Raw genomic sequence first — 72,089 nt, forward strand, 5'->3', positions numbered from 1 at the left:
CTCCTGAGTAGCACTGGGCACCCTCAACCCACCACAGCTTTAATAAGATTTGAAAGCATTCTTCCCCTTACAGGAATGGGCCCTTACTGAATAATAATTTTTTTTAATGCAATGGAGAAATTCCCACAGAGAGTTCTGCATCATTGATTAGGTATTTTAACTCCATAATAGGGTTTGCAATATTAATACAAAATTTCATGAAACTAAGAATTCTCTTTTTAAACATCTGCTGCAGTAGGCTTTGTAGTATTATCATGTAAAAGCTCTGACTGGAGCTAATTTATGTGGGATGTTGACAGTACTGTAGACCTAATACTCTAACTCTCTTCAGCCCAGATTTGAATATAAGAAAAATTTCAAGCTGTAATTGTACCTTGATGGCTTCAGATCTCCCTCCTTGGTCTCAGAAGGGAGGTGAAACACTGTTAGGATTCCTACTGTGGCTGACATCCCTGTAAAGGTGAAAAAGCTTTTCTCAGCATGAGTTCCATAGAGCAGCTCAAGACAAAATGGAGTTTACTTTCAGAAATATGCAAACCAGAGGCTCAATCTTTCTCTTTCTGAAATAAGCAGCCAAACTCCCACTGATTTTCATGGGTCAGGTTCAGGCCCATGACAATTACAATTCTATGCATTTGAGGACATGAACAATATCTGGAAATGGTATGTGGAGTCCCATGCAGTGCCTGTAAATTTAGATGATCTGAATTAGGCTTGCCCAAACAGATACATTGCATCTTACATAGCGGGGTGTAATTGTGACTTTTTGCTTCCTAAAATCTGATAAAAGGAAAAACATAATTTTTTTTGGTATATTTTAGATTTTGATATTATATATAGATTTAAATAAACAAGAGAAAAAAAGTGTTGTTTGGTCCAAGTGATTATGAAGTGTAGTTTAAAATGAGTTTATTGATTGTATCCTCTGTGTTATTAAAAAGACATGGGGGGGGGGGGAAATTAGGCTTAAGAAATGAACTACCTTGAAAGTGCTCCCATTTCAAAGTTCCTAACTTGAAGAGTCTATGTCCATGTTTCAAAATGAAAAGTCCTTTGGCTCAAAAATGTGTGTATTTTATATATGAATACCTGTGTAGAAAATCACAGTAAAAAAACTGGTATGAGTTAGCTACTTTTGCAGTCAACAGTTGATTTAAAAGCCTCTATGCAATCAGTTGTGCATCTAGTTTATTATTTATTATTCCAATCATTTTTGAGGTGCCCATCACTGTATTATCTTGGCACCCCTTACAGAATTCTGCAGTAAGCTGATTCCAGGTAACTTGGAATCTAGAAATATTTCCAAGGGGAATGTAAATTCTCCTCTCCTTCTTTGTCATCATCACTTTCTTAAATGGCATCAGAGCCAGGAGGCGCTGCATCATTTGGATGTCTCTTAGTTAGGAAAATGTCTGTGCCAGACATGAGACTTGCATTGTATCTTGAAGGTGGCAAGTCTCAGCTATCTGCTTTCTAGCAAGTTTACTGTTTTTTTGTGTTCAGCAGTTGGGGACAGTGGGTAGACCATACTCTCTGCCCTAGATGAGGAGATGGGTCACTAAATTTTGGGATTTCCTATTGCACAGAAAGGTGGAAGGAAGGAGGACCAACCACACTGGTTACACAAACATTGTTAGGGCTTCCTTTCTGCTTTGCAAACAAAAAGCAGTTTACTTGTACTAAGAAGGCAACCATGTGCCAGCCTTGGCCTTTGGATAGGGTGAAAGGCGGTTAGCTGCCAAGTTCACTAACAATGAGGCGTGCAGACAAACTGAGTCCAAGAACTTAGCAGGATTTTAAAAAGGATTAAGTGTTTAGGCACCAATCCTGCAATTAACTCTGCTTGGGTGTATTCCTGTGGTTTTGCAAAGCCCCCTTGACTTCACTGGGCTCTGTGTGGGCTCAGGGGTCTGCCTGAGCGTGGAGTCAGTTGTCGGGTCGGAGCCTTGTATTGGTAATTAGAATTCACAGTTTCTATCTATCCATCAAATATGTACGCATGCTTCAGCACATATGCCAACCATTAACTCCTTGTGGTTAGACAGAAACTTCCCTTATGGGCAGATTATTCCATAATGAACAATTATGGAGATTCTTACACTTTTCTCTTAAGTATCTGGTACTGGGCTACTGTTGGAGAAAGGATAAGGGATTAGATAGACCACCACTGTATTCAGTGTGGCAAAGCTGATGGTCCTAAGCAGAAATTGTGGAGGTATACTACAATTGTGAAATCATTAGTTGTTGTTGTTTTTTAACAACCACAGCTTTCTTCTGTTCCTGAAGGTAGCAAGACTGGGCATTTCTGAAGAATTGTGTTCTGTGTATCTGTGTTTTAATGAAATATGTATAATTTCCCTCAAGCAAGTTATTTTAGCATCAACCTGACAGCTGCAATCTCTGTGCCTTTAAAGTTGAGTAAGGAAAATGTGCAATGTGAAGTCACAAAGGAGAGACTTCGTTAGGTGCCGCTAAAAATTCCAGATGCCTACTGTCCAGGCTCAGAAGTGGTTTCTGCAATCACATATAATTTGATTATTCCACCAGTTTTTTTCAGACTTGATTGCAACTGCACTCCAAAATAAGTACCGTGTTTCAAAGTTCATCTGCTTTTTGAATGATCTGTGTATTGGTTTGTAGAACAGTCACTTGTTTAATTTCCCTTTTTAAAAAAAAGCTTGGTCATGTATTTTTATTCCACGATGAGAAGGTTTCAGATATTTCATGTATATCAATGACAAATTGATTTTTTTAAACTACTTAAATAAGGAATTATTTTTCCTTCCAAGCTTCTATAGTTAAATCTTCAGCTTCTTTCACCTAACAGTTTATGACTAATTCAAAATCAGAGATGTGGTATTGACAATTGTATCCAGGGATTTTAAAAAAGCAGATCTGTGATAAAACCTGTGAGTGAGAGAGAGACTCAGGAAAATGCTGATGTTCACCTCATACATCTTCCACTCCTCTCAGTTTGCAGTCTTGTGGATGGGGCAGAACCTCCAGACCCAAAAGTAGCCCAAAGAATTGTGTGGAAGGCAAAATCCAACTCCCTGGTGTCCTGCACCTCTCTACCCTACCTCTGGGTGCCACTGACAACAGGGTATCTCATGAACTATAGTGCCATTGGCTGGCACTATCCATATCTCACTTTATCTAGGCATCTGTACTGCACCCATCACTGTGGCATCTGAAATCTTTGCGCCTACTGACACTATGCTTTCCTACTCTCTTTCTGAGGAGAATATACAGTGCAGAGTAGAAAATACTGCTGCTCCTGCTGCTCATGCATAATTGTCTTCTGCTGGTTTTTCCAGCAGCGATACCACTGGGTTACCAGGGGAGCGTCCTCGTGGAATGTGTCCTACTTGTTTAACTTCCATCCTGACATCTCTCACCATCCCCTGGAGCTCCAGCTATATGGGGTTCATGCAGAGAAGCATCCATGGTCTTACGGGAAATTTAGGTGCATGGCTTCTTGGTCCTACCCGCCATCCCTTCTGTGGTTTATGGGCCCTTTGTACCCCATTGCCCTGATCCTCTGCACCCCATTTACACCAATGAGTACAGGGCCCTTAGCTATTGAATTTTAAGTACAGTGATCTTGGGTTTATTTGTATTACACACCTAATGAATATTATTCTACATGAGCTATTTTATGCAACAGTAGCCACCAAGTGACTCACAAAGCAGTTTAACCTCTAATGCTCATGTAAACTGAGGCTCTCTAATTTAAATTGTATCAGCCTGATCGTTATCCAGTGGTGCAAGGCTGCTGCCTTCTGATGTTAAAGTATACCACACATTTAAATAGTATTAACGCAAAGGGACAAGAGGAAATTCAGTGTTTGCTGGATGTTTTTCCAAGGGTCATTGTGTCAAGAGATGATAGGAAAGGAATCTTTTTCATTTGTTTAGCTTGCCTCAAGTGCAGAGTATGAAATAATGTCCTTCTAAAAAGTCTGTGTGATGAGGGAGGGGAATGGGATGACAGGGTTATAGGAGGTTGAAAGTGGAATTATTCATCTTCTGGGAGAAGAATCAAACGTCAGTTTCTCATTTAATCAGAAGAATTAAAATTAGATAAAGAGTCTTTTCTTATTTAGAATAGTGCAAATCAGGAGTAGCTCCATTGAAGAGATTCAGCAGTGTGAATAGCTGGTTAAAATGAGAGGAGAATATGGGCCTAGAATAGAACTGCAGGGCATGCTGCTTGCTAAATGGCTTTTACTGCTGAATGCTATAGGGGTGGTAAGAGTTTATTTCTGTAGTGGCTTATTCTTATGGTGTTTCTTCCAGCTGTGAGGAAATGTGAAGAAAATGCCCCTGGAAATACCAGTGCAGCTTGTCTGACCATCAGAGTAGGCAGGGGTCTGACTTTCTTCATCTAGAAGTGACATGTGCAGTCTCTCTCCTTGCTCTGTGACACAGAAGAAAAAGACCTGAGTTGAACTCCCTTCATTCATATCCCAGCACTGTGCCTGCCCAGTGGCTGACAGTTTCATTTGCTGTATTGAAAGAACAATTTGACAGAGGATATGAAACTGTCAGATTTTGCTCAAGAACATTAAGAACACTATCTTCTGTGTAGCAGTTGTGCAGAATTGAAAAAAGGCATGATGGCAGAAAGGGAACGAATAGCAGACTCTCACACAATGTGGTTTATTGTGTTTGCTGTTTTGCTGACTATTTAGTTAACCCCCATTCACATTGTCTCATCACTCATCTTATTTTCCTGAGATTATCACCAAAATATTATTTTCTCCCATTAAACTAATACAAATCTATGAAAACTATATTCTGGTGGGCTTCTTATTCTTTGGTGAAAGAAAGGGATTCTTAGCAATCTAAGAGTCCTGCATTCAGTAAAGGATTTGCTAAGTGACTCCACTCCTGTTGTTGAAGCCAACCTTTTATAAATTATGTCATAAGCATTTTATTTACAGACACTCTTATGTGTGATCACATTTATGTCCTTTCCATTTTATGGTGCCCCTGGCTTAAGGGTACTAAGAGCTCCGGGGCTGGAGCACCCACAGGGAAAAATTAGTGGGTGCTCTGCACCCACCGGCAGCCAAGCTCCCCCCCCCCCCCCTGAGCGTGCCGTGTCCCTGCTCCTCTGCCTACTTCCCAGCATTTCCCGTCTGGCCACCACCAAACAGCTGTTTGGCAGCGTTAGCACGCTCACGGGGAGGAGGGTGGGAGCGGGAACGTGGTGCGCTCAGGGGAGGAGGCGGGGAAGAGGCGGGGCAGGGATTTGGGGAAGGGGTTGGAATATTGGCAGGGAGGGGGCGGAGTTGGAGCGGGGATTTTGGGGAAGGAGTTGGAATAGGGGCGGGGAAGAGGTGGGAAGAGGTGGGGCAGGGGTGGGGCCTCATGGAAGGGGTGGAGTGGGGGCGGGGCTGGGGGCAGAATGGGGGTCGAGCACCCACGGGAAAGGGGGGAAGTTGGTGCTTATGAGCCAGGGCTCAAATTGTTGGGGGGAGGTGGAGGTGATACTTTCCCAGGTTCTACCCACTTGAGATGCCACTTGCAGCAGATTGTACAGGTGCTCAAAATATGATCCTATGGGCTCTGCTGGCTTCTCCAGGGTTGGCATCTCCTCCATGTGGTTTAGATACACCGTGGACAGAGCCAGATTAAGCCCTACGTACAATAGACACCTGCATATAGCCCCTAGCTCCCAGAGTCAGGGGATGCAGTCAGAAGTTATAAAACATATATACATTTTCTCATGGTGGTTATTATGTGTACTGGGTAGCAAGGGGCACCCATGAATCAGGCTCCCGTTCTGGGTTGTGACTCATCCCTTTGTAGTGAACAGGGCTATGCATATGACTAAGGACACTTTGTATGTATGAGGTCATAGAATGGATGTTTTAGAAATAGGTTAATATTGTTTATATTAAGTCATTTTGAATATTTGTTTATTATTGTATATTGTGACACAGAGACCCCTTGGCAAAGGTCTACAATTCTTTGCAAACAGTTCTCATTTAAGACTTGACAAACTCACTATACCTAACATGTCTTACAGGATATTTATCCATAAAGAGGAACATGTAAAGTATTTACAGAAAGTTCATAACGTGTCAAGCTTATAATCACTGCAAGATGTATGTATGGGTAATATTTCAGGAATAATGTATTAATATTGAAAGTATGCTTTATGGACTTGGAGTAGAAATTAGTCGCCAGGTGGTATTGTGGCTTGATGACCCATTCAAGCAAGAGGGAGTTAGAAACTGGACCGACCCTTGCGGTTGACACCTAGCTCCCACAAACAAGACACCCTCTCGCTGTAGGCAAGGGATAACAAGGTGACTCTCAGTCCTGGGTGCCCCGAGAACCATTACATATATATTTTTGTTCATATTGGTATAAATAATGTAATAAGCGAAGTGGGAGCTGCCCCTTTAAGAACAGGATGCACACAGAGTGGGCTACTGTAGAAGATAGTGTGCGTTGTGGGTGTGCTGCGGCAGCAAGAGTAGGCTGGGAACTGGGGAGGTCTCTGTCTGCAAGAAGCTGCTAAAGCAAAAGGTTTGAATTCCCAGAACAGACAATGTTTTCTTTAAAAAGAGGAGCCTTGTGGTAAAGGGTGTAACCCAGGAACAAAGCTTGCATGATCAGACCAGCTCTGTGTACAGTGCTGACAGCTGGAAAGCAGCAGGGTCTGGTGAAGCTGCAGCAAGTTCACTCTCAAGCCCCCTGTTCATTTAATTGGGAAATTCATGCTGGGCCATGCCAGATCCGCTAGCTTTTTGTCAGTCATTGCTGTCAGCATCTTCCTTAACATGTGTGACAATCCTTTCCCAAAAAATCCACAACGTGTTCATAGGTAAGGGCAGTGCTTGGCAAGCACTTCAGTGTCCTCATTGTATACACCCATTACCATGTCGTTTGTGAAGTCTTTGGGCAATATTTGTGCTGTCAGTTTGCTCAAGAGCTTTGTCATGGCACATTTTCCCTTTGAGAAAAAATGCCTGAGGCTCTTGCAGCTTCAAAAGCTGCCCTGGGGACTGCCTCTGCAGATGGAGGGAATTTAAAAGAGCAACCACAAGATGTGTGTGCTGGTCTTTGCAGAGACGTTATATCCTCTGCTCTATTAACATGAAGGCTATTTATTTTTCTCATGTACTTTAGAAGTGAGGCAAGAATTCTGAAGACTCCAAGTGGGCCTGTAAAACTAAGCCAGAACTAGGATTCCTAAATGGGATCTCTGAAATTAAAGGTGTTTTTAAAGGATTTTTTTTTAAATGTACCAGATTCAAGGCTGATGTAAGAGGGTGCATCTCCCACTGAAGTCAATAGGGACAGTGTCTGCAGGGCTAAATGCCCTGCAAATGTTTATGGATAGTCTTGACTGGAGGCGCTTGTGACCATCTACTTGGCTCTCTTGCTTGCTTTCAGCTGCTCAGTGGTTCTCAAACTTTTGTATTGGTAACCCCTTTTACACAGCAAGCCTCTGAGTGCGACCCCCCTTATAAATGAAAAACACTTAAAAATATTTAACACTATTATAAATGCTGGAGGTGAAGCAGGCTCTGGGCTTGGAGGCTGAAAGCTCGCGAACCCCACGTAATAACCTCACGACTCCCTGGGGGGGTCACAACCCCAGTTTGAGAACCCCTGTGCTAAACTGTGATAAATAACAGCTAAAAACACATTAAATACTTTCTGAATGTTACTTTCTCACATAAGCAGTTGCTGTAGTTGTAGCGGGCATTATGTGATCAGGTGGGAGGGGAACTGATTTGTGCCACCATGAATGGGACAGGAGGTTGTTCAGAGTGCAGTCTCTCTGTTAAACTGTAGAACATCCTCTGAAAAAAATTGACAACCTTTGCTGAACAGCGGCTCTGAAATGGAACTTGTATCCTTTTGTTTGGCGAACTGGTTTGCCTGAGGGCTAGTGGGCTTGTGCTTGTGTCACACCTTACAGTGCTGGTTGGTGGTCTGTTCTGGCTTCTTAATCTTTATTTCTAAGTTCAGTATTTTGTACTGATTTAATTGCAAGGTGCTAAGTCACTGTACAGTAGATGTCTTATACATGTATCAAACAATATATTGAATAAACTCCTTTCTTCTCTATCTCGACAGCCAGAACCCTTGTCTACATCTTGGCCATCGCTTGTCCTGATTACCATGTCCTGATTACCATGTCCTTTGTGGCCTATCCTCTTGTTCCCCTTCTCCATCAAAAAAGCTGCTTCTGTAAACATGTTTTTCTCCTTCTGCTCTGATCATGTCACTCTCCTCTGAGAATCCCTTTGTTTGCTTTCCCTTGTCTTTGGCATCAAGTTAAAGATTCTTATCTTCACCTTCAAACAAACACAAAATTGGATTATTTTAATTTAAATTGTTTTTATTTAAGTTGGATTTTTTAATTTTGTTTACATTAAAAGTTTTTATTTTTAAAAATAAACCTAAAAAGGAAATCTGAAGTTTGCACAATATATGTTAAGGCCTAAACTTATTATCTTCAAAATATTTAAATAAAAATAAATATGCTGAATCCATGGTCCTCTATCAAAAACTTTGAGTTAAAAGCTGCTTTTTCTATATAAATATATTCCCCTCCCCAGATTCTAACTTTTGAGATCAAGCTTTATAAATATGGGACAGTAGGTCATGTACTCTATCAAGTGCTTGTTTTGTTTAATAAAAATAAATTTTATATGCTGTTTTGTATGTTTAATTAAACTCCAGTTACCATCCTAGTACAGCTTGACACAAATCGTGAGCAAAAAGTTAATTATCCAGTAAATAAGCAATATATCATTGACCATTTTCTATTAATTAATAAGAATCCAAAAATACTAAGCTATGTAATTGCTTAAATAAATGTATATAGTTATCATGAACTCTCCTAGATAGCAAAAGATGTACCAAATGTAGTGTAAAGGCTCTATTTAGTTGTAAATCAACATGTTTTAATGGTTATATCAACCAACAAGAATGCACCTTTCTTTAGAAAATTACTGAAGTGCAAATGGGAAAGTTCATTAAAATTGATTTAAATCGAGGCTTTCCACTTGGTGACTTAAATCACTGATTTAAATTGCTTTGATTTAAATCAAACTACCCTGCTTAGTCTTTTTAACCTCTCTTTTGTTTCCCTCTCCCACTCTGATCTTAATTCCTTCTCTGTTACCTTCTTCTTGTGTGCCTAAAAATGTCTCACTCATCCTTCAGATACCTCCTCCAGATAAATTTCTTCTGCAAAGTTTGGATAATGACATCTGCAAGATTCTGACACCAACTCAACCTGTTACATACTGCAGAGCATATTTTGTGCCAGTATCTGAACTGTTTTGTCTGTGTCTGTTCTAGATTGTAAGATGCTCATGGATCACATCTCCCTATACGGCCCCAAGCACATTGCTGATCCTCAATATAAAATAAGAAGTAGTTTGATATAATTACAGTAAATACTGTTGTGAGAGGAATCATGACAGTCCAGTGACAATGGACTAAAATAATACATTTGGGATAGTTGTAACAAAAATGCAATCTCGCAGATAAAATACACTAGTAGCAAAGCTTCGAATTTTCTTAAAGCCTGTTCCTGCTTCTACTCCCGTGGAAATCAGTGATAAAACTACCATGTGAGTTACTTACGGTGAGTTCTTTGCTATCTAGGTGCTGATATTGGATATCTAGGGTGAAATCCTAGCCCCACTGAAGTCAAAACTCCCATTGATTTCAGTAGGGCCAGGATTTCACCCCTAATATTTAACTTTGAATTTCTTTGCATTTGAGGCACTGGGCTGTTATTATTGCAATATTAAGAGTCTTTCTAATTTTATTTACTGGTTAACTATCATTTGTATATAACAGATTTCTATAATCTCTGATGCTGCTAATGGCTTTGTCATTTCTCAGTTCTTTTATTGCCTCTGGTTCCTCAGTATATGTCCTGCAAAGGAGCACAAAGAGGGCTACAAAGAGAAATAAGGAAAATAATGGGTCTGCCCTTTACAACTCATACAACCCTTTGCATGCACAGATCTAGTGTGTGTTGAGGGGCAGGGTTACTGTGGGCCTTCAGTTAAAAAAACCTGTAGGTGTGCAATATAAAGTTAATAAAGAAAAAATCAACTCAGAAGTGACATAATTCTAATGGAGCAGGAAAACTGACAATTTGAATCAGTGCCCTGAGGCTAACTTTCAAGAACAGAGCACATTTGGAGAATTGGATAATAATGTATTTTACCTATTCTTTATGTAGGATAAAAATACATCATCATCTTGGTAGAGGAGAGGAAAGAGAAGTTGTTCAGGGTGAGCTGGTTGACAACTTTAAAGGCAAACACATATTTTATTCTTTAAAAAAAAAAAAAAAAAGTAAGAACTGAAGTTTGAACTTCCTGTAATGCATTTTCATCTGTGTGCAGGTAATTGTGCTCAGCTAGCCAGAAAAGCTCATAAATAACTTTTGAATCCTAATCAGATTATGGCACAGAGCACAAAATGCATATTTATGGCATCCAAAGTTAGCTATGGATTAGAAATATTGTTCTCTTTGTGGACATTCCTGGGTATAATAGGCTTATAGTAACAATATTTATTTAAGAAAAATACAAATGCTTTATTTTATTCATTAAAAAAAAATGGTGGGAAGAGAGACGGGGCAGAAATAGAGGAACAGGAGTAGTAGTGCAATGAGCTGTCAGATGTCTGTTAACAATTCCTATCGATATTGGGGCAAATCCCGTACCCAGTATAGCGGGGCATGGCAGTGGGGATTTCTGCGGGGACAGGGGAAGGGACTTAGTTTTAAAAATATTACAAAACATCAAATATTTTTACCCTTCATATAATTTAACTTCACAGAATGGGCATGCTGTGTGTAAAAACATAATATAGTTTAATGGTGTGTTACATTTGCAAAGCAGTGTGTGTTTAGTGCAAATTCACACTCTTGTTTGTTAAACGGGGACTTGTGTCTAACGCCTCACAATTCCCAAAGAAAATTATTACTATGTACTGTATATTGCAATAACAATGGCCATATTATAAGCAATAACAAGGGACAGTGTAAACTTCTCAGGGATTGGGAGTCTTGGCAAACGTTGACTCTGTGTTGGTCTCTTCACCCCTAAAAGAACTGGCGAACTGAAGAATGTTTAACCCCATCTGTATAGGGACATATTATGCATGCGGTGGGTATGAGTTGTAGATGTGGTGAGCACCATGGTTCCCATTGATTTCAGTGTGCTATTGCTAATAGGGGAGGGTGAAAAAATTACTCCTACTTCCCAGTAAGCAATGACAAAACTTTCACCACTCACATCCTTAGCCATAAATGTTCTCCCCAGATGACAGCAAGACATTTCATAGCAAGTTATTTCGGCATCTTAATCTGTTTTGTTAAAAATGAAATAATAGAAGAAAAATAAAAGTCTGAGGTCTATGTAGGAGCTACAGCAGCTTCCATGGACTTTAGATAACTCTAGTCTGATTTCTTATACCACAGGGGATTTCTTATTCTGATTTCTTATTCTCATCGGGCAGCATAAACTCCAACCTGTGACACTACGGCCCCATATTATTCATAGATATATTGTTATGATATGATTATGGCATAACTATGATGTATTTTATACCAGATAGGTCATGTGAGGCAGTATCATTGAAAAGGTTAGGATTTACTAAGTATTATTATCCTATTTCTATGCATGTATCATTTTTGTATCTGAAGTTAGGAATATTGTCCATGCATCTATTACAAATGTGTTTACACCTGGGGAACGCCCACTAGACAGAATGCAATCAGTCTGGATGGCCGGTTGGGAAGGGCCAATAGGGAAAACAAGAGGTCCATGAAGATGCTAGTCACCCACTGGGAAGTCTTCCTGGGAACGCTGCAAACAGCCTCTGAGTTATGGCTGCAGGGTCATGTCATCAAATCACCTGGTACTGGACTCCATGATAATACTAGTATTTTTCCACTAACCGGGGGTCAGAACCACACTGGGAGACAAAGGATGCCCTCCATATGCAAAAACTATTTAAGGCAGGGGAGTGGCATCATTGTAGTTCGTTCATCACTAACTCCCTGAAAGAAGGCTGCTGGAAACACCTGAGAAACAAAGAGACTGAGCTGGGGGGGAAGGGCTGAGCCCAGGCTAATGGGTGTCTGAAGTTTTAAGTTGCAAGCAAGGGCAGCTTGCCTTCAAGAATTTCTGCAATCTGCTTAAAACAGATTCTCATTTAGGGTGAGAATTTGCTACTTGTAACCAATTTCTTTAGTATATTAATCTTAGATTGTATTTTGTTTTAGTTGCTGGGTAATCTGCTTTGATCTGTTTGCTATCCCTTAGATTTTAAGTGATTATATCTTTTGTAGTTAATAAACTTGTTTTTGTTTGTCTAAAACCCAGTGTGTGGAAGTCATAACTGGGGAGCAAAAAGCTGTTGCCTATCTCTCTCCACATTGAGGGAGAGGACGAATTTAATGAGCTTACGCTGTACAATTCTCTGTGCAGCGCAAGATGGTATAATTTTGGGTTTGCACTCCAGAGGTGTGTGTGCACTTGAGTACTGGGCAGTTCCTTAGCTGATCTCAGCATCTGTGTGTAAAGCTGCAGCTGGGTGTTTCCCTACCTGTATGTGTGCTGGTTAAGTGCAGTCTGAAGCCTAAGGGAGAGCTTGCCTGGCTTGCCCCTGCAGTACAGTGTAAAGGGAGCCCAGGCTGGTGGGTCAGGCGGGCTCAATTCCAAGTGGCACCCCGGAGGAAACCCGTCACACTACCATTGTCTTGTTTGCAAGCAATGTGCATCTGTAAAAGATGTGTGAGGCAAAACAGGGTTCTTCTAGGATCCAAAAGAAACGACCTTTGTGCTACAATTCACATTACATCCACTACTTCTCATTTTTCCCCACCCTCTGAAAGTCTGATAGTTTTTACTTAAAAAAAATAAATAGTGGCAGGTTTCATTTAGCATTCAGATAAATATGGCTTAGCGAAAAGATTTCTGACGGATCCACACCAGTCAATTGTAATGCAGCTTACACATCTTTGCTTTGGATCTCATGAAAGAATTTGACGCTTCTGTTCAGGCCTGATAACACCATATCTTTGATTTCAACCCAACCCTTTGGAATGAACCCTCTGCTTTTCAAAATAATGTATTTTCTTCCTGAAAACACCACAGTGTGTTCTATTGATCACCTGGATTCTTTTGATGGTTCCCAGTAGTTATAATGTGCAGTATTTCCATGAGTCATTCAATACATGTCGGATTCTCCTGAGAGACTACATTTCTAGACAAACGGTGTGCTTTAGCCCTATTTTTGTACAAGATGCAATCCCTGAACAGGTTTACAGTGAGACTACTTCTGATAATCTCTCTTCAGGCTGGCAGCTTCTGGTTCTTGCATTGAGATACCACTGAAGACTTTGTTGAAGTTTCATGAAATAGGTCCACTTTCCTTATTTTTTTTTTAAGTGGACTGTTCGTAGAATACTCTGTAAACTGCAGGAACCTGCTGGCATGCTTCCAATGGCCCTCCTGCATACACCACTATCATTTCTCTCCCATCTAACTGAGGAGCCAGGTAACTAGTTATGGCTTTGCACATTATGGCACCATATTATAATAATACCAAAGACCACAACTAAAATAAAGTGAAAAGGGAGGGTTTTTATGGAGAAGGATGCAAAGTGATTTTGGGAACTGTGGGGTTCAGGTTGGCAGGGAGGATGATGGGTCAGGAAAATGAGCTTGGGTTGGTAGAGTTCAGGCTCTTGTTGAATGTGAGAAAGTTTTGGCATTTGGTGGTGAGGATGAGGATGGAGTAAGTGTTTATCACTGGCAGATGCTGATGTAGCCATTCAACTTTTTGGTCTCATCACCAGTACCTTTCTCTGGAATGCCATGTCTACAGCCACCCAGATTCCTCCTTACTGATCCTCAGTGACACCCTCCTTATCTTAAAAGCTAAACTTTTGGGGCCCTGCTGCAGTATTTTGGTCCTTGGGCATTTTCAATCTGAATTAAGTATACAATAGGGTGTGCATTTTTCTGAATTCAGGAGCACTAAAAGTTCCCTTTGACGTAGTGCTATTTCAAACCACAGTATGTCAGTGCGCACTAGGACACCTTTAGTGCATAGCAGCAGGGTCCCCGTGGATAGTTAGTGCACAGCACACTGTGGCACTGTAGATTTATACTTCAGCTTGTTGTGCAGTAAGTGTTTGTGTAAACATTCCCCAAGGATTTGAAGGTCCTATGGTGCATTATAAGATTTAGCAGTTCATGAGGGATGCATCTTCCTGGGCCTGAGCAGACACTTTACATAGCTGGGCCCGAATTCAATGTTTATGTCAGGGGAGAGGGTTGCTAGAGGACCACACATTTAAGAATCATTGTGAGTCACTCATCCTTGCCTCTGGGCCTCCAGTTTGGCTATTCTTATTCTAGTACAAAGCAGAGGATACCAGGAGGGGTTTGATATTGTGAAATGGATGAGTATGTAAAGTAACAAGTTTTGCATTATGATATGAGTGGGAGACAGGTTATGTGTGTAACTAGTGACATCAGGCATGGTGATCCCATAACAGAACATTGTGTGTGTGTGTGTAAGACATATGTGATGCTTCCCAGGAGTACCCAGGGTTCTGAGGCACCTTGCTACCACTTGCCCTTAGCGTCAGGAAGCTGTGTCTATGCCTGCTGGGGGTCAGATCCCCAACTCCACTGGCCACAGGCAACACAAGCCTCCCCTCTAGGTCTTTCAGGCCCTTCTGTCTCTCTATAACTTAGCAATAGTTACACTCCAACACTTGAGCCCTTTGAGCATCTCCCCAGATGTGCACCCCCTAGTTCAGTGGACACTTACAATATTCACAGATTTGCTGCTTCCAAAGAAGCAGTACACGTCAGCTTACCAGTTCCACCTCAGATCACAGGTCCGCTTAACACACAGCACTTAGATATGCTTATAGTCATGTCAAGTACAAAGTACCAAAGCAAGTGGAAGTTTTGGAAACAAATGCTTACATATAAAATAAAATCATAACACATATTCTAGAGTCTAGACTTCATTTTACTAGATACTCGTGTCTTAGAATCATAGAATCATAGAATATCAGGGTTGGAAGGGACCTCAGGAGGTCATCTAGTCCAACCCCCTGCTCAAAGCAGGACCAATTCCCAACTAAATCATCCCAGCCAGGGCTTTGTCAAGCCGGGCCTTAAAAACCTCCAAGGAAGGAGACTCCACCACCTCCCTAGGTAACGCATTCCAGTGCTTCACCACCCTCCTAGTGAAATAGTGTTTCCTAATATCCAACCTAGACCTCCCCCACTGCAACTTGAGACCATTGCTCCTTGTTCTGTCATCTGCCACCATTGAGAACAGCCGAGTTCCATCCTCTTTGGAACCCCCCTTCAGGTAGTTGTAGGCTGCTATCAAATCCCCCCTCATTCTTCTCTTCTGGAGACTAAACAATCCCAGTTCCCTCAGCCTCTCCTCATAAGTCATGCACTCCAGACCCCTAATCATTTTTGTTGCTCTCCGCTGGACTCTTTCCAATTTTTCCACATCCTTCTTGTAGTGTGGGGCCCAAAACTGGACACAGTACTCCAGATGAGGCCTCACCAATGTCGAATAAAGGGGAATGATCACGTCCCTCGATCTGCTGGCAATGCCCCTACTTATACAGCCCAAAATGCCATTAGCCTTCTTGGCAACAAGAGCACACTGTTGACTCATATCCAGCTTCTCGTCCACTGTGACCCCTAGGCCCTTTTCTGCAGAACTGCTACCTAGCCATTCGGTCCCTAGTCTGTAGCTGTGCATGGGATTCTTCCGTCCTAAGTGCAGGACTCTGCACTTGTCCTTGTTGAACCTCATCAGGTTTCTTTTGGCCCAATCCTCTAATTTGTCTAGGTCCCTCTGTATCCGATCCCTACCCTCTAGCGTATCTACCACGCCTCCTAGTTTAGTGTCATCGGCAAACTTGCTGAGAGTGCAGTCCACACCATCCTCCAGATCATTAATAAAGATATTAAACAAAACCGGCCCCAGGACCGACCCTTGGGGCACTCTGCTTGAAACCGGCTGACAACTAGACATGGAGCCATTGATCACTACCCGTTGAGCCCGACGATCTAGCCAGCTTTCTATCCACCTTACAGTCCATTCATCCAGCCCATACTTCTTTAATTTGCCGTCAAGAATACTGTGGGAGACCATATCAAAAGCTTTGCTAAAGTCAAGGAATAACACGTCCACTGCTTTCCCCTCATCCACAGAGCCAGTTATCTCATCATAGAAGGCAATTAGGTTAGTCAGGCACGACTTCCCCTTGGTGAATCCATGCTGACTGTTCCTGATCACTTTCCTCTCCTCTAAGTGTTTCATAATTGATTCCTTGAGGACCTACTCCATGATTTTTCCAGAGACTGAGGTGAGGCTGACTGGCCTGTAGTTCCCCGGATCCTCCTTCTTCCCTTTTTAAAAGATGGGCACTACATTAGCCTTTTTCCAGTCATCCGGGACCTCCCCCAATCGCCATGAGTTTTCAAAAATAATGGCTAATGGCTCTGCAATCTCATCCGCCAACTCCTTTAGCACCCTCGGATGCAGCGCATCTGGCCCCATGGACTTGTGCACGTCCAGTTTTTCTAAATAGTCCCGAACCACTTCTTTCTCCACAGAGGGCTGGTCACCTTCTCCCCATATTGTGCTGCCCAGTGCAGCAGTCTGGGAGCTGACCTTGTTTGTGAAGACAGAGGCAAAAAAATCATTGAGTACATTAGCTTTTTCCACATCCTCAGTCACTAGGTTGCCTCCCTCATTCAGTAAGGGTCCCACACTTTCCTTGACTTTCTTCTTGTTGCTAACATACCTGAAGAAACCCTTCTTGTTACTCTTAACATCTCTTGCTAGCTGCAACTCCAAGTGTGATTTGGCCTTCCTGATTTCACTCCTGCATGCCTGAGCAATATTTTTATACTCCTCCCTGGTCATTTGTCCAATCTTCCACTTCTTGTAAGCTTCTTTTTTGCGTTTAAGATCAGCAAGGATTTCACTGTTTAGCCAAGCTGGTCGCCTGCCATATTTACTATTCTTTCTACACATCGGGATGGTTTATTCCTGCAACCGCAATAAGGATTCTTTAAAATACAGCCAGCTCTCCTGGACCCCTTTGCCCTTCATGTTATTCTCCCAGGGGATCCTGCCCATCTGTTCCCTGAGGGAGTCAAAGTCTGCTTTTCTGAAGTCCAGGGTCCGTATTCTGCTGCTCTCCTTTCTTCCTTGTGTCAGGATCCTGAACTCGACCATCTCATGGTCACTGCCTCCCAGGTTCCCATCCACTTTTGCTTCCCCTACTAATTCTTCCCTGTTTGTGAGCAGCAGGTCAAGAAAAGCTCTGCCCCTAGTTGGTTCCTCCAGCACTTGCACCAGGAAATTGTCCCCTACACTTTCCAAAAACTTCCCGGATTGTCTGTGCACCGCTGTATTGCTCTCCCAGCAGATATCAGGGTGATTAAAGTCTCCCATGAGAACCAGGGCCTGCGATCTAGCAACTTCTGCTAGTTGCCAGAAGAAAGCCTCGTCCACCTCATCCCCCTGGTCTGGTGGTCTATAGCAGACTCCGACCACGACATCACCCTTGTTGCTCACACTTCTCAACTTTATCCAGAGACACTCAGGTTTTTCTACAGTTTCATACCGGAGCTCTGAGCAGTCATGTCTTGTTGAGTAATGGTCACCCAACTGCGACCCTCCTTTCATGAGACAGACATAGTGTCAGCTTGCCACCTAGGTAAAGGATTCAGTTTGTTTCTTGGCTGCCCAAGCTCAGCCTTTGTCTTCATTCATTAACAGGACACCCCCTGCTGTTTGTTTCATCTTGTAGATTTCCTGTCTTGTAGATTTTGCAATAACTTATTTTGTCTGTGGTTCAGTATGCAAATAGACATACAATGTGAAGCATACAATACACAAATGAGCAGATAGGGAGATAGGTGTCTTACCTCCTGCCTGAAAGGAACATATCTGAGACATGTCACCTCCTGGTGACCTGCCTTAACTCCAAGACCATAAGGACATAATTTTCAGTATAAATACATAACTCCTTAAATGCTATCCAAACACACATTTCATAATAATTGCCAACAAGTGGGCTGTTGGTAGAGACCTCACATGCCACACTTTGGTGAACTATTATGCATATATCTGACCCATGAGATTCCTGTAAAAATCATGTGCACCCCCTATCCCCTCTGTCAGTCGGCCTCCAGGGATCCCTGGGTCACAATGTACTGCTTTGCAATCCAATGATCTTGCCCTAGCAATTTCATCATGAATATGTCCCTAGACTTAGGCTTGGTCTACACTAAACCCCCAAATCGAACTAAGGTACGCAACTTCAGCTACGTGAATAACGTAGCTGAAGTTCGAAGTACCTTAGTTCGAACTTACCTCGGTCCACACGCGGCAGGCAGGCTCCCCCGTCGACTCCGCGGTACTCCTCTCGTCTAGCTGGAGTACCGCAGTCGACGGCGAGCACTTCCTGGTTTGACTTATCGCGTCCAGACAAGACGCGATAAGTCGAACCCAGAACTTCGATTGCCAGCCGCCAAACTAGCAGCTGGGTGTAGACATACCCTTAATTCTAGCTGAAATATGACTGTAAAATCTGTTAAGAATTTCTGTGTATTTTCAAGGTTCACTGTTTTGGGAACACTGAATTTGCAAAAGCCAATTTTCACTGGAAAGCTGATCCTCACAAAAAAGTTCATTTGTGAGGATGAACAATGTATTTATTCATTTCCATATATCCATATATCAACTTGTATTGAATGCTATTTGATCTTTGTTTCAGTTCTTCTGGGCACACAAGACAGGAGATGCATGGCACATTGTTGCATTATGCCGAGGATAAGTTGACACTTCCATGCTTAATCCCTATTTTCAGTTATTTTTTTATACCTTTCTTAAATTTATCTTCCTTCAGTGCTCCTTGAACACCTTAATCATCCAGTGGCCCCACTGACTGGCAGGCTTCCTTCTTCTGATGTACTTAAAAGTATTTTTGCCATTAGAATTCTCCCAGACCTGAAGAAGAGCTCTGTGTAAGCTTGAAAGCTTGTCTTTCTCACCAACAGAAGTTGGTCCAATAAAAGATATTACCTCACCTATCTTGTCACCTTTTTAATTGCCATTTAACTAGCTTCCTCATTTTTGTGTAGTTCCTCTTTTTTGAAGTTAAATGCTACTGTAGTAGGTATCTTTGGCATTTTTCCCTTTACAAGAATGTTAAATTCAATTACGTTATGGTCGCTATTACCAAGCGGTTCATCTATATTCACCTCCTCGACCAGATGCTATGTTTCACTTAGGACTAAATCAAGAATTGCCTCTCCCCTTGTGGGTTCCAGGACAAGTTGCTGCAAGAAGCAGTCATTTAATGTGTCTAGAAATTTTATCTCTGCTTCCCTTCCTGAGGTGACACATACACACAGTCAATATGAGGATAGTTGAAATCTCCCATTATTATTGAATTTTCTGCTTTTGTCACTTCTCTAATGTCCCTGAAGATTTCATCCACTGTCATTATCCTGATCAAGGGGGTCAGTAGTATATTTCTACTGTTATACTCTTATTGTTCAATCATGGAATTTCTATCCATAGAGATTCTATGGTTAGGGTTGCCAACCCTCCAGGATTGTTCTGGAGTCTCCAGGAATTAAAGATTAATCTTTAATTAAAGATTATGTCATGTGATGAAATCTCCAGGAACTCGTCCAACCAAAATTGGCAACCCTATCTATGGTACAGTTTGATTAATTTAAGATATTTACTGTATTTGACTCTATGCTTTCTGTCACACATAGTGCTACTCTCCTACCCGCTTGACCTGCTCTGTCATTCCTATATATTTTGTACCCTAGTATTACTACATCCCATTGATTATCATCATTCTACCACGTTTCCATGATACCTATTATATTAATATTCTCATTTAATTCCAGGAACTCTCATCCAGCCATCTTAGTATTTAGACTTCTAGCATTTATAGATAAGCACTTGTACATTTTGTTAGCTCCTGGAATCTTGAGATTTTCAGCTTTCATAAAACAAAAATAAGCGTCTGGCCCTCACGGTTGTGTGAGAAGCTTGAAAACATGACCAGGTGTACCCTAAAGACTCAAAACGCAAATAAAAAGAACTTCAAATTTGAATTTAAAAATTCCATGATTTTTTTCAACCTAATTTGTGATTCTTTTGACTCCTTGGGATTGCCAGTACTGTAAAAGTGTCCTCCCAGCCCCAGTCCTTCCTTGGATCTCTCCCTTTTCCTTGAGACTTCTTTGGATTCTAGCCTGTACTTGAATTGTTTTTAAGTTTAATGGAACTGTTGTGTCCTTTGATCTTTACACTACATATGTAATATGAGGGACCAACACAGACACAGTGGAAGCCAAACTAACTACATACAACACAGAAACCTAGCTACATATATAGACTGTTGCTCTGGCAGGGTTGGTGACTACAGGAACAAAGAAGACAGTGAGGGCCACCAGAGGGTTCACAAACTATTTAAAGGATACTACCCACTTCCCACACACTGCAGGAACACTAAAGGAGGCCTCTTCTGGTTTCAATAGTCATCAGAGCCATTAAAGGTACCAACACAGCAATTTCATACTTGAACTAAATGTTACTCTAGATTCTTGCCTATGGCCAGGTTGTGCACTCTCAAGGAAGGGAGAGTGAACAAGGAGCCCCTTTTATATATCCAGCTTTTCCTAGCATCCCCTAGTACAGTGAGGATCCTCACACTTAGGGAGCACAAGTTCTGTGTCCTACCACTACTGTCAACAGTAGCCTCTGCAAAGGGGATGGAGAGTACTAACAAGCTAATGTGGGCTGAGGTGGCCTTACCCCATCACACCTGGGAGAGATGTCAGGATTGGAGGGAGGAATTTAAAAGTGAGAAACCCAGTTCAGTTGAGGGCAGACCTAGGAGGAGAGCAGACTTTCAATCCTCAGCTCCTGGAGAGAGGGCCGAATGAAGGCTGGAGCTCCTTGGACAACTGCTGCCCAATGGCCCCTCCCTGAATGCTGACTCACTTTGAGAGGGGGTCATTCCTCTCTATTTACCTGTGAACTCAGTTTAAGATTACAGCCTGATAAGGCTTCCTGAAGGAAGAGTTCTTAACCCAGCTTTGGGATGGTTCCTCTGTGTTAATTCCTTCTGCGGTTGTCAATCTGGGGCTCAGCTGGAGGGCTGAGCCTCTTAGGATAAGAACTGGAGCATCAAAACCACCCAGATATGAGAGAATATCAGCCTGGGTAAATGTTGGGCCCCACCCAGAGTGCATGGGGTGCCCCAGGAAAGGAACTCTGGTGACTAGGGCCATGACCTTGCCAGCCCTCCACCCTGAAAGTTCTACACCCCACCTGTTCTCAGTAGTTTACTCTAACCACAACTTTTAATGCTCTTTATAAAAAAAAATCCTTCTTCTCTTGACCTTTTACTTTTTGTGTTTTTTATTTTTCCTTGAGGTTTTGGGACACTTTGAAGAAATAATTCAAAGAAGTAGTTACCAGAGCTTCTCCATCCCATTTTTGTAACATTTCTCTTCAGAACGGTCATTTACTAGTGGATAGTGTGGATTTCCTTACAAATATGCAGTGTCTTAGGATGGAATGATACTGCATTCATTCTTATATCTCCAGCCAGGGCTTGTGTAAATAAATATCCAGCAGAAGCTTCTCTAATGAAACATGTTTATTCCACATAAGAAATTTGAAGAATTGATTTCCATGGCACACAGCCAAAAATCTATTCAATAGTGCCATAAAGTCTTTAAAGTACACTATGTGTTGAGACAGACCTGCCAATAGGATAGATCCTGTGAACTGAAGTTGCCCTCTCAAGAGGCTTATGCCATCCCAGTAGCCTTGACTTTCTTTAACAGCAGGCTGTATAGAGTATTGTGAACACTTCAGTTTCTTTTTGACATGCTTTGTGAAAAATGTGTGATCTTGGTGGCTGGCACAGACCACAAGGTATGGCTGTGTTACAGAGCAGGGGGTCTGTACTCTGGCCTAGTGTCTACCTCTGTTTGATCTTTAAATAACATCCTTCCCTGCTACATGAGAATGAAAATTGTTTACTTACAAGTTTCTTCTAATCCTGTGGCTGAAAAGTCTGTTTCATACAGAGCAATAGCTATTGAGCTTACTCCCCTTAAGCAAATGAATAAAATTAATCAGCTGTTTTCCAACTCTGATTTGTCTGATTTATACTGCAATTCAATTTACAAAAAACATGCAACCGTTGCCCAAGCCTCAGCCTCTTAATAAAACACAAGCAAATGTTATGTTGCCAGCAACAAAAATACTCCTGAAAATACAACTTCCCCCTGCCACAATAAATACACAGACAAAAGGGTACCATCTCTAATCCATTGCCAATCTTAAAAATAAAATACCCATTCCAGCTAATGCAAGAAGCCAGAATGAACAGACTGGCTTTGCATGATGTCCTGAACGTTAAACTTGGGCGCTATTGGATCAACAATGGAAGTGAATAGCAGAGCTCCGAGTGCTTTTGCTTCAGCCACAGCTATGTAAATTTAGGGATTCTTAGCAGTATGCTCTGCTGATTTCTACTGTCATGGTGATGCATTGGGGAGGAGGGGGGGGGGGGAGGGAAGGGGGAATCTTTCAGGTAGCAAGTTCCTGAAAAATACATGCCTTATAAAGGCCACAGTCAACAGTTGGGACTAGATTGAGATAAAAAATTACAACTGCTGCACCAAGCACTGAGGGGGGGCGGGGGAGGGTAATGGGTGGGAAAGGACCTTTTGCCCATAGACACCATCTGGGACTCCAGGAACAGCTAAGGGGTCTAGAAGTACCCCAACATTATGAACCCTACTGATGAAGGATGGTCACAACCACACAATAGTGAGAAGGTGTCATCACTGCCATACATACACTCATGATTCCTCCTTCACTCCGCCAGCAATACCTTGTTGGGAATAAGCTTCTACCAGCTGCTCTTGACCAATTTGATTGATTGTATATGTGTATTACAGAGGCATCTAGGATGTCCAGATGAAATCAAGACCTCATTGTAGAGTGCTGAGCACAAACACATAAGAGACACCAGTCCCAGAGAGCTTACAATCTAAACAGACAAGATTGGCAAAGGGTGGGAGAAAGGAAGTAGTATTATCCCCATTTTACACACAGGGAACTGAGGCACAGAGAGACTAGTCCATGGTAGAGCTGCAAACTGTATTCACATCTCCTGAGTCCCTGTCTAGTACCTTAACTACAAGGCTGTCCATCTTCTTCTCTAGGGCCCCAGTAAGTCACATAAGTACATTTTTAACTTTAAGCATGTGATTGGTTCTTTTGAAGCCAGTTGGACTACATAGTTGATTAAAGCTAAGTAAAAACAACGAGGAGTCCTGTGGCACCTTAAAGACTAACAGATTTATTTGGGCATAAGTTTTGTGGGTAAAAAAAACCACTTCATCAGTAAAATCCCAAAATATGGCCAACACCACTTAATGTATTTATTTGATCTTAATTAGATTCTGATATTCAAAACAGTCTGTATATTCCAAAAAAGTGTATATATCACAATTTATGTAATCTATATGAAATGCTACCAGTATTAATTTGACACCTATAGGCCTGGTCTACACTACGAGTTTAGGTCGACTTTAGCAGCGTTAAATCGAATTAAGCCTGGACACGTTCACACGATGAAGCCCTTTCTTTCGACTTAAAGGGCCCTTTAAACCGGTTTCTTTACTCCACCTCCGACGAGGGGATTAGCGATAAAATCGGCCTTAGCAGGTCGGAATTGGGGTAGTGTGGACGGAATTCGACGTTATTGGCCTCCGGGAGCTATCCCACAGTGCTTCATTGTGACCACTCTGGACAGCACTCTCAACTCAGATGCACTGACCAGGTAGACAGGAAAAGCCCCGCGAACGTTTGAATTTCATTTCCTGTTTGCTCAGCGTGGAGAGCACAGGTGACCACGCAGAGCTCATCAGCACAGGTAACCGTGATGGAGTCCCAGGATCGCAAAAGAGCTCCAGCATGGACAGAACGGGAGGTACGGGATCTGCTCGCCATATGGGGAGATGAATCAGTGCTAGCTGAACTCCGTAGCAGTAAACGAAATGGCAAAATATTAGAAAAGGTCTCCAAGGCCATGAAGGACAGAGGCCATAACAGGGAGGCACAGCAGTGCCGCGTGAAAATTAAGGAGCTAAGGCAAGCCTACCACAAAGCCAGAGAAGCAAATGGAAGGTCGGGGCAGAGCCGCAAACGTGCCGCTTCTACGCGGAGCTGCATGCCATTCTAGGGGGTGCAGCCACCACTACCCCAACCGTGTGCTATGACTCCCTCACTGGAGAAACACACAGGGAAGCGGTTTTGGGGTACGAGGAAGATGAGGATGGAGATAATGTAGATAGCTCACAGCAGCAAGGAAGCGGAGAAACCGGTTTCCCCAACAGCCAGGATATGTTTATCACCCTGGACCTGGAACCAGTAACCCCCGAACTCACCCAAGGCGTGCTCCCATCCCCTGAGGGCACACAGGGGACCTCTGGTGAGTGTACCTTTGTAAATATTACACATGGTTTAAAAGCAAGCGTGTTTAATGATTAATGATTAATTTGCCCTGGCAATCGCGGCCAGTACAGCTACTGGAAAAGTCTGTTAACGTGTATGGGGATGGAGCGGAAATCCTCCAGGGACATCTCCAGAAAACTCTCCTTCATGTACTCCCAAAGCCTTTGCAAAAGGTTTCTGGGGAGGGCTGCCTTATCCTGTCCGCCATGGTAGGACACTTTACCACACCAGGCCAGTAGCATGTAGTCTGGAATCATTGCATAACAAAGCATGGCAGCGTACGGTCCCGGTGTTTGCTGGCATGCAGACAACATCCATTCCTTATCACTCTTTGTTATCCTCAGGAGAGTGATATCATTCACGGTCACCTGGTTGAAATGGGGCGATTTTATTAAGGGGACATTCAGAGGTGCCTGTTCCTGCTCTGCTGAACAGAAATATTCCCCGCTGTTAGCCACGCGGTGCGGGGGAGGGGTGAAGTGATCATCCCAGAGAATTGGGTGTGGGGGGGGGAGGGGAGTTAGTTGGGTATGTGCTGCATGTTAACCCAGAAACCGCAGCCCCTCCTTTTACATTGCAAACCCATTTTAAATGGCCAACCCAACGGGTGCTTGGTATGGGAAATGAGAGCGCTACTGTTTGAAACCATTCCCACATGTTAAGAAGGTTAAAAAAGCCAAAAGACTGTGTCTTACCATGGCTGCCTGCAAGCCAAAATCTGTGGCCTGGCACTGCGTGAGTGATCTCTCACACCAAACCGGCAGGCCCTCAATATAAGAGGAAAAATGCGACCTTGTAACGAAAGCACATGTGCTGTGTAATGTGAACAGCAAAATCTAACGTGAAAGAGTGTACCCATTGTTCTCTAAAATGTGTCTTTTTTAACCACCTCTCCCTTCTCCTCCACCAGCTGCAAATGTTTCTCCTTCACAGAGGCTAGTGAAGATTAGAAAGAGAAAACGGAGGACGTGGGATGATATGTTCACGGAACTCCAGATGTCCTCCCACGCTGACAGAGCACAGCAGAATGCGTGGAGGCAGTCAATGTCAGACTACAGAAAAGCACAATATGAACGAGAGGAGAGGTGGCGGGCTGAATCGCGGGATGAACAGAGCAAGTTGCGGGCTGAAGATGATAGGTGGCGTCAGCTTGCAGACAGAAGGCAAGAGTCGATGCTCCGGCTGCTGGAGCACCAAACTGATATGCTCCAGCGTATGGTTGAGCTGCAGGAAAGGCAGCAGGAGCAGAGACCGCCGCTACAGCCCCTGTGTAACCAACAGCCCTCCTCCCCAAGTTCCATAGCCTCCTCACCCAGACGCCCAAGAACACGGTGGGGGGGCCTCCGGCCACCCAGTCACTCCACCCCAGATGATTGCCCTAGCATCAGAAGGCTGGCCTTCAATAAGAGTTAAAGTTTTAAACTGCAGTGTGTCCTTTTCCTTCCCTCCTCCCCCACCCATCCCGGGCTACCTTGGCAATTATCCCCCTAGTTGTGTGATGAATTAATAAAGAATGCATGAATGTGAAGTAACAATGACTTTATTACCTCTGCAAGCGGTGCTCAAAGGGGGGAGGGGTGGGTGGGGTGGTTGGCTTACAGGGAAGTAGAGTGAACGGGTGGGGGGGGGGAGGATTCATCAAGGAGTAACAAACAGAAGTTTCACACCGTAGCCTGGCCAGTCACAAAACTCGTTTTCAAAGCTTCTCTGATGCGCACCGCGCCCTGCTGTGCTCCTCTAACCGCCCTGGTGTCTGGCTGCGCGTAATCAGCGGCCAGGCGATTTGCCTCAACCTCCCACCCCACCATAAATGTCTCCCCCTTACTCTCACAGATCTTGTGGAGCGCACAGCAAGCAGCAATAACAATGGGGATATTCTTTTCGCTGAGGTCTGAGCAAGTCAGTAAGCTGTGCCAGCGCGCTTTTAAACATCCAAATGCACATTCCACCACCATTCGGCACTTGCTCAGCCTGTAGTTGAACAGGTCCTGACTCCTGTCCAGGCTGCCTGTGTACGGCTTCATGAGCCATGGCATTAAGGGGTAGGCTGGGTCCCCAAGGATCACGATAGGCATTTCAACATCCCCAACGGTTACTTTCTGGTCCGGGAAGAAAGTCCCTTCCTCCAGCTTTCGAAACAGAGCAGAGTGCCTGAAGACGCGAGCATCATGTACCTTTCCCGGCCATCCCACGTTGATGTTGGTGAAACGTCCCTTGTGATCCACCAGGGCTTGCAGCAGCATTGAAAAGTACCCCTTGCGGTTTATGTACTCGGTGGCTTGGTGCTCCGGTGCCAAGATAGGAATATGGGTTCCGTCTATGGCCCAGCACAGTTTGGGAATCCCATTGCAGCAAAGCCATCCACTATGGCCTGCACGTTTCCCAGAGTCACTACCCTTGATATCACCAGGTCTTTCATGGCCCTGGCAACTTGGATCACAGCAGCCCCCACAGTAGATTTGCCCACTCCAAATTGATTCCCGACTGACCGGTAGCTGTCTGGCGTTGCAAGCTTCCACAGGGCTATCGCCACTCGCTTCTCAACTGTGAGGGCTGCTCTCATCCTGGTATTCTGGCGCTTCAGGGCAGGGGAAAGCAAGTCACAAAGTTCCATGAAAGTGCCCTTACGCATGCGAAAGTTTCGCAGCCACTGGGAATCGTCCCACACCTGCAGCACGATGCGGTCCCACCAGTCTGTGCTTGTTTCCGGGCCCAGAATCGGCGTTCCACGGCATGAACCTGCTCCAGTAACACCATGATTTCCACATTGCTGGGGCCTGTGCCTTGTGAGAGGTCTATGTCCATGTCAATTTCCTCATCACTCTCGTCGCCGCGCTGCAATCACCTCCTCGGCTGGTCCTGGTTTTGCTTTGGCAAGTCCTGGCTCTGCATATACTCCAGGACAATGCGCGTGGTGTTCATAGTGCTCATAATTGCCGCGGTGATCTGAGCGGGCTCCATGATCCCAGTGCTAGCTATGGCGCCTGGTCTGAAAAAAGGCATGAAACTAGCATCTGACGGACCAGGGGAAGGAGGGATGGAGGGAGGGGCGAGTGACGACATGGCGTACAGGTACAGGGAATTAAAATCAACAAAGGTGGCTGTGCATCAGGGAGAAACACAAACAACTGTCACACAGAATGGCCCCCCCAAAGATTGAACTCAAAAGCCTGGGTTTAGCAGGCCGTTGATTTCACGGAGGGAGGGGGAAGCTAATGAATACAGAACAAATCTATTTTTTACATCTTAAGCTGGCAGCCGACGGTGCAGCATGACTGATAGCCACTGCTGTATGATGACGATGGATACCAGTCGTAATATACCATCTTCTACCAAAAGGCAAGGGGCTGCTGCTGTGTAGCAATGCAGCCCCATGTCTGCCAGCCCCACGTCTGCCAGCACCCAGATCGCCCTTGGCCTCTTCTGGGTGCTTAGCAGAAAATACTGGGCGCTTGGCAGAAAATAGCATACTACGACTGATAGCCATCATCGTCAAGACAGTTCAATAGGACTGAGCATGTCTGCCCAGGTGCCCATGATCGACAGCCACTGCAGTACGATGACGATGGATACCAATCGTAATATACCATCTTCTACCAAAAGGCAAGGGGCTGGTGCAATGCAGCCCTATGGCTGCCAGCCCCACGGCTACCAGTCATGCTGCACCGTCTACCGCCAAAAGGCAGTTAGCTGCTGCTGCTGTGTAGCAATGCAGTCCCACGTCTGCTGGCACCCAGATGACATATGGTGACGGTGAGCTGAGCTGAGCGGGCTCCATGCTTGCCGTGGTATGTTGTCTGCACAGGTAACCCAGGTAAAAAGGCGCGAATCTATTGTCTGCCGTTGCTCTGACGGAGGGGGAGGGGCCTGACGACATGTACCCAGAACCCCCCGCGACACTGTTTTGCATCATTCGGGCATTGGGATCTCAACCCAGAATTCCAATGGGTGGCGGAGACTGCGGGAACTGTGGGATAGCTACCCATAGTGCAATGCTCCGGAAGTCGACGCTAGCCTCGGTACTGTGGACGCGGTCCGCCGACTAGAGCTCGTAGAGCATTTTATGTGGGGACACACACAATCGGCTGTATACAACCGATTTCTATAAAACCGGCTTCTATAAATTCGACCTAATTTCGCAGTGTAGACATACCCATAGTTAAGGTTGTCTAACAACCACCATTAAAAGGGCCTGGTTTCTGAAATGTCTTTTGGGTTCCACCCAAAGTTGGCCAACTTGTAAGTCTCTGAAAATCTGTTTGCACATGCTCAGTAGAAGCATGTAAGAAACTAGCAGCATTATTATCTGAAGATTCCATCTGCACTGAGCATGCTCCATCTCAGGGATGTAGAGGCCGAGCAGGACTTTTTCATACCATTGCTACTCTTGGAAGCAGGCACTAGAACTGAGATCAGAAGACCATCTCTTCTGAGGTCTCATTGTTCCTTTGGCTGGCATCCAGGCAGCATGGAGGAGGGGAATATAGCCTCACTTTCTCAAATGCACAAGGGAAAGGAGGCAGCAGAGCAGAACAGGGGTAAGATAGGGGTGAGCTAGGAGGTGCGGGCTGGGGGATCAGAGTAGAAGGGCAGAGAGGCTGGGATAGATGGGGCAGCTTAGGGGTTGCAGGCTGAGGCAATGGAAGAAGAGGGGGGAGAGGGACAGGCTGTGTGTGTCTGTGGGGGGGATAGAAACAGAAGGAGATAGGGACAGGTTTGGAGAGAGGGAGCAGAAGGATCCATAACTCTACAGTACATTCCCTTCCAGAACCTGGAATATTCCCAACATTCCTCTGTTGTCAGTAAATAGCTGTGAAAAACATTGCCAGAGCATGTTTCATCTGCCTCTGTTGACTGGTCCCCACAGAGGATAACTATCTTCTACTGCTACCAATTACCCTGCTAGTTTGAGTGGTAGAGGTCTGTGCAGTCATTCTAAAGGTGCTACATCTGCTGATGACCCACATAAGGGTCAGTATGTTTCCATGTGTTGAAATTTCTGGGTTTTTTTCACTTTGCTCTTTAAAAAAATTTTTTTTTTAAATTACTTAAAAACACAAGTGCTCATTAGATGGGAAGCTATTCAGTATTGTCATCACTCCAGGTGTGCCTCCATGCCTTTAACTGCACACCATCCAAGCATTGCACTGAATATGGAATTATTAATTTCCTTATGGGCTTTTCTCATCATGGATGTCACAGGGTACACTCCCCACTGGGGCTTCTCCTCATGGCTTCATCTGGGGATTAGCTCTGCCTCATCTGACACCCCCTTCCTTCTCTCAGCTCATGCCATGGCCCCTCTTGCTCTCTAGGAGTCACAGTGCTTCCTGTTCGTGGCTTGGTCCTCCAGCCAAGCTGTGATACAGTTTTCCCCACACCCACTGTCTGGGAAGACTACCTGGAATGGCACCCAATCTAAACTGTGCCACTTTCCAAGTGGATAGAATGGGAACCTGGTCCTGCCAGCTACTCTGGGTTCCAGCCCAGGGACCCTACAATCAGCAGCCAACATTTGCCCTATCTCAACCTTTGCTGCCTTTTCCCTGGGCTTCTTCTTACTCTGTCCGCTGCAGGCTTTCTTCATCATCCTTTCGGGTAGACCCTTTTCTCAGGGTCAGGATGACAGGGCTCCTTCTCCTGGGTTTCCCCTACTCGCCTCACTAGAGTAGAGTAGTCCGGGTAGTCCTCCACACTTTCGCCCCTTCTGCTTTCACTTCCTGGCTTTATAAAAGCCCAGCCTACCCTGGCCCTGATGAGCTTCATCTTCAATTAGGCTTGACTGACAAGCCCTACCTCTGCCCCCAGAGTCATCCTGCCAGGTTAATTAGCCCCTTCTGAGCCACCTTAACCCCTTCCCTTCATAACACCCCATCATAACGGGCAATCATAACTGTAGTGTAGCTTCATGGACATTAATGAATTTATATAAACAAAAATCTTATGAGGTAAAATAGTATTTGTACCACATCAGTAAAATGGGATGAGGCACAGACATCAAGGCCAAAATTGTCATTGTCCCCTAATATTGGGTGCCCAATTATAGCCCCTGTGGCCAGATTTTTCTGAGTACTTAGCATTTTTATATTCAAGGCACAGCTTGCACCTACTCACTCTAGTTGCAGTTGTGAGTGCTGAGAACTTCTGCAGATCAGGCCCTAGGTGTTTCAAGTTGGACACCTAGAAAATGAGGAATGTACAATTAGTGGCCACCTGTTAAGAGTTTGGCTTAAGTGACTTGCCCAGCATCATGTGCAAACTCTGTGGCAGAGGCAGGGATGGAACCCAATACTTCAAGGCAGCATTTAATTGCCTTATTCAGGAGACCACATTTTCTCTTCCTGCAAGTCCTGCCTCATTCATTACACATCTTACAATTTCTGCACGGGTCCTGCAGACAACAGCCTCCTTCACTACACATCCCTGATTCATTCCCTGAGAACTATCCAGTCTATGCTCTTATCAGAGCAGGAAAAAATAGTATGTGATCATGTAATTAGGCAGTATCAGAATGCATCTGACAGAACAAGGAGTAATGGTCTCAAGTTGCAGTGGGGGAGGTTTAGGTTGGATATTAGGAAAAACTTTTTCACTAGGAGGGTGGTGAAGCACTGGAATGGGTTACCTAGGGAGGTGGTGGAATCTCCTTCCTTAGAGGTTTTTAAGGTCAGGCTTGACAAAGCCCTGGCTGGGATGATTTAGTTGGGGATTGGTCCTGCTTTGAGCAGAGGGTTTGACTAGATGACCTCCTGAGGTCCCTTCCAACCCTGATATTCTATGATTCTGTGAAGGGTGGATGAATTAATGTTGCACGGGCAGTCTTAATTCTGGCATTTCCTAACTTTTGCTTGCTTGACTTTGCAACCTTTATCATCTGTGCATACTTTTTTTGTATGTAATTGCTGTGTATAGTAAACATATTTATATAAATGTGTATGAGAGCTCTGCCATTTATTGAACAGTGTGAATGTATATGGAGTTGAAAATAAATAATTTTCTTGATGGCTTTCTAAAAGCTTTTGGAAACCCCTTAGTGTAAATAATGAATGCATAACTTGTTCAAGAGACTTCAGGAACAAATATTAAACTTAATGGTGTGAGGTCTGTTGGAGAGCTTTTGCTGAGTGTACTTCCTGTAACCTAAGTCTTAGAGATGGTCCTGTTAAGGGGTTAAGAAAGTTGTGCTGTGCTAAATATAGTGAAGTTTGGGCTGTCAAACAGAAGCTTTTAGCCCTGACTCAAGCCAAGTGTCAAAAATCTTTCAGTAACTCTCACTTGTGCCCTGTAAGACAAGGTAGTTGGATGGACAGAGGTGACACAAGCTATTTAATCTTTATTTAAGGTTATCACAAGATAATATGGTACAGTTACTGTGAGCTATTGTATTATTATAACACTGTTTTAAGTGGAATTACTGGCTTGTTTCTGTGTAGCTCTTACAAAATACTCTGCAAAGCAGCATTTAACACTGCTGTTGCACTGGGAATTCCACAGCAACTTCTTGATGAAAGTGACTTCTTAGCCTCTAGTGCTTCTGATAAATGGTGCCTTGCTACTAGAGTTGTTCATAATTTTTATGACAAAGTGCCAACTCACAGAACCTGAAATGTTTTGCAGAAACATTTCAGGTTCAATGAACTTTTGGTGAATTAAAGACAGCGTTCCATAGGAACCTCTTATCTTCTGTTTAAATTATTTCTCTAGTTAGTTAGTTTCCACTTCTGCCCCTACAAAATAAACCACACTGTTGTGCAGTGTTACTGACTCAGAAGGGTTGCCACATTCCACCCTCCGAGGTGGCTGTATTTCAGTAGTCAGGGAGAGCGGTTTAGAGTTTCTTGGGCAAAAACAAAAATCCAGAGTGTTGGCACAAAAGTTGTGCTACAAGACATCTGTGCAGCCAGAGAAACCATGGAAGTAGTGGATGATTTCATCTATCTAGGCAGTAAATTGTCATCAAATGGGCACAGCCATCCATCCAGCCTAAGGAGAATTGGTTTAGCAGCCTCAGACATGAAGGACCTGCATAGGGTCTGGAGCCAAAAAAAAAAAGTGAAATTATATACAAAAATATGGATTGATTAAATCTGTGTACTTCTGATCCTTCTATATGGAGCTGAAACATGGAAGTTGCTTTAAAAAGACATGAGGAGGTTGGAGGCATTTCATGTGTGTATTCCTGTAGCAACTATTGGAAATAAGACGGTTTAATTTTATCAGTAATAGGGATGTATTATTTAGAATTGGCCTGGGGAGGACTGAAGTCGTCATTGGTCACTGCTGGCTGGCATTCTTCGGTCATATAGCTCACCGTGGAGATAAAGTCCCCACACACCAGACTTGAGGTCAGGAGGGGACATTGCCTGCCATGGACTGGTGGTTGCCACATGGTTGTACATGATTAACCTGGCTGCAACAGGTCAGTAATAACTGTGTGGAACTTTTAGACACCTGGAATACCACTGTACAATGTGGTCATGGACATTCGGCACCACAGACTCTTGCTTTCTTGTTGATGGTTGTTGGATTGGCTTCTCTACATTCAATCTGTAGAGCACTGGGATCTTTCAGAATGGATGATTTTATATAAATGGAGGTCCTTCAGGATAAAAATATTGCAGAAATCCCTTCCAAGTTCATTTTTAAGTTAAGTCACTGAAGATCTAAGTCTCCTGCTGATCTCATTCATGCCCTTACAGAATGCCAAACTGAAATATTTTGGCACTGTGTAATGTCCCCTGCATAAGCATAACCTGTAGGCAGCAGTTACACCTAAGAAAGTGATTCTTAAAGAAAGATTCTTAAAGAAAGACTCAGATAGAACAGTTTTTCTGGTGATATACTCAAGTTCTAAGAAAAGTACAAGTTCTACAGCTCTATCTGCAGTAGTGGTATCTGCTGATTCCCAGTAGCACAATGGGGTCCTGATCTCTGTTGTGGCCTTATTATTTTTTAATAATTTATTAATAAAAATATTGTTATATACACATTCACTGGTGGACAGAATATATAACTTTACATGAAGGTATAAGTGGAAAGAAGACCGAACTGAAATTATTATATTCTTGAATAAATTTTTGTTGTCCATAAAATGTAGGTACAAGATAAGGACCAATATGACTAAATTGGGATAGAATTACATTAAAAGAGGAAACTTGTCCCAAATCACAGATAGGCAATGCTCAGTTTGTTTAGTTAGCATTAAAGTCTCATATAACTCTTGCTGTGCAGTGAAGAATGGATTCAGTTACTTCCAGATTTCTCACATAAGATGAAATGCACTTGAATTTTGTTAAATGCTGTTAAGGAAATACTGTTGTGGGTTATAAACCTCTACAACAGCAAATTATTCAATATGAGTCTGATTTTTAGTGAAGCACAGGCTTGCACTTTGCAAGTGTATGCCCACACTTTGCATGCACTCCTGGAGGTGAATGTGTGAATTCCCAAGCTGGACACATACATGACTAGATAGGGATATATCTAGTCCTTTGCACATATGGCAGCTCTAAAAGTACTCAGAATCTCACCCTAGATTTGGCTGAAAGCTTTTATATCATAGTGAAATATATGTAGGTATGTACTCGCGATTGGAATCATTTAGCTGGTGTCTTAAACTACTCCTACAGCTAAGGAACCAAATAAAGATCATGATGTATGTCAGTGGTTCTCAACCAGGGATCCGGGGCCCCCTGGAGGTCCGTGAGCAGATTTCAGGGGGTCTGCCAAGCAGGGCCAGCATTAGACTCTCCGGGGCCTAGGGCAGAAAGCCGAAGCCCCACTGCATGGGGCTGAAGCCTGGGGCCCTGAGCCCCGTCACCCAGGGCTGAAGCCGAAGCCTGAGCAATGTAGCTTCGTGGAGGCCTCTGTGGCATGAGGCCCCGGACAATTGCCCTGCTTGCTACCCCCTAATGCCGGCCCTGGCTTTATATGCAGAAAAATAGTAGTTGTGGCACAGGTGGGCCAAGGAGTTTTTATAGCATGTTGAGGGTGCCTCAGAAAGAAAATGGTTGAGAACCCCTGATGTATGTGGTTTCACCACTTAAGCAGTCATGAATAAACAGTTTTCTATTATATTATATAATGTATTTATAGTTGGCTGTCATCCACATGTCAAGGCAAATAAGGAACAGCTTTTTGTTTTGTTTTTTATTCTAAAGAAAAATATTGTATTATGGATAATGTTGCCAGCCACATTAAAAGAATCAGGATATTTGTAGACTGGCAGTCTTTTTTAATGGCTTCATTCTATTTAATTCATTATTGATAAGAATCTAAATGTGGTGTCCAGCTTCTGTATGGAGAAGGATTTTTATCTGCCTTGAACTTTTCATATTTGGAAAATATTACTTACAATGCCTTGAATTTTTTGTGAAATGTGCAGCAAATAACTGGAAATGCAAAACTCTGTAAATCAAATAATTATGTAATAGTGAGAGTTGTCACCTTATTGTTAAGATGGAAACTAGCTTCCCATATAAGTCCACACACTTACACACACACACAATTTGCATCCAGTCCAGTGGTACAACAGTATTTAAGGATAATGTTGCCAGCTGGTTGGGAATCTTCTGTTGAAATTATTTTTTGACAGAAAATGAAGTTTTTGCTAAATTAAAATTTTCTGCAGGCAAACTTTGATTTTTGTCAAAAAAAAATAAAAAATAAAAGACTTTCTGTTGGGAAAATCAAAATGAAATATTTCATTCTGGGTGGGCTTGACCTGAATGAAAATACCCTGGTTTGTTAACTGAACCAAAAAAGGAATGTTTCAATTCAGTTTGTCATTAAACTGCATCTGTCTATGGTACCACAGTGTCTGATGGGAGTTGTAGTTCATGCCCCCATTTTCTCCTATTGGTGGAGCTCCTTGACCAAACTATGTTTCCTATGTAGCTAAGACATTGCAACACCCTGCCTCCTACACAATCCTGTGCCTTGTTTTTAAATGGGTATTCCTGTGAAATCTAAAGAACAACTGGCTATAACTAGGGTTGCCAATTTTGGTTGGACATATCCTGGCAGTTTCTTCACATGACAATCTTTAATTAAACATTAATCTTTAATTCCTGGAGACTCCAGGACAATCCTGGAGGGTTGGCAACCCAAGATATAGCACGCACCAAAAGCAGCATAAGAGATGCAATAGAGTTCATATTTTTGAAGAGAGGTGTGAGTGAACACCCAGCTTATGATAGATGGATAACCTCTCCCCCAAACAAGTGTGAGCTAATTGGGTTTGTGCGTGCACATTCAGATGTGGTATTTGTGCGCACACAGTGGGAAGTGGGGGTAGATGGGAGTGTGATACATTTATAAGCCAAAGGTGGACTCAGCCCCAAATTTTAAGTGTGTGTGTTGTATCAGGCATAGCTGTGTGTATAGCAAAAGTGAAGTAGTTAAAGAATCTTTCCATTTCTGTCTTGCTGCTTTCTGTCCAGCTTCTTCTTTGCTACTCAGTACACCAGATTTAATGAAAGTTGCTGTTTTTGAGACACGATGCTGTCAGAAATAATTGCTTTCATGAAAAGCAGAGAGCTACAGAGAGAAGCTTTAGAAAAGGCATGGCAGAGCTGTGAAGACAGATCAGTAATCATTAGAAGGGAAGGAGAAATGAGGGGAGGTAAGAAAGAGTAGAAAAAATGGTTTTAGTGCCATAGAAATGTCTAAAGCTTTATTTTGCCATAAACTACAGTAATACTAAAATTTTGTTTAGGAAGATAGGGAACAGGTGGATATGATTCAGAGGCTTTGTTTTCACTAATATTATAGGGTTGGGCTCAAATACAATTCACCTGACAAAACTCCTTAAGTGAAAATAGTTAAGCAAAAAAATGTATTTTAAGTTACCATGTAGGCACAGTGAGGCATATTAAGAAGCATGTTGTATTTAAAGAGGTGCAGTATATAATTTTAAAGCATTTTTACATTTGCAAATATACCAATATCATTTAATTATAGTTTCAGTGAATGTACCTATTTTTGACTTAATTCAGAATGGAGATTTTAAATTGCTAATGTTGATATAATATGTACCTCTGCAAACACATGCTGTGTATAAATGTGTATACATACACAATCTTATTCACCCCACACCTGCGAACCTCTGCAGCATAGTGTCTAAAACTTGTTGAAACACTTTCTCCCTTGATTTATGTGTAACTCATCTGGGACCCCAAATGTAGTGAAAAATTCATTCATAAAGACCCCTGCTATAGTCACTGCCTCTAGATTTCTGATTGGATAAGCCTCAGGCCATTTTGTGAAGTAGTCCATAGCTATCATAGAATCATAGGACTAGAAGGGACCTTGAGAGGTCATCTAGTCCAGTCCCCTGCACTCATGGCAGGACTAAGTATTATCTGGACCATCCCTGACAGGTGTTTGTCTAACCTGCTCTTAAAAATCTCCAATGATAGAGACTCCACAACCTCCCTAGGCAATTGATTCCAGTACTTAACCACCCTGACAGTTAGCAAGTTTTTCCTAATGTCCAACCTAAACCTCCCTTGCTGCAATTTAAGCCCATTGCTTCTTGTCCTATCCTCAGAGGTTAAGAAAAACAATTTTTCTTCCTCCTCCTTGTAACAACCTTTTACATACTTGAAAACTGTTAACATGTCCCCTCTCAGTCTTCTCTTTTCCAGACTAAACAAACCCAATTTTTTCAATCTTGCCTCATAGGTCATGTTTTCTAGACCTTTAATCATTTTTGTTGCTCTTCTCTGCACTCTGTCCTTGGGTCTTCCTTTTGCTTTTAATGTATTTGTAGAATGTTTTTTTGTTACCCTTTATGTCTCCAGCTAGTTTGATCTCATTTTTTTTGCCTTGGACTTTCTAATTTTGTCCCTACATATTGTGTTATTTGTTTATATACATCTTTTGTAATTTGACCTAGTTTCCACTTTTTGTAGGACTCTTTTTTGATTTTTAGATTTTTGATCATTGAAGATCATTGATCATTGAAGATCTCCTGGTTAAGCTAAGGTGGTCTCTTGCCATACTTCCTATCTTTTCTATGCAGTGGGATAGAATGTTCTTGTGACCTTAATAATGTCTCTGAAAAACTGCCAACTGTCTTCAATTGTTTTTTCCCCTTAGACTTGCTTCCCATGGGATCTTACCTACCAAATCCCTGAGTTTGCTAAAGTCTGCCTTCTTGAAATCCATTGTCTTTATTTTGCTGTTCTCCCTCCTACCATTCCTTAGAATCATGAACTCTGTCATTTCATGATCACTTTCACTCAAGCTGCCTTCCAGTTTCAAATTCTCAACCAGTTCCTCCCTATTTGTCAAAATCAAATCTAGAACAGCCTCTCCCCTCGTAGCTTTCTCCAAGTATTGACTGCGAGTCTGGATCCCAGGCAAGGCCCAAGAACATCAATGGCAATGTGCTCCAATGGTGCCCCCAGGAGAGCATCATTGGGGACAAGGCTAGGGCAAGGGTTGGAGTAGGACTGGGAGCAAGGCAGACACAGGAGAGATTCCAGCTGTAGGCGAGTGCATTGACCAGTGACAGGCCAAATGCTAATGCGGGACTTAAGAGCAGTCCTGGCAATGCTGCTCAGCCAGTGAGGTGATCTGGTCAATTAGGAGCTTCAACTGCAGTTAGTTCGGTCATCCCAGGCCAAGCTGCAGGCCCGAATTCCCAATAGTCCCCCTCTCCTCCTAACCTGTGAGGGTGCATCCCGGAGGCCCTCGGGCCTGGTTTCTTATTCACACTATTTAGCAGTCAGTGCAAGCAATTGCCAACTATGGCTGGGCAGCTTATTGCTAGGCAGTAAGAAGTCTCCAGTGCGAGACATGTGGTGGCACTGCCAGCCTGCTAACTAGCAACAGGTACCATGAACAGCTGCCTGCATCTGTGGTTGCACCGCCAAAGCTCAGCAATGGGTCGTCGTTGTGGCAAATATGAGTTGTCTTTTAATTTTGATGGATTTTTCCAAACCTTTGTCTATAATGAGAATGAATTGATAGTATTTATTTTGTGATTCAGAGTATCTGGATTGTAGTAAAGTATTTGTCACATTGGGTCAAATTCATCCCTTGTGTAAATGCATTGAAGCCAGCTGAGTTTCATCAGGGATGAATTTGGCGTGGGGTCTCAGGAAATCCTGCTTGCAGAAGTAATTCAAATGGGCTTTCATAGGAGCAATTTCATGTGGACTGAAAATTGGCTGAGGGATCGTAAACAAAGTGTAGTGATTTACTGCAATGAATCAAGCTGGAAGGAGGTGTCTAGTGAGGTGCCAAAGAGACTGATGTTATTTTATAACTTTATTAAGGATCTGGAAGAGGGGTTTAAAAGTGTGTGAAGTAAATTTTGCAAATGATGCTAAGTGACTAAGAGAAATAACTAAGTAGGCCAACAGAGGTTAGAAATATGGCAGACAAAATGAAATAGGTGTGACGCTGGCAAACCAAGTGCCAGCTCTTGCCAAGACTGCAGGCGTTAGCTAAGAACTGACAAAGTCATAGTTAGAGACCAGACTAGTTCACCTGTATGTTAGTTTTGCTCAAAATAGGTATGAGTCCTATAAGACTGTGTTTAGACTTTATGAAATGCTTGTGAGTGGCTGTATGCATTAATCTCACTTGTAATGTCTGGTTTCAGAGTAGCAACCGTGTTAGTCTGTATCCGTAAAAAGAACAGGAGTACTTGTGGCACCTTGGAGACTAACAAATTTATTAGAGCATAAGCTTTCGTGGGCTACAACCCACTTCTTCGGATGCATATCCGAAGAAGTGGGTTGTAGCCCACGAAAGCTTATGCTCTAATAAATTTGTTAGTCTCCAAGGTGCCACAAGTACTCCTGTTCTTTTTTTGTAATGTCTGTGTTCCAGGCTATAAGAAAATATGCAAGTCTTGGTTTATAACTTTGAAAATGTTTGCTCTGAACTTGTGAACTCAGTCACAGGAATCATCCCTCCCATCCATCCATGCAGAAGGATGATCAAAATCAGATGGGCCATCAAGAAGCATCACAACACAAAGGATTGGTTAATGGCCCTATCTCAGCTTGAAAATGCTCTCTGCAAGGAAGCTTGTCATGTGGACTTGGAAGCTGAATGAAGGAAATAAAGGGCTAGTCTACACTGGGAACACTAAAGCGCTGCCGTGGCAGCGCTTTAACGTGCCTTGTGTGGTCGCAGTGCAGTGCTGGGAGAGATCTCACCACCAGTTTTTGCCCTGTTTTTGATGGAGGTAGGCACTCATGGTCGTGAGCCACTCCAGACAGCGTGACAATAAGATTCAGCTTGCAAAAATATAAACTGATATCTTGGGGAGTATAATTCAGTACACTGATATTGAGGGAGAAGGGGTATAGTCTCGTGGCTGAGTCCACTAGCTTGGGGACAAAACAGTCAGCCAGGCTCAACTCTGTTTTAGCCTTCAGTGCAGGCTCTTTTATTCCTCTACCTCTCCCCTGTGGGTGGAAACACTGATCTCTATCACTGTAAGAGGGAACAATAGAATGGAATGCCCAGAAGAATGAATGACTTGAGGACAATTTCCTGAAGGGACCCTTACTCTTGCAGAGCTTTTCTAGCTCTGACATTTACATTTCTACACAGAGTGGTTTGGCCCACAGAAATAAAAATCTGCACAGCATCCATGTGTTTTTGGATCAATGGAAAAAAACAGGTACAATTCAAGTGACTTTTTAAATTGCCTATGAAACCGAGTTAACAAAATAAACGAGCTTATGAACAACCAGAAAATATACTTCTCAAGTGAAAAAACTATAAATGGACTTCTTTGCAAAGAAATGATAAGTTTTCTTACAGGAAAAGCCACAAACTGTCTGGAAAGGAAGAGTAGATTGAATTACTTGCCTCAGTGAAATTAAATACCCAGAAAATTGCTGTGCCTGTGATGATGATGACCAGGACTTGCTCACCTGTGGTTCCCCCTCCCTGTGCTGTGGAGACACAACCAGGCAGGTCTGCCTCTGCAAGCAGGTGCCCTGCCTCAGGTGCAGCTCCCATTGGGAAAATAACCACCAATTTTGGGATGTGTTTGCGTTATTTCTTAGCAGTTTGTCCTGAATCTGATATTCTCAGTTGTGACCCAGTGAGGCATGGTGATTAAAGTCACTGCAAGCAATATGCCAGTTTCAAACTGGGCCCTTGCCTCCCCAGTGCCTTGCTTGTGGAGAATGGGGATGTGCCTGTTTTGGGCACAAAACCCTCTTGCCAGAATTTGGAATTGTTAAGTGGATATCTCTTTTAAAAAGTCTTGTGTAATTGCATGACGCACTTCAATGCATTAGTCTTTTTTGTTCAAACACACACAGAGAATTCAGGACAATAGTAATACATAATAAATGATAATATGTGAGTGCAGAACTCCTTTTCACTTGGCTGAAAGAGTTGATGGAAGCTGTACATTAGAATACCAGTGCCTTTATGCCGGGGGTTCTCAAACTGGGGGTCATGACCCTTCAGGGGGTCGCGAGGTTATTACATGGGGGGTCGCGAGCTGTCAGCCTCCACCCCAAACCCCACTTTGCCTCCAGCATTTATAATGGTATTAAATCTATTTAAAAGTGTTCTTAATTTATAAGGGGGGGTCGCACTCAGAGGCCTGCTATGTGAAAGGGGTCACCAGTGCAAAAGTTTGAGAACCACTGCTTTATGCTGACTCTCTTTCATCAGCTAAGGGTAAGATAGCTTTTGACTGGGTGAATTAGTCTAGAGACCACAGTAAAAAGTGCAGTAGTGTGGGGGTTAAGGGTTGCAAAGCTGCAAGGTAGCTGTCATAGATTTTTTTAAAATATTCCCAGTAGATGCTGTAATGTATCATTTCTTGTTGGAATACCTATTAGAGACAGTAGAGGAAAAATGCTAAAAGTATTAGGATTGTAGTATAGTTGCTTTTAGATGGGTAAATGGATGTTCCTTGGCACTCGTGTATGGCCCCTAAAGGGTGTCACTTCTCCAAGATGAAGCTCATCTCTGAGTCATTACTCTGGGGACTTGGCCTGGCTGTGCTAACTCACCAAGAAGCAGATCTCGAAGTCGCATAACAGGATTTTGGATTAATTTACCTATAGAAGTCACTGAAAAGGTGTTACTGAGACCAAGAGCTTAGCAGAATTAAATAGAAATCTTAAACATTTATATGAATAATCAGAACATCAACAGCTCCACTGAATAGGATATGAATGTCTGAGATATAACCACTCAATGCCTGGAGTTAGAAAGAAACTTCTCCTATTGGCAGGTTTTTCCATAACTGGGAATTCTTGCACCTTCCTCTGAGCATCTGGTACTGGGCACTAGACTAGTTAGATCCTTGGTCTGACAAGTCTATAGCAGTTTCTGTGCTGTCAATTGCTATGCTTCTAAGACATGATTATATACCCTGCTGACTTGATAGTATGCATTAGTCTAGATTTTCACTGGTGGGATATTTTGAAGATACACCCTCCAGTGAGAGATGCTGCCGGATTTCATTAAAAAGGAAACTACCCTTCTCCATCATCCCCCCCTCCCCCGCCACCCACACACAATAAGTGGCTTCAACCTACTGACTTTCAGAGTCCCTTATTTCAGAGTTAAAGGCTTGATTCTAAGAGCTACTAAAATCAAGAGAAAAATTATGTTTGAGATTCAGAAGGTGTCCTCTTCCTCGGTCTTCAAGTGACCATGGAAGCAAAAAGGAGAGAACCTACCTCAGTCAAATAACAATTCCAAGAGCAAAGAGCAAGTGTCCTTTCTGTGTCTGCCTACATTATTTTGAGTGGTTTATAAGAATAAACTTCATGTGTTTTGAGAGAAAGTTGGTGGTAATGTTTTTGAATAGAATCAAAATGGACTCTTGGGAAGAGGCTTTCAGTAATCAAACATTTACTGTTCAGAATTTGCATTGAATGGTGTCAATATTTACTGTTCAGAATTTGCATTGAATGGTGTCAATAGCTCAGTAAAGGGAATTAATTTTTCTATTTATTGAATGCCATCAGTATGTCTTGTGCTGCACATACCTTCGCAAGGAAAACATGGCTCCCAACCAAAAACCATTAGGTTTCATTAAACATTGTGCAGTTTATGACACCAGGGCTGGTCCTAGACCAAATGGCGCCCCAGGCAAGGAGCATTTTTGATGTCCACCCTCCATTTGTTAAAAACTTTTGAATACCTTATTTTTTATTGCATTTTTAGACCATTTCCTGATTTCAATGCACAATTTGCATGCATGAGTCATCCCTGTCATATAAGATGATAAATTTGCACTCTAGGATCTGTAAATTTGTATTTATTCATGCCATATATAAGCAAATAAAAATTCTTTCCCTCTAATCCTTTAGAAACCTTTTAATTTTAATAATAACTGAAATGTACTCACATCAAGAAATTGAGCTATGCACCAACATGGGGTGGACAAGTATTAAATAGTGTTACAGTAGGTGAGAACCCTAGTCCTTTAGTTCAAAAAGTTGCTTTTCTCGCCTTTGCCCTCACAAACTGAAGCACAGTGTCAGAGAGATCCAAAGGCTGGCCAGTGACATTTTCAAGCTATAAAATAGCAAGCGATGTCAGTCTGTCATCAGTCATCATCAATTGAAGATATGTTTTAATGAGCTTCAAAAAGTTGTGCTCGCCACTCGCGACTGTGATCGACAACATGAGCAGAATCCTCAAAGCTATGCACACATTAGGAAAAGTGTCCTTCAGCTCTGCATCATGAATGAACTGGAGAACTCGGAGTGGAGAATGCTTCCTGTGTGGCAAAATTTGACGTATGTTGTCCAATTTGACATAGAGGTCTTTATCATTGATATCTGAACATTCCCCATGTGTCAGCATCCGGTGAAGGTGTGTATAATTGTTCAAGAGCATTTTCCTGTCCGCTGGCAGCTTACTAAGGTCATACAAAACCCCCAGGTCTTTTCATGGTGCTTCATTTGTCCAAACTTTTCTTCGATGGACATTCAAGTAGTGTCAATGAGCAAACAAAAAACCTCCCTCTTGAATTTTTCTTTTGAGCTTCCCATTGCCTCATTTGTGCCCTCGTAACCAAACTGTCTCTTCTTCTGATGACTACGCATTACCTTGAAGACAGGCTCAACTCCTAAGTTTTCCGCCATTTCTTTCGCAGCCATGATGGCATCTTTAAATCCATTGTCTCTGTAGGCTACAATAAAATCAAGGCAGCTTCTCATCAAAGTAGTAGCAGTCATGATGTCCATTGACTGAGGTTGTGAGCAAGGCATTACAAAGTTTACTTGGAACAGGATATAGTGTCAAACCACAACTGAGATCAAACATTTGAAGTCAGTGTTCTGGTTTGCCAGGCTTTGTGCCTTGTGTCGGATTCCAGCCTCGGCTTTATTTGACTGCGCCAGTTCCATCAGGGCATCGTAAACCTCAGTCACTTGGTACGTCACTGGCCTTACACTGTCAATGCGGCTCTCTCAGCGAGTGTCACTTAGTGCTTCATGGTCAGATTTGTAACATTGTCCATGAGGATCTTCCACATGATAGTTGATGCTGAAAACAGGACTTACATAATTTGCAGTATTCCAAAGAGAGATACTGAATCTAAAGAAGATGCCACTGCATCTGACACAATCAGGTTGAGGGAATGGCAGCCACAAGGCATGGAGAAAGCTCTTGAATTCAGTGCAAGGATCCTTGCCTAGATGCCATAGGCAGCGGGTATCAAAAGGCAGGGGAGGCGAAGACTCCCCTAACGCAGGCTGTGGCCCCACCCACACTCCACCTTGAGGCCCCGCCCTCACTCCCCCTCTCCCCTGAAACCAGCAGGGGCTCAGCTCGAGCCGTCAGCCTGGAGTTTGGGACTCGGGCCAGTGGCAGGGTTGAGAGACAGGGTCCACTGTGTGAAGGCGATGAGGAGTGAAGATGGAGGTCCAGGGTTGTGGGAAATGTCACCAGATGCAAGGAAATGGCAAAAGAAGATATGGAGCTGGGCTAGGTTTGTTGGGTCAGAGAATGGGGAGAGGGGAGAGGGAGAAAGGAGGTGGAGCTGGTGGTAGAAGAAAAAAGGAAAATGAGAGGAAGTGGGAAAGACAGCAGTCAAGTGGCAGAGAGCTGGATCGGTTGATGAGAGTCAGAGCCTCGGAGGAGTGGCTGGGTGGCAATGAGCTGGATCGGTTGATGAGAGTCAGAGCCACGGAGGAGTGGCTGGGTGGCAATGAGCTGGATCGGTTGATGAGAGTCAGGGCCATGGAGGAGTGGCCGGGTGGCAATGAGCTGGATCGGTTGATGAGAGTCAGGGCCATGGAGGAGTGGCCGGGTGGCATGAGCTGGATCGGTTGGTGAGAGTCAGAGCCACGGAGGAGTGGCCGGGTGGCATGAGCTGGATTGTTCGGTGAGAGTCAGAGCCACGGAGGAGTGGCCGGGTGGCATGAGCTGGATCGGTTGGTGAGAATCAGAGCCACGGAGGAGTGGCCGGGTGGCATGAGCTGGATTGTTCGGTGAGAGTCAGAGCCACGGAGGAGTGGCCGGGTGGCATGAGCTGGATCGGTTGGTGAGAATCAGAGCCATGGAGGAGTGGCCGGGTGGCATGAGCTGGATCGGTTGGTGAGTCAGGGCTGTGGGAGAGTGGCTGGGCAGTGAGTGTTCAAGCTGTAGGTTGCAATTACTATGACAACATAAACAGAAGTTTAACAAGTATCAAATGGTGATGTCCTAAGAGGGAGTGGCTGAACTTTGAAGGCCCTCTGCTGCTGTTTCTGGATGTGCCTGCCCCTGGGCAAGGCATCAGAAAAGATGGAGGCTGTCTGCATTCAGAGTGCATATATACACTCCTGCTCTGTGTATGTGCGTATAAAATACACACACACATAGATTGTAAAGTGCTGCAAAATGCATGTGATGCTTGTGTATACACAGGCAACATCCAAACTCAAGAAGGCTTAAGAAAAGGTTGGAATGGTATATGGAGATTATTGGCTTTAACATGGCTCTGACACAGAGCTGATTTACAAACACTGTCACATTTTTTACAGCAACACTGTATAATTTGCAGTACAAATAACACATAGTGTAATTAGGAAGAGGGAGTTCCAGTTAGTGCTGTTATATAAACCCTGAGCTTTAACACTATAAAGAATGAGCTTTAACACTATGAATCTGACTTTCAGAACCAAATAAACAATTCAATTGTACAGTCTCTTATGAATGAAGCTTTGTTAGTAACTATTTCCATTCTTTTATCTCACTAAATATTATGATTGTCTATCATATGGGTAGAGCTTTTGTTTGATAAAGAGATAGTCACCTAATGAGAAGCACTTGGTAAATACAGCAAGGACTTAAGAATATTCGTTTCAAAGCGTACAAGTGCTAGTGGGCTGGAAACAATGGTTTACAGTTCTATCAGCAGGAAATTCCACTTGTTCATTAGAACTGCTATGAAATGTGCTGGTGATAAGGTGTATATATTTGTGGGCTTCTGCTCATTCTCCATCTGTAGTGTCTTGGATGTATGCTATACGTGTGGAATCATGGATATATGCTATACAGTATATCAGTAGAACACCAAAGGTACTAAAGTGATGTGCTCAACATTAACTCTGTTAAGCAGGATACTTTGGTTTGTTACAAAGCCAGCACTGGCTTTATGCTGAGAGAATACTCTGGCATGTGAGCAGGTAGCAATTGGCATCTTTGCTGCAGGTGGCCACAGCCTGCCTTCTGCTTCCACCATCAGTCTTTCCTACCATATGTCTGCCATTGTAACTTCCACTGACAGGGAGGCTCATTGAGTTTGCCTGGCTTGGGTTACCCAGGCCTCAATATGAAAAGGTCAACACTGTCTATAGTTTGAACTGTGAATCTTGCAGATGATTTAGTCTAGTTTGACTCTCTTGTTTGGAATGGGGGATGTGCCCTACATTGCTCTCTGTTGATCTCTTCTGGTGATGGGTCCAGATTCACTCCAGGGGTCTGCACTGGTGTAAACTGGGGTAGTGGTGCAGGCCCCTGGTGGTGGTATTCTTCCTGACATTGTTACTAGGAAAGGGTGGAAACACTGACACTTGGGATTCTGAAAGAAAATCTGAGGTCTCCCCTTTGCCCCAGAGTGGCAGAGGCAGTAGAGAAATGACACAGAAATACTATCACTTTTTACTGGCTGTGTCAACGTGTGTGGTGTTATTTCATAAGTCTCTAGTGTGTTCCTTGATGTTCCATAGAGATGTTCAGTTTCATGAGATGAACTTAACCCAGAGCAGAAGCAGCCACACAAGTGTTTGTAGCCAACTTTCTCTCTTGTGATCTTGTTCTCTTCTTGGTAAGATTTGCTTCTATGTAATCTCCCTCATTGGAGCCTGCAGACAGGGACCCGTACTGAGAACCCAGCACACCAACTATCGGTTTTAGTTGCTAAATGGAAACTCCCACAACTTCCCTCATTACAAGAATATACAAATACCTTGTAACATGTGCTTTTTTTCCTTTGCAATTGCTGTAGTTTGTGATGCATTATTAATAATGTTATTACAGTAGCATTCAGAGACCAAGGTGAGGACTGTGGTTCCCTTTTGTGCTGCGCAAAAACAAAATAAGAACATGTAGTGGTGAGATCTATTTTGTGCACTGTGCAATGCCGTCACTTGACAGGTATGGCCTATGCATAGTTTCTGTGTGACCTGTCAACCCAACTCTTTTTAAAATGGTGGCATCAGAAGGTCCTCAATGAATGATTTTAGGGGGTGGGAGGGCATGTGTGTGTGGGAGAATCCTGTTTGAACACAGGCCAAATTTAAAATACAAGAATCAGCATTAGGAATATGTACCAACTGATGGACTTGCTGCTACTGTTTTAGAAATTTGTCCTTGATAAGAACTAGTGCATACTCTGTATGTAATATGGTATGTTTGTGTAGCTACTTGTCCTTTCACAATGTGATTCTACACTATAGCTCATATTGAACAGAATGGCAGAACTGCTCACTGTGTGTGACTATGTCACCCTATATTGGCTGCAGCCTGGAGACAGTATAAATCAGTGGTGGGCAACCTGTGGCCCGTGGGCCGCACGCGGCCCGTCAGGGTAATCCGCTGGCAGGCCGCAAGACAGTTTGTTTACTTTGACCGTCCGCAGGCACAGCCACCTGCAGCTCCCATTGGCCGGGAATGGCAAACCGCGGCCACTGGGAACTGCGGGCGGCCGTGCCTGCAGACAGTCAATGTAAACAAACTGTCTTGCGGCCTGCCAGCGGATTACCCTGACGGGCCACATGCAGCCCGTGGGCTGCAGGTTGCCCACCACTGGTATAAATGTTCATGCGACTTCACAAGCATAAAAGGTTTATTACCATGGGTTATTGTTAGTCATGTTATATTTCTATTCGGTGAGGAAACTAAAATATCTATGAGCTGCAGCATGAAATCGTGACTGTATTACAGTAGTATAGCTCATTAAAACAAAAGAGGCACTTGTTATGTTTTCCATACACAAAGAACATAACATGTACCTTTCATCTGGAGTACTTGTTCTTTCAGATTCATAAAAACAATAACAAAAAAATAACCAATCCCTCCAGGAGAGAGGGCACAGTGTAGTTTTTTCTTTCAACCTGTAGGATCCTCCATTCTGAAATGACATACAGTACTCAGCCTCCCCACCAAAAAGTGTTTTAGTCTCCAGTTTGCGAATAATAATAGTAGATATTGGAAGTGAGAAAACGTATGTTTATAAGATATCTTCTTCTTGACCTTATCTTTAAGGCGGTGCATTTTAGAGGAAATGGATGTATGTACTGTGGGTAGTTTTATACTGGACATGAAGGGAAGTGTGTTGTGGAGGAAAGGGTGTTTGGGTATTATGATATATAAGTGGTAAGGGATGTAGATTAAGGTTGGTATAGATGTTACTTGAATTTTTGTGATTGTGTTCACAGAAAATGCTTTAGAGCAACTTTAACTCAGTTAACTAAGATTTTTTTTTTTTAGGTGGGAATTTAAAGATGCAGCACACAGAAAACAGAATCATAACATCTCTCCCTTTGCTTACTTACCTCATCAATTTTAAAGTGGTATAGCTAGCATGCTAGCATCTGCCATCATTTCTGTCATTTTGAGTGAAGGTTGCTTGCACTATGGGCGGCCCTCATTTTTAATGTGAAAGTGAAAGGATGTATATTGAGACTATACAAAACTTTCAAACAACACGAAGTTATTTTTATCTTTTTTATTTTGTGACAAGGATATGTGATTTAACTATTAGTGATGTTGTAGGAAAAGGAAATCTGTGCTTCTTTTTAAAAACAACAAAAACTCTCTTCCTTTCTTTGTGTAATCAGTGCACCAAATTTCCAGTGCTGTATCTCTCACACCCTGTACAATCATACAGTGCACAGGGAGTATAGACAGTAATGCATGCTGACACTACTACAGCCTTGCACCGTTGTCATGAAATTCAGGAACACAGTCTACTACCTGCTATGTTTACCATGATCGTAAAAGAGAAGAATGATATTTTACTTCCCCATAAAAAAAATTACATACTCCAGGTGAGGCGAATAAGTAGAATTTTGCAAGGCTGCACCACCCATTGTTTGTCACCACTGAATACAGAGACAATATATTCAGCTCAGATTTAGACAGATAACAGCCAGCTCTAAAAACTACTGTTACATCTACGCTGCAACAGAAAATCCATGGCACTGAATCTCACAGCCCAGGTCAGCTGATCCAGGCTTGTGGGGCTAAAAATTGCAGTGTAGATAAGGTTATCATACATCTTGGTTTTCCTGGACATTGCCTCTCTTTTGATCCTCCATTTTCTGTCCAGGTGGATTTTTCAAACAACAGGCAATGTCCAGGATTTTGGCAGAGCAGATGTTGCAGTTCAGAAAGAGCCCCGATTGGTCTGCTTCCCAATTGGTCCCTCCTTGCATCCGCAGCCGACTGGTCCATTCCCCTGCAGCCACAGCTGCCAGATTCTGCCCAACCAGTTATGCCCTCAGCTACTGAAGGTGGGTCTATCTGAAATGAAAGATTTTTTTCCCCAATACACCCTCCAATCCACACCCTTTATGAATAACATGTTTGTTATTGAGGAGTCCTATTTGAGGCATAGAGCACTGTACTAGCTATCTGAGCTGATATGCTGACATCATCCTTCTGTGTGTGGAGCAAGAATTCTATTAGTGCAACAAAATAAGGGGGCATAATCCTGCTTCCATTTAAGTCAATGACTAAACTCCCACTCTCTCTTCTGTGGAAGCAGGACCGGCTTCTGTGCTTGCGAATGATTACAGACTGATTCATTTTGCTTGTAAAAACATTTAACCCCTTGTGTTATGCTCTGATGTTCCCCAGAGCAGCAATCCTAAAACACAAGGAAATTGAAGCAAGACCTGCAGGTAGGTACATCAATCAAAACATGTAATCACCAGTTAAGTCAGCAACAGTCTAAATAAAACTTAATTGTAGTCCAAAGGGCAGGTATGTAGCAGCAGGTCCCGAGTAACTGCACGCACCCATGCTATGTGTACGTACACACACACACACACACACACACACACACGAACTGGAACACTGAATTTGGGGAGCAGGAACCAAGGGAGCAGTAAGCAGGAAGGCAGTCAATGAGCCTGGTCTATTGTTAAGTGAGGAACTTTTTCAAAACAGTTACGTTACATTTGTTTTAAGTTTTGAATGGACAGCCATTATATGTCTACACACACACACACACACACACACACTTTAAAGAAGCCAGGTACTATATGTCTACACACACACACACACACACACACACACACACACTTTAAAGAAGCCAGGTACACCCTCCAAAGAATGGAAATATGTACTGACCGTTTACAAGTGTTCCTTGTTTTGTATTTGGCATCCGGATCTCTTACTTCCTTTTGGACTATTCTTGCCTGGAAATGAGTTTACTCTGCCAAAATAGTCCACCTTTTTCCTGAAAGATTTGGTATTAATAGTCCTGACAAAATGTTTTGTTCCTGTATAGTACACTGATTCAGTCTAGTAGTTAGTCTTGGATAGAGATACCAAACATGGTTGCATAACTATTTTATGTTTGGTTGAAATAATTGGCAGTTTAATATTTTTTTCTGAGGTTGTGCTATATGTACCATGGTAAGTATCTCTAACTAAATGTTTAGAAGAAAAGTGTGATTAATGTTAATTATGTGACTGATGTCCATGCTTTTGTTTGGGGGAACAAATGAGTTTTATTAAAATACATTGTGTGGCCTGTGCTGTTTCAAAATGCAGTTACAGGACTGTAAATTGCCAAGGAAGGCTTTTCTCATCTCTGCTTTTGATTGTCTGTGTTTGTCTCCGCATATACAATGTTCACACACTGCTTTCATTCCACACAACCTGACAGGCCCAAAGTTTTAACGTTACAAGTTTTACTTATAGAACATCAGATTTTCTGGCAACACGGAACCTTTGTAGATGTCTGAGCTGAAATAATTGTCAAGCTTAGTTGCTCTTGACCTAGCACACATAATAGAACCAACCACAAGGTTGGATAAAAACACTCTTGGAAAGTCTTGTGACATTTTCTTGGAACTTATTATTTCTTAAGTTTCCATTGTTCAGTTTTTTGGTCTATTTTATTTTAGCAATCTGAGTGTTCTTGTGATAGGGAATGAATGATCCTTGGTAAGGGTTATTTGTTCCTTGTTGCAGAGGAAAAAGTGTAATTTATATTTTTGTAAGGCCTTTCCAAGTGTTGTCTGGTTTCCTGGAGTTCCCAGTAATTATTATTGTAGACTATAATTGTTAAATTGAATTGACTTTGTAGGCATTGTGGCACCAAACATTTCCTTTAAAACGTAATACAATTTTAATTAACTTGTATCCAGGTCTGTGCTTCCTATACAGCTGTACACAATGAGAGCCATGTGTTATTTTATTCTTCTAACATTTAAACAAGTGTGTCACCTATAATGCTAGACAAATTTGTATCTGTTTCTGTGGAAAGTAGTGATATATGTGTTTATCAGCATTCTCTTATTCTCCTCTACAGCATAGAATAGAACTGGGCATTCCTTTGGCAATCTAGAGGATTGAAGAATTTTACCAATACTCAAGTATCAGAGGGGTAGCCGTGTTAGTCTGAATCTGTAAAAAGCAACAGAGAGTCCTGTGGCACCTTATAGACTAACAGACGTATTGGAGCATAAGCTTTCGTGGGTGAATACCCACTTCGTCAGACGTGGGTATTCACCCACGAAAGCTTATGCTCCAATACATCTGTTAGTCTATAAGGTACCACAGGACTCTTTGTTGCTTTTTACCAATACTGTATGTCTTATTTCCTCTCATAAAATATACCTCTTGTAACTTAGTGGACTAGTCCAGACCATAAATTCAAGCAGGTTCTACACCTTACTTTTGTTTCACTCTGAAGATTGGCTAGAGTTTTTAGGGACTTATAGTTTTCTTGTTACACTGTTTGTTAATTTTCTTACTGCCAGAACATCACTGATATTTTGGGATTGGGTTTTTGTTGTTAGGGACTTGGTTTCACTTGTATTTCATCAAACAAGAAATTATTTTAATGAACACCTAGGAAGACAAAGTAATTTTAAACAAATCATTTTAAACAGAAAAAATAAAGTAAATCTTCACTTTAACAAACCCACTCCTCTCCCTCATCCCCCATCCCATCATTTGTATAGAGCCTTTTAAAGAGAAAAATATGTGCTGGATCATTTCTCAGATAGCATCAAATGCCCTTCTGGTGTGGGGGAAGGGACTGTCAGTTTAAGTGGTAGCTCTTAAACTCTATTGCCAAAGTCTGGCTTTGTTTCTTCTCTCTAAATACATCAGGGAGGTAAACACCAGAGAGGGTGAAGAGCTATTTAAGATAAAAGACCATGTTGACATAAGAACAAATGGGTATTCACTGTCCATGACATTTGAAGAAGGTTTCTATCTCTCAGGCCTTGGCTACACTTGCAGATGTACAGCGCTGTGAGTTAAACTGACTTCGTGCAGCTGAGTAGGGAAAGCGCTGCAGTCTGTCCACACTGACAGCTGCCTAGCGCACTGTCGTGGCCACATTTGCGGCAATTGCAGCGCTATTGGGAGCGGTGCATTATGGGCAGCTATCCCACAGAGCACCTTTTCCCATTCTGGCGCCGTGGGTTGTGGGAAGGGGGCGTGGGTGCAGGGCATTCTGGGTCCTGTCCCAACGCCCCATGATGCATCGCTTCGCATCCCAGAAATCCCTTTGTTTCCGTTCACCTTTGGCGCCATCTTTCAACGGTTTCTGTGCAGCGCGATCTGTCTGCAGGAAATGGAGCCTGAACTGCTGAGGCGTATGCTGACTTATCTCGCCAGCACGTCACGTTTGGTTGTCGAACTATTCCTTAAGATCCAAAGTGACAGTGAGAGTGAGGAGTCCGACGATGCTATCGAGCCGCGTAACGCGTACGACACGAAATTGCTTGTGGCATTCACGGACATGCTCAGCACCGTGGAACGCCGCTTTTGGGCTCGGGAAACAAGCACTGAGTGGTGGGATCACATCATCCTGGAAGTCTGGGATGACGAGCAATGGCTGCAGAACTTTCGGATGAGAAAAGCCACTTTCATGGGACTGTGTGAGGAGCTTGCCCCCACCCTGCGGCGCAAGGACACGAGATTGAGAGCTGCCCTGCCAGTGGAGAAGCGGGTGGCTATTGCAGTCTGGAAGCTGGCAACTCCAGAGAGCTACCGGTTGGTCACAAACCAGTTTGGAGTGGGAAAGTTGACCGTTGGAATCATGTTGATGCAAGTTTGCAAGGCCATTAATCGCATCCTACTCAGAAGAACCGTGACTCTGGGTAACGTGCAGGAAATAGTGGATGGCTTTGCACAAATGGGGTTCCCTAACTGTGGAGGGGCGATAGATGGGATGCACATTCCTATTCTGGCACCACCCCACCTAGGATCCGAGTACGTTAATCGGAAGGGGTATTTCTCTATGGTTCTCCAGGCGCTTGTGGATCACCGTGGGCGTTTCATTGACATTAACACAGGCTGGCCCGGAAAGGTGCATGATGTACGCATCTTTCGGAACACTTGGCTGTTCAGGAAGATGCAGGCCGGGACTTTTTTCCCAGAGTGGAAGATCACGGTAGGGGAAGTTGAAATGCCCATTGTGATCCTTGGAGATCCCGCTTACCCGTTAATGCCGTGGCTCATGAAACCCTACACAGGGAGCCTTGACAGCAGCAAGGAACGGTTCAACTACAGGCTGAGCCGGTGCCGAATGACTGTGGAGTGTGCCTTTGGCCGTTTAAAGGCCCGCTGGCGATCTCTGTATGGGAAGCTGGACTTGGCCGAAACCAGCATCCCCGCGGTTATATCCGTGTGCTGAGCCCTCCATAATATTTGTGAAGGGAAGGGTGAAAGCTTCACTCAGGCATGGACCTCCGAGGTTCAACACCTGGAGGCTGAATTTGCACAGCCAGAGAGCAGGGCTATTACAGGGGCCCAGCGCGGGGCTGCAAGGATTAGGGATGCCTTGAGGGAGCAATTTGAGGCTGAAAACCAGCAGTGATATCTGGTGCCCTGCACGGGAGTGAAGTGCAGTAGTTCCAATCTTTAGGAATCAGTGTTTGCTAAGCAGACAAGCAGACTTGCAGTGCCTGTTTATTTCCTGGGCTAAGGAGTCTTTTACTTTATGCAATAATAAAGAATGTTTTCAAAGCCAAAAAATCCATTTATTGAAAAGAAAAAAAAATTATTTATTGAAAAGAAACAAGGGGGTGGAGTGGGGAACAGTACAATCACAGATTCGCGTATGTCCTGTCTGGTGTGCTGTGCAGTGAGTGCTACACTTCAGGACAGCTATACTGCATGGTGATGGGGGTTGAGTGCAGAGGGTAAGGGTCGTGGTTTTCAGGGCTGGGTGGTGAAGATACTGGTGTTGGAGGCAGTGGGTGGCGTGAAGAACACGGAAGTTGGGGAAAGTGGGTTGGAGGTGACTGTGGGGCACAACGGAAAGAGTTTTGGGACAAGGGCTGTGGGGGGGGTGGCATTTGCGTTTGCGGTACTGCTCCTCTTTCTGCATGGCTACCAGCTCCTGGATAGCATCTGCTTGGTGCTCCAGGATGCTTATGAGCCTATCAGTGCTTTGCTGCTGGTGCGCGGTGCTTTGCCGCCTGTGCGCTGTGTTTTCCTGGCGGATCCTGCTTTCTCTCTCCCTCCAGTCCTGTGCTTTCTCATTCTCCTTAATAGATTGCCGCATCACTTCTTGCAGCATGTCTTCTTTGCTTTTTCGCGGTCTCTTCCTGAGTCTTCGCAGTCTCTGAGCAGGCGATAAGAGGGACGGCTGAGGTCTCAAGGTTGATGCAGCTATATAGGCAAAATGCAACATTTAACAGAGGCAGCATTGTTTATACCAGACAGAGTAATGATTCCCCCCGCACTTAAGGAGTAGAAAACACACAGGGTCTACACAATAGCATAATTTTCCCGTCCGAAACAGAGCACACATATTCCACGGGAGCCTCAAAATGGTGAGTAAAGGGGACTGATTGTTTCAGGGCTGCACTGTCCTCTGGGTTTCTGTGCCTTGGGGAGAGCCAACAGCTTCAGGGGGCACCTACACTGAACACTGTCCCAACATTTTCCAGAGAAGTTCGTCCTGGACTATATCTCGCTGCTGAGGGTGACCTGGGAAGCAAGGGAGGGTCTTCTACTGCAATGCGGCTTCCGCCCTGGCCCATATGCAGCTTGCCTGTGTGCAGCAATTGTCCCCCCGCCCCTCGCGGCACACTGGTGCAGACACGTTAGCCTGGCTGGGACAAGGACCACGGTGGCTCTCCCGATAAACCTGCGCAAGCACATTGCACACATTCTGGATGAGACATTCGAGGAGATTACCGAGGCCGATTACCGCAATGTGATAAACCACATCAATGCACTATTCCGCATCTAGGCATGCATACCTAACCCTCCTCTCCCAAAGAGCCCGCACCGAAAAAATTCCTTCCCGAAAAAAAAACCCGCTTACCGGGAACCTGCTCTTCAGTTTGTCCTCCACCAAGTACCGGCCGCTGCGACTGGCTACCTTCCTCCTGGCTCGAGAAGAGCTCCTGGCTGCATGGCTCCAGGGATTCCGGGGTGTCTCCATCCGGCCCACCACCATCACTCCCGTTTTCCTCCTCCTCCTCTTCCTCCTCCCCCCCCACACCGGCTCTGAAGTGTCCATGGTGGTGCTCGGAGTGGAGGTGGGGTTAACCCCAAGTATCGCATCCAGCTCTTTGTAGAATCGGCAGGTTGCGGGGGGAGCACTCGAGCGGCCGTTTGCGTCGCGGGCTTTGCGGTAGGCACTCCGCAGCTCCTTCACTTTAATCCTGCACTGCAGGGCGTCCCGGTCATGGCCCCTTTCCATCATGTGCTTTGATACCTTCCCGAAGGTATCATAATTCCTACGGCTGGAGCGCAGCTGGGACTGGACAGCTTCCTCCCCCCAAACACTGATGAAGTCCAGCAACTCGCCATTGCTCCATGCTGGGGCTCGCTTGGCACGTGGAGGCATGGTCACCTGGAAAGATTTGCTGATAGCACTCCACGCCACGCCGGGCTGAGCAAACAGGAAGGGGATTTTTTAAATTCCCGGGGAATGTAAAGGGTGGGTCACATGGTTGGTTACCTGAGGCCAGGGCAGTAGAGTTTGAACTGATGACCAGAGTGGCTAGAACAGGCATTGTGGGATACTGCCGAATAATTCTGGAGGCCATTCACAGCGCATTGGGTGGCCACACTGGCGCCGCGGCGCTGCAGCGGCAGCGCAATACTCGCTATTCCTCTCGGAGATGTGGAGTACATGCAGCGCTGCAACCACGGAGATACAGCGCTGCAAATGCCTTGCCAGTGTGGACGGGGAGTGAGTTACAGCGCTGGGGGCGGCTTTACAGCGCTGTAACTCGCAAGTGTAGCCAAGGCCTCAGAGGAGTGGGGTTCTGGAACAACCCCCCCAGTAGGAGTTGTGGGGACAAGCAACTTAATTAGTTTGAAGAGAGAGTGGGACAGATTTAAGAGTGAGATTGTAGGGTGGGGTTGCTTGTGATAGTGGGAGGCAGGGCTTGGCAGACCTAGGAGTCCCTTCCAGTATGTGTCTTATGTTCCTAAAATCTCATGCTTTAGGGCTTCAGTAGTCACCTGCAAGGCTCAGGTAGGAACCCCATTCCCCCCCCCCCCCAGTGTATTCTGCTTTTATTTTTCATTTTTGTCTCTTTCCTCTGAAGCTTCAGGGATGTCCATGACTGGATATGGGACACCGGACGGGGTGAGCCGGTGCTCTGAGCTGGTACTAAGAATTCTCTCTCGGGTGCTTGGCTGGCTGGTTCTTGCTCGCATGCTCAGAGTCTAACTGGTTGCCATATGAGGGGGTTGTCAGTAAGGATTTCCCCCCTTTTCCCCAGTCAGATTGGCAGTGACCTTGGTGTTTTTCACCTTCCTTTGCAGTGTGGGGCACGAGTCATTTGCCAGGATCATCTAGGTATATATCACCATCAATTCCCTCCCACTGCAGGGGCCTCAGGCCCTCCTATTCTCTGCCTATGGCATGCAATCGCTTAGTCTCCTGAGGGTTGTAATACTTTGGTCTAATTTCAGTTGTTGGGTTTAGTGTGTGGGTGCTGGTCGGACTAGATGATCTGATGGTCCATTCTGGCTTTAATCTCTGTGATCCTTAAGAAGAAACAAGACACACGCACACAAAGCATGAGAGAGGAGGGAGGAGCAAAAGATGAGAGTGCAGCTTCTCTCTCTGATGCTTGCAGTTCAGTTACTGTAAGAGCATAGGCATCTCCCACAACATACAGACCATTTAGTCATTCCTGGACCCAGTTTCTGGAAAATGTTTGCCAAATGCTCCACAGAAAAGAATGGCTAAATGGATGTCAAACTTTGCCCATCAAAATAGTCGAATCAAAACAACATTTGTAATAGCCCATACTGTGATACAAATAAAGATCATAGCAGAGAGAGATGTTGCCTGGAGTTAATAGTGGAAAAATGAGTCCCCTGTGGGTTTGAAAATTGACAGTGGATGGGAATATGCAAAGGTGCCTCTCAGAGCCACTAATAGATGGGTCTGTGAGTCTGAATATTTACCTTTTTAAAAAATTTACTCATGCCAGAAAGTGTAGTGTCTATTTAGTCATAAAACACACTATTTATTTCTCATTTGAGGACACCTGATAATAACAACTTGTAACCAACTTTTATTTTTGTTTTGAGAACAAGAATGCTTTTGTACCCCAGAGTATGGTTCTCCCATCTCTTCATTTCTCTGCATATTGCCTCTGTGCAGCACAGTATGTGCTCCCCTCATGGTGTGTACAGCACAGCATAGGATGCTCCTAATGGTTAGAGAATATTTTACCATTGACTTCAGTGGGAGCAGGGTTTGGTCCATAGTATGTTTGTAGTGCCTGCTCTTGACAGAGGAACAAAGTGTCACAGAGTTGCACTGATCACTGTGCTGTGCATCTTTAGTTCAGATAAACTTTGGTGCCTTCTAGTGCTGTTATATCTGAGATTAACCTAATAATCAGAATTTGGGACTCACCCAAGGCCCACTGAAGTCAATGGAAAGACTCCCAATTATATAAATGGGTTTTAGGTCAAATTGTTTATCCTTTGCAGTCATGCTTGATTCCTAGAACTGAGAGCCTCATAATTCTTCCATTTTTCTTTGTTTGTAGCACTTTTATTCAGCTTTAAAGTCTTTTGTGGAAAAGGAAAATGTTTTAAGTATTTTGTAGAACTATATCCAACTTGTTTATGAACAGTATTCTGGATGTAGGCTATTCACCACAAAACTTAAAAGTTAAAATTGTTATTCCGCAAAGCAAGACTGGTTTGCCAAGCAAACATAGCTACTGTACTTGTAAATTCTTTTTTACTGATTTTGTTTTTCAAATGAACAAAAGAAGGTAGCAGAAGTATCCAGCACATGACAGAGAAATAAGGAAAACAAAGGATGATATAGTAATTAACCAATATACAGAGATAATGGAATGATTTAAAAAAATTTGAACAAGAAAACAGTGACATTTCAGGGCTGATATTATCAAATACAGTTTGATGCTATCGGAGCCCTTTGATGGGTATATAACTTTGTATCTCAGCTACTAAAGCAATGATATTACCCAGATATTTTTTTAAAATGTAGCATCAACTGCTAGATTAAATAGGAATGTCTCTGCCAGGAGATACTCTAATAGAATTCTTTGAAAGTAAGTGTCATAACTATAAAAGGAAGGGTAACAGCTCTCTGTGTACAGTACTAAAATCCCTCCTGGTCAGAGACTCCAAAATCCTTTTACCTGTAAAGGGTTAAGAAGCTTGGGTAACCTGGCTGACACCTGACCCAGAGGACCAATGAGGGGACAAGATACTTTCAAATCTTGGGGGGGGGAAAAAGGCTTTTGTGTGTGTCCTTTGTTTAAGGGGGTTCGCTCTTGGGACTGAGAGGGACCAGACATCAATCCAGGTTCTCCCCATCTTTCTAAACAAGTCTCTCTTATTTCAAAATTGTAAGTAAAAGCCAGGCAAGGCGTCTTAGATTTACTTTGTTTTCTCAACTTGTAAATGTACCTTTTACCAGAGTGCTTATCTTGTTTGCTATACTTTGAACCTAAGACAGAGGGGATTCCTCTGAGCTCTTTAAGTTTGATTACCCTGTAAAGTTATTTTCCATACTGATTTTGCAGAGATGATTTTTACCTTTTGCTTTAATTAAAAGCCTTCTTTTTAAGAACCTGATTGATTTCTCCTTGTTTTAAGATCCAAAGGGGGTTTGGATCTGTATTCACCAGGAGTTGGTGAAAGGAAGGAGGGGGGAAGGGTCAATCTCTCCTTGTTTAAGATCCAAGCAGTTTGGATCTGTATTCACCAGGGAATTGGTGAAAGGTTTCTCAAGGCTTCCCAGGGAGGGAATCCATCGAGAATGGTGGCAGCGGGACCAGAGCTAAGCTGGTAGATAAGCTTAGCAGTTTTCATGCAGGCCCCTACATTTGTACCCTAAAGTTCAAAGTAGGGATACAGCCTTGACATGGTGGCACAGCGGTGGGATCGTTTTAAACCCAAAAGCCAGTAAGAGATTTTTTTTTCCTTCTAGCTGCTTGGAGAGCAGAGCTGAAGGTAGATGCATATCTTATCTCTCCTTGCCTGAAGGCAGAGGTGTTAAGTTTTTTTAACAAGGTCCTTTGTTAAGAGAAGGGTTCAATTAATGAGCAAACAACTGGTAAAGATAATTTACAAGCTGAATTGTGTTTTTTTTCTTTTTTACATCCTCGGAAGTAGCTAGTTAGAAACTCTCTGTTAACTCAGCAGCACTCAGCAGGAGCCTGAGCTAAATACATCCCAGTTTCAGTCAACTGCAGAGGGTGAGACCCAGCACAAGAAAACCAGGAAAATGACTACCAGTGAAGCAGCTAGCAAACTAGAACTGGCCAGACTAGAAGCAGAAGAAAATGAGAAAAAACATCAGAGACTACTTCAAATTAAAAAACTCGAGGAAAAAGCCAAACAGGAGGCCCATGAAAGAGAGGAGAAAGCCAAAGAGGAGGCCCACAAGAGAGAGATGGAGCTGGAAAAAGCCAAAGAGGAGGCGAGAGAAAAAGAAAGGAAGCATGAACTGGAAGCAGCACGTGCTAAGCAGGATGCATCAGACCATCCTAACAATTCCTCTCCAAGTACCACTTCCCATCCCAGGAAATTCCCCACCTACAAGGCAGGCGATGATACTGAGGCCTTCTTAGAAAATTTTGAAAGGGCCTGCCTTGGATACGACATCCCTCCAACCCAGTACATGGTAGAGCTGAGGCCGCAGCTCAGTGGACCCTTAGCAGAAGTGGCGGCTGAAATGCCTAAGGAACACATGAACAGTTATGAACTTTTTAAAAACAAGGCCAGACTCAGAATTGGGCTAACACCCGAGCATGCCCGTCGGCGATTCCGAGCCCTAAGGTGGAAACCTGATGTGTCATTTACCCGACATGCCTACCACATTGGGAAAAATTGGGATGCCTGGATATCAGGAGCAAATGTTAAATCTACGGAAGAGTTGCCCTTCCTATTGCAAATGGAGCAGTTTTTAGAGGGTGTTCCTGAGGAAATAGAAAGGTACATCCTAGATGGGAAGCCCAAAACTGTAACCGAGGCGGGGGAGATTGGAGCCAAATGGGTGGAGGTGACAGAAAAGAAAAAAGCTAGTAGCAGTTGGAGCGAATATCAGAAGGGGCAAACCGAAACAAAACCTTATCACCGGGGACAACCCAAGGCCCCACCCACATCCCAAGGGAAACCCCAGACGCCTTCTCACCCCACCACACCAGTCTCCATCAACCAACATCGCCCCGGTGATACCTTAGCAGGGCGATGTTTTAAATGTAATGAACTGGGGCATATAAAGGCTCACTGCCCCAAGAACCCCAACCGATTACAGTTCATTACACCCCAATCACACCAAAGAACCCCAGACCCAGATGCCTCTCTCATACCCTCGGAGCGAAGGGAAACCTTGAGAGTGGGCGGAAAGAAGGTTATCGCTTGGAGGGACACTGGGGCACAAGTGTCAACTATTCACCAATCCCTAGTGGACCCCAAACTCATCAACCCGGAGGCTACAGTGACAATTCAACCCTTCGTGTCACAGTCTGTAACCTTGCCTACAGCCAAGTTGCATGTCCAGTACAAGGGCTGGTCAGGAATGTGGACTTTTGCAGTCTATGACAATTATCCCATTCCCATGCTACTGGGGGAAGACTTGGCTAACCATGTGAAGCTAGCCAAGAGGGTGGGAATAGTCACCCGCAGCCAGGCTAAGCAAGCTTTCACCCCCATCCCTGTTCCTGAGCCGTCCACCAGGACCCCGTCTGTGTTACCGGAGACCCAACCACAGGTGGTGGAACCGGATCCCCTGCCAACGACTGCAACAGCCGTAGTGGATCCAATCCCAGAGACCCAGCCAAAGCCAGTCCCAGAACCGGAACTGGCAACGCAACCAGCACCAGAACCATTGCCAGCACTGAGTCCAGCGCTTGCAACCCCGTCTACAACTCCAATGCCAGAGGACACCAGCGAGCCTAAACTGGCGGAAGCAGCAGATAACCCTACCCAAGAGGCTCAGCCAGAGCCTGAAATACCACATAGTGCACCAGCGGACAGCGGTTCACAGTCAATGGAAAAAGCCCCAGCACCTACATCGCTTCCAGAGGGACCAAGCCCCAGTCCACAGTCCAAGGAGGAACTGATGTCTCCAGCATCAAGGGAACAGTTCCAGGCCGAGCAGGAAGCAGATGACAGCCTTCAGAAAGCTTGGGCGGCGGCACGGAGCACCCCACCGCCTCTCAGCTCTTCTAACCGATCCCGGTTTGTTGTAGAACAAGGACTTTTATACAAGGAGACTCTTTCTGGTGGGCACCAGGAAGACTGGCATCCTCAAAGACAGTTGGTAGTTCCCACTAAGTATCGGGTAAAGCTCTTAAGCTTAGCCCATGATCATCCCAGTGGCCATTCTGGGGTGAACAGAACCAAAGACCGGTTGGGGAAGTCCTTCCACTGGGAGGGAATGGGCAAGGACGTTGCTAATTATGTCCGGTCTTGTGAGGTGTGCCAACGAGTGGGAAAGCCCCAAGACCAGGTTAAAGCCCCTCTCCAGCCACTACCCATAATTGAGGTCCCATTTCAGCGAGTAGCTGTGGATATTCTGGGTCCTTTCCCAAAGAAGACACCCAGAGGAAAGCAGTACGTACTGACTTTCATGGATTTTGCTACCCGATGGCCGGAAGCTGTACCCTTAAGCAACACCAAGACTAAAAGTGTGTGCCAGGCATTAGCAGACATTTTTGCCAGGGTAGGGTGGCCCTCCGACATACTTACAGATTCGGGAACTAATTTCCTGGCAGGGAACATGAAAAACCTGTGGAAAGCTCATGGGGTGAATCACTTGGTTGCCACCCCTCATCACCATCAAACCAATGGTCTGGTGGAGAGGTTTAATGGAACTTTGGGGGCCATGATACGTAAATTCGTAAATGAACACTCCAATGATTGGGACCTAGTGTTGCAGCAGTTGCTTTTTGCCTACAGGGCTGTACCACATCCCAGTTTAGGGTTTTCACCATTTGAACTTGTGTATGGCCGCGAGGTTAAGGGGCCATTACAGTTGGTGAAGCAGCAATGGGAGGGGTTTACGCCTTCTCCAGGAACTAACATTCTAGACTTTGTAAGCAACCTACAAAACACCCTCCGACACTCTTTAGCCCTTGCTAAAGAAAACCTAAAGGATGCTCAGGAAGAGCAAAAGGCCTGGTATGATAAACATTCCAGAGAACGGTCCTTCAAAGTAGGAGACCAAGTCATGGTCTTAAAGGCGCTCCGGGCCCATAAAATGGAAGCGTCGTGGGAAGGACCATTCACGGTCCAGGAGCGCCTAGGAGCTGTTAACTATCTCATAGCCTCCCCCACCTCCAACCTAAAGCCTAAGGTATACCATGTTAATTCTCTTAAGCCCTTTTATTCTAGAGAATTAAACGTTTGCCAGTTTACAGCCCAGGAAACTGATGACGCGGAGTGGCCTGCAGGTGTCTACTATGAAGGAAAAAGGAATGGTGGCGTGGAAGAGGTGAACCTCTCCACGACCCTGGGACGTCTGCAGCGACAGCAGATAAAGGAGCTGTGCACAAGCTTTGCACCGATTTTCTCAGCCACTCCAGGACGGACCGAACGGCATACCACTCCATTGACACAGGTAATGCTCACCCAATTAGAACCCCACCCTACCGGGAGTCACCTCATGCCCAAGCGGCTATACAAAGGGAGATCCAGGACATGCTACAGATGGGTATAATCCGCCCCTCTACCAGTGCATGGGCATCTCCAGTGGTTCTAGTTCCCAAACCAGATGGGGAAATACGCTTTTGCGTGGACTACCGTAAGCTAAATGCTGTAACTCGTCCTGACAACTATCCAATGCCACGCACAAATGAGCTATTGGAAAAATTGGGACATGCCCAATTCATCTCTACTTTAGACTTAACCAAAGGGTACTGGCAAGTACCACTAGATGAACCCGCTAAGAAAAGGTCAGCCTTCGTCACCCAGGCAGGGGTGTATGAATTCAATGTACTCCCTTTCGGGTTGCGAAATGCACCCGCCACCTTCCAAAGACTTGTAGATGGTCTCCTAGCAGGATTGGGAGAATCTGCAGTTGCCTACCTCGATGATGTGGCCATTTTTTCTGATTCATGGACAGAACACCTGGAGCACCTAAAAAAAGTCTTCGAGCGCATCCGGCAGGCAGGACTAACTGTTAAGGCTAAAAAGTGTCAAATAGGCCAAAACAGAGTAACGTACCTGGGACACCAGGTGGGTCAAGGAACTATAAATCCCCTACAGGCCAAAGTGAATGCTATCCAAAAGTGGCCGGTTCCAAAGTCAAAGAAACAGGTCCAATCCTTCTTAGGCTTGGCCGGATATTATAGGCAATTTGTACCACACTACAGCCAAATCGCCGCCCCGCTGACAGACCTAACCAGAAAGAAACAGCCAAATACAGTTCAGTGGACTGATAAGTGTCAAAAGGCCTTTAACCAGCTTAAGGCAACACTCATGTCTGACCCTGTGCTAAGGGCCCCAGACTTTGACAAACCGTTCCTAGTAACCACAAATGCTTCCGAGCGAGGCGTGGGAGCAGTTTTAATGCAGGAAGGACCAGATCAAGAATTCCATCCTGTCGTGTTTCTCAGCAAGAAACTGTCTGAGAGGGAAAGCCACTGGTCAATCAGCGAAAAGGAATGCTACGCCATTGTGTACGCGCTAGAAAAGCTACGCCCATATGTTTGGGGACGGCGTTTCCAACTACAAACAGACCATGCTGCGCTACAGTGGCTTCATACCGCCAAGGGAAATAACAAAAAACTTCTTCGGTGGAGTTTAGCTCTCCAAGATTTTGATTTTGAAATACAACACATTTCGGGAGCTTCTAACAAAGTGGCTAATGCACTCTCCCGGGAAAGTTTCCCAGAGTTAACTGGTTAACAATTGTTTTTGGAATGAAACATATTGTTAGTTTTTATATAATCAGTAGTATGTCTAAAGGTACGTGTGTCTTATTAACTCTGTTTTCTCCTAGAGCTCCAGGAAAGAAATCACAGCCAGTGTGGAACCAAACGTCCAACACTATCTGTGATTTGGGGGGCGTGTCATAACTATAAAAGGAAGGGTAACAGCTCTCTGTGTACAGTACTAAAATCCCTCCTGGTCAGAGACTCCAAAATCCTTTTACCTGTAAAGGGTTAAGAAGCTCGGGTAACCTGGCTGACACCTGACCCAGAGGACCAATGAGGGGACAAGATACTTTCAAATCTTGGGGGGGGGAAAGGCTTTTGTGTGTGTCCTTTGTTTAAGGGGGTTCGCTCTTGGGACTGAGAGGGACCAGACATCAATCCAGGTTCTCCCCATCTTTCTAAACAAGTCTCTCTTATTTCAAAATTGTAAGTAAAAGCCAGGCAAGGCGTCTTAGATTTACTTTGTTTTCTCAACTTGTAAATGTACCTTTTACCAGAGTGCTTATCTTGTTTGCTATACTTTGAACCTAAGACAGAGGGGATTCCTCTGAGCTCTTTAAGTTTGATTACCCTGTAAAGTTATTTTCCATACTGATTTTGCAGAGATGATTTTTACCTTTTGCTTTAATTAAAAGCCTTCTTTTTAAGAACCTGATTGATTTCTCCTTGTTTAAGATCCAAGCAGTTTGGATCTGTATTCACCAGGGAATTGGTGAAAGGTTTCTCAAGGCTTCCCAGGGAGGGAATCCATCGAGAATGGTGGCAGCGGGACCAGAGCTAAGCTGGTAGATAAGCTTAGCAGTTTTCATGCAGGCCCCTACATTTGTACCCTAAAGTTCAAAGTAGGGATACAGCCTTGACAGTAAGTCCTAGGATATTTGGTTTTAGTATGTTGGAGGATATCATATGAAAAATGTCTGATCATTCTTAGTCATATGGGAGGTGTAGTCTGACCCAGGAGCTCAGCCCACAGGTAGGAAAGAGGGTATGAGGCACTCAAACGACAACTCCCATGAGGCATTATGACACTACAGACCGATATAGTTTAATACTGAACTGCCTTGAAACGAAATGTCTCAATATTTATGAATTGAAATTTTTCGGAACTTTTCATTCTGTTAAAAAAAAAGTCAATATTTCAACTTTTTGTTTCAATGCAGGATGAAAACAAATGTTGAAATGCTGGAATTTCCAGTGGGATGGAAATTCTGATATTTGCTCAGCTCTAACAAATAGCAAGAGAGCTTTGTGCCTGTAGACTGAATATTTTGTAAAACTACTCAAAATGAAGGTTCAAGGGTACATAAATAAAGATACCACTTAAGTTATTTGATATCCATAAATCTGCCTTGGTACACTCAACATGGCAAGACAGGGTTCAAAAAAGAACTAGATAAATTCATGGGGGATAGGTTCATCAATGGCTATTAGCCAGGATGGGCAGGGATGGTGCCCCAGCCTCTGTTTGCTAGACATTGGGAATGGGCGATGGGATGGATCATGTGATGGTTACCTGTTCTGTTTATTCCCTCTGGGGCACCTGGCATTGGCCACTGCCGGAAGACAGGATACTGGGATAGATGGACATTTTCTCTGACCCAGTATGGCTGTTCTTATGTTCTTATATTCTCATTATTTTGCCATATAAATATGAGAACATCTCCCATCTCATAAAAATAAACACATGAATGCATTGGTTTGGGCACTGTATTACAAAGGGTGTGGGCATATATACTGTTAGCCAGGAACCTGTATCTTCACTGGGGAATGTTATTTGCTGTCTGAAAAACATAAACTAAAGGCTAAATTAGGGCTTGTTCTTTATGGAGGAGCTAGATGGGAGGAGAAGGTGTAAGGAACCCCTTGTCACTAGCCAAACCATACAGGAGCAGAATTAGAGGTGACATCTGGATGGGGCCATGGCCCCTCCTTCCCTGCACACCAGATAGTTTCAGCAAGGGAGCTGGCAGATGTTCAGAAGTCCTGGTATATACAGGCATACCAGTGGCTTGCAGGGCCATGATTTGCTGGAGGCAAGCTAGAGCGACAGAAGCCTGCTGCTGACCAGGACAAACTCTGCTGACTTGAACAGGAGAAGAAAGTCAAGTCATGAAGTCATGCTCATGGGACCCAGGAGGAAAGACATGAGAGTGTATCAGATCAGGGGCTAGCAGGCATATAGATGGTGGGTGTAATGAACCTCAGCTCTCTGCCTGTGGCCTGAGTCAATATGGACACCAAAGAAGGTTCTGGGTATCTCTGTGGGAATATGGGAGACTGTGTCTTGTGGTATGTTATTTTGGGAAATAAAACGGGGGCTTTAAAACCAAATCCAGCTTTTTTCTCTGGAAAAGGTGAATCAAACTTCCTCAGTTGACTGCAAACATGCAGAGGGAGGTGTCAGCCAGTCAGAAATGCAAATGGAATACCTGTCAGGGAGAAGGGAGGTAGGATCCTCCCTGCAGGTAACAAACACTAATACCAGAGACAGCCAGAAAGTAGGGGGAACTCCCCCTTCCACCTCCCCTCTTCTGTCTGATGGTCTGTGAAAATGTAAAGGACCCTGAGCTGGGTGGGGGAGGAACTGCTGCTCATCTTGACTTAGTGTGTGGGGAACAAAAGGCAAACCCAGTGTATGTGTGCATGGGGGTGGTATTCAATACTCGTCCATATCCCCCGCAGAGAACCTGAGGTTATGCCACAATGATCCTCAAGCCCCGACCTTCAAGGAGGTGGGACAGAGAAAGGAACTGGGCTATGGGGAAGAATGTTTATTACGTGACTTGTTGTGATTTGAAATTATAAAAGGTACACTGACAGCTTTGTGGGGCTCACAGCTGGAGTCCCTCCCCCTGCCCCAGTCAGAGAGGAAATGTGAAGTAATAGCAGCCATGAAACTGACAAGAATGTCAAATTCACTGCTGGTCAGCTCTCTGCTGTGAAATTGAGCCCTGTGCTGGGCTACAGCTTTGTCTGTCAGTCCCAGGGCAGGTTGGGGGCTCCTGCTATGAGCCCGGCACTGGGCCGACAGCTCGGGCTGTCAGTGCCAGGGCAGGAGGTGCGTGGCTCCAGCTGACAGCCCTATGTGGGGCTGACAGCCAACAGGCGAAGTAAATAAAGCAGTGGAGAGGTATCACTCACTGGAGTGGTTTACATGTACTGATTCAAGCTAGGTTTTCCAGAGACTAGGGACAAAGAAAGGGCTTTTGGTATAAAAGTATGAGCGTGAACCAACTCAATGCCTTCTTTGTGGCTGACCAGATGGACAGGACCTTCTGTCCCAGGGGGCTGGAGCAACACTTGCAGAAAGATTGAAAGGACTCTGAGCTACCAGGGCCCCATAAAACTGATGGGTGACCTCTGGTAAGCTTTTAGCATGTGTATAGGAACCTTTATTATTTATATATATATATATATATATATATATATATATATATATATATATATATATATATATATATATATTGTCTCTGTAATGCTTTTACCTTAAGAATAGAGGTTTTTGCTTAGAAAGAGCTGTGTGGTAACTTGGCACTCAACTTCACTGCTTATAGCCCTCGGAGAGAAAGCAAAGCACAGGCACTGGCTTTTAGGTAGATTGGCTTTCTGGGGATAGCTCTCTGCCTTACACTGTAATGTGCAGCCTTAAAACCCCCTTGGTCAGAAGGGAGTGGGACAAGGGTCCCTACCCAGAGGTAGTGATGGCTGAAGACCTGACACCTGATTGAGCATTCCTGGAATGGACTTGTGGGGGTTTGGTGGTGGGAAGCATATAGGTGCAGTTAACCTGAAACTGTGACAGTATGTGTATGTATGTGTGTGTATGTAATTATATAATACACACACTGACAAAATTAGACACACATACACTAAACACACATTTGTTATATATTTTGCCTGTGAACTCATTGTATATGAGTATACAAGAGTGAAATACCTGCAGGCTGCATGGAAACTTTTTAAAAACGTCACTATAGAGGCTCAAATTAAATGTATAGCCCACATTAAACAAAAAAGTAAGAGGACAAAAAAAATTGCCACCATGGCTAAACAGAATAAAAGAAACTGTTTGAGGCAAAAAGGCATCCTTTAATCCTACTGAGGAAAATATAAAGGTGTATAAACGCTGGCAAGTCAAGTGTAAAAGTATAGTCAGGCAGTCCAAAAAAGTATTTGAAGAGCAGCTAGCAAAAGACTCAAACCAACAGCAAAAAAAATTGTAAATACATCAGAAGCAGGAAGCCTGCCAAACAATCAGTGGGGCCACTTAATGATCGAGGTGCTAAAGGAGCACTCAAGGAAGACAAGGCCATTGCAGAGAAACTAAATGAATTGTTTGCATCGGTCTTCACTGCAGAGGATGGGAGGGAGATTCCCATACCTGAGCCATTCTTTTTAGATGACAAATCTGAGGAACTGTCTCAGACTGAGGAGTCAGTAGAGGAGGTTTTCGAACAAATTGATAAATTAAATAGTAATAAGTCACCAGGACAAGATGGTATTCATCCAAGAATTCTGAAGGAACTCAAATATGAAATTTCAGAACTACTAACTATGGTATGTAAGCTATCACTTAAATAAGCTTCTGTACCAGATGACTTGAGGATAGGTAATGTGATGCCAATTTTTAAAAAGGGCTCCAGAGGCAATCCTGACAATTACAGGCTGGGAAGCCTAACTTCAATACCAGGCAAATTGGTTGAAACTATACTAACAAACAGAATTATCAGGACACATATGTAAACACGATTTGCTGGGGGAAGACTCCACACCCCTTTTGTAAGGGGAAATCATTCCTGACCAATCTATTAGAATTATATGAGGGTATCAGCAAACATGTGGACAAGGGTGATCCAGTGGATATAGTGTACTTGGACTTTCAGACAGCCTTTGACAAGTTCCCTCACTAAAGGCTCTTATGCAAAGTAGGCAGTCATGGAATAAGAGGAAAGGTCCTTCCATGGATCTGTAACTGGTTAAAAGATAGGAAACAAAGGGTGGGAATAAATGATCCGTTTTCACAGTGATGAGAGGTAAATAATGGTGTCTCTAGGAACCTGTAGTGAGACCAGTGCTGTTCAACATATTCATAAATGATCTTGAAAAAGGGGTAAACAGTGAGGTGGCAAAGTTTGCAGATGATTCAAAATTACTCAAGATAGTCTAAAACAGACTGTGAAGAGTTACAAAGGGATCTCACATACTGGGTGATTGGGCAACGAAATGGCTGATGAAAGTCAGTGTTTATAAATGCAAAGTACTGCACACTGGAAAAACATATTCCCAACTATACATACAAAATGATGGGGTCTAAATTAGCTGTTACCACTCAAGAAAGAGATCTTGGAGTCAGGGTGTGAAGTCCTCTGAAAACATCTGCTCAATGTACAATGGCAGTCAAAAAAGCTAACAATGTTAAGAACCATGAGGAAAGGGCAGGGCCGGCTCCAGGCACCAGCTGAGCAAGCTGGTGCTTGGGGCGGCAGATTGTTCGAGGCGGCATTCTGCCCAATCCTAGGGCGGCACGGCCGCTTTTTTTGTTTGTTTGTTTTGTTCTTGTTCCGCTCCGGCCGCCCTGTAGGGGGCGGCGGTGTGGAGAACCAGAGCGCCCTGCAGGGCAGTCCTCTTCCTTCCCTCCCCGCCAACCGGAGCGGAGCCCTCGCGGCAGGCGGCAGGAGGCGGCGCAGCGGGAGGGGCCGCGTGGTAGCGCCCCTGCTGTAGCCCTGGCCGCCCCCTTCTCTCTCTCTCTCCCGCCTGCTCCCGCCCCCTCCCCCCCCAGCCGGTCCCCCTGCACCCGCGCTCCGGCCGCGCCGCAGGTTTTTTTTTTTTTTGCTTTGCCGTTCTGGCCGCCCCGTTTTTTTTGTTTTTTGTTTTTTTTTGCTTGGGGCGGCCCAAAAGCCAGAGCCGGCCCTGGGAAAGGGATAGATAATAAGACAGTAAATATCATAGTAATTTAAAAAAATTGTGTAGCTCAGTTTGAGTTTTTAAATTGTTAACAAAATAATTTATCTTTATTAGCTAAGCACTGAGTGACTTCTCACCAGCTATTTTCTGTGTTGTCAGCTGCTTTCTGGAGGAGGCTCCTCTGGAGTGTGCTTATCTTTCAATTAGCAAAGCTTTTTTTTCCTGCAGCTGCAGTGATTAGTTTATTTTGCCTGAGAGTAAAACAAATTGAACACATAACATGGCAAGTGTAGGAGTACAGTAGAATAGTAAAAACGTACAATGTATCACTGGCATTTTCATTATTGATGCTATCCCTGAGTCTTTGCAAAAGCCTTTTGGTTAAAGCATTTCCAAAGCCATTTAGGTAGTTTTGGAAGAACAAATTACACTTTCTAATTATATTGGTCACTACTATAGAACCTTCTATCTAAGGGTGTCTCGGTGCCTTTGTGAATTATCTTAGGTATGCATTGCGATTCCCATTTTAAAGATGGGGAAACGAGGCACAGAGATGGAATCCACAAAGAGACTTAGGGGTTGCAGTGCTGAGTGTCACAGCACTTAACTTTTAGGCACCCCAGAGAATCAGGAACACACTGCATTTCACAAAGCCTGAGTTAGGTGCCTAGGCTCTTATACAATGAATAGGGAGAGATAGGCACCTAAGAATAATATCCACAAAAGCCAGCATGCTAGGTGGCTCCGCAACTAAGCTAACCAATGGGAGATGCCAACCAGAGGGGTGTCTGCTAAGCCTGCCCCTCTTTCGGAGATAGGCTCCTAAATCCAGGCTGCAGGGAGAAGTCTGTATCTGCTTAGCCGTCCATGAATGGGAACCAGCTGCCTAGAGTCACATGGCCTTGGTGCCTAAGCCATGAGTGCTGCCTTGCTCCACACAGAATAGGCAGGGGAGAGGTGATGCTGCTGCTCTCACCATCACCCACCTTATAACTTTCAGCCTAGTGGTTAGAGCTCTGACCTGGGATGTCAGAAACCCAGGTTCAGTGCCCTACTTTCTGCCTAGGGTGACCAGATGTCCTGATTTTATAGGGACAGTCCCGATTTTGGGTCTTTTTCTTATATAGGCTCCTATTACCCCCCACCCCCATCCCGATTTTTTGCATTTGCTGTTTGGTCACCCTATTTCTGCCAGAGAAGAAAGGATTTGAAGGGGGGTCTCCCACCTTGCAGGAGAGTGCTCTAATCACTGAGCTATGGGATATTCTGATGTGGGACTCCCTCAGTCCTTCCTGTTGAAGCTTTTCCACTGTGGACAAATAATGACAGAGCAATTGGGGCAGGGGGACTGGACCCTGGGTCTCCCACCTCCCAGGTGGGTACCCGAACCACAGGACTACAGAGTCATTCTCTAGCATTCTTTCTCCCCCTTCTCCCCCCTTCACAACCCCCAAATGTCTGATTCCACTGTGGATGATCTGCAGCCGGCGATGGCAGATTTGGAATGGGATC

Source organism: Emys orbicularis, chromosome 2, assembly GCF_028017835.1.
Source record: "Emys orbicularis isolate rEmyOrb1 chromosome 2, rEmyOrb1.hap1, whole genome shotgun sequence".
NCBI classification, from domain to species: Eukaryota; Metazoa; Chordata; order Testudines; family Emydidae; genus Emys; species Emys orbicularis.